The 72,089-nt window shown below is 39.1% G+C and overlaps 3 protein-coding genes and 1 non-coding gene across 9 annotated transcripts in view; 1 reads left to right on the top strand and 3 right to left on the bottom strand.

Annotated features, from left to right (window-relative positions):
- The window catches only part of ODAPH (odontogenesis associated phosphoprotein), a 7,975-nt gene extending 6,767 nt beyond the window's left edge, over positions 1-1,208 (top strand). The window contains exon 2 of the mRNA XM_035004795.1: positions 1-1,208. This exon is cut by the window's left edge and continues 36 nt beyond it. Coding sequence (XP_034860686.1) covers positions 1-302 — 302 coding nt within the window. The 3' untranslated portion in view covers positions 303-1,208.
- A 15,194-nt stretch (positions 1,209-16,402) lies between these two features.
- On the bottom strand, positions 16,403-58,794 carry CDKL2 (cyclin dependent kinase like 2). Its single transcript, XM_035004785.1, has 14 exons — positions 58,338-58,794; positions 54,893-55,088; positions 39,648-39,842; positions 38,946-39,124; positions 37,312-37,424; positions 35,957-36,096; positions 33,211-33,299; positions 31,074-31,209; positions 29,304-29,602; positions 28,608-28,701; positions 26,423-26,546; positions 26,074-26,180; positions 20,033-20,121; positions 16,403-18,522 (listed from the first exon to the last, which is right to left on the bottom strand). The coding sequence occupies exons 2-13, from the start codon at positions 55,058-55,060 to the stop codon at positions 20,056-20,058; spliced, it is 1,710 nt and encodes a 569-aa protein (XP_034860676.1). The 5' UTR covers positions 55,061-55,088; positions 58,338-58,794; the 3' UTR covers positions 16,403-18,522; positions 20,033-20,055.
- On the bottom strand, positions 55,745-55,851 carry LOC118011008. The gene has a single exon (XR_004679400.1). It is a non-coding gene; the product is annotated as a U6 spliceosomal RNA (small nuclear RNA).
- A 12,761-nt stretch (positions 58,795-71,555) lies between the features above and the next one.
- G3BP2 (G3BP stress granule assembly factor 2) overlaps positions 71,556-72,089 on the bottom strand; it is a 76,852-nt gene continuing 76,318 nt past the window's right edge. For all 6 annotated transcript variants that reach the window (XM_035004791.1, XM_035004787.1, XM_035004790.1 and 3 more), the window contains one exon: positions 71,556-72,089. This exon is cut by the window's right edge and continues 2,402 nt beyond it. The gene's annotated coding sequence lies outside the window, so the exon portion shown is untranslated.

The raw sequence follows: 72,089 nt of genomic DNA, 5'->3' as shown, positions 1-72,089 counted from the left end.
AAGATAATGGAGGTCCTACAGACTGCCAGATCTTTACGCTCAGCCCTCCACCCCCCAGGAAGAATCCAGTGACAAGGATCCAGCTCGTCACAAGGACACCCAAGTGTCCCTTTCATTTTTTTCCATGGCAAGGGCCTAGAGTCCACTTTAGGTTTCCACACAGACCTTTCCTTCCTCAGAAGTGCAACCACCGGTTTCTGTTTCGTCCATTTTTTTGGCCACACGGTCACCTTACTCCTCATTATAAATATTTTCCCAGGGGAAGACTCTGGAGAGGAAGCTCATCTGAGGAAAGCAGATAGAAAAGAGAAGCCCCAGGGGCGCCTGGGTGGCTCAGTCGTTAAGCGTCTGCCTTCGGCTCAGGTCATGATTCCAGGGTCCTGGGATCGAGCCCCGCATTGGGCTCCCTGCTCAGCGGGAGGCCTGCTTCTCCCTCTCCCACTCCCCCTGCTTGTGTTCCTGCTCTCGCTGTCTCTGTCAAATAAATAAATAAAATCTTTAAAAAAAAAAAAAGAAAAAAGAAAAGAGAAGCCCCAAATATGCTGAAGCAAAAGAAGCCAGTGCCTCAGAGAAGACTATAAACAGATTTCTGCTTTCTTCTTACAAACTAAAACAACTGGACTTGAAGTACCTTAAACACCACAGACTAGAAATTGTTCTTCTTGTCAGCAGGGAAGATACCGGTTTAGAGGTTATTCAGGTTTGCAAAATGGGAGCAATAACTGCATTACCCTTATCCCCAACTTTTTAAGATCACAGGATATTGATGCAAATAAGATCCTAAAATGGGTAGTTCCAAGAATTCCTCTACATACTGAGATGCCAGAAGAATCAGCTGTCTTCTAAATTCAAGTGAAAAGCATTTAAATAAATTGATATAAACCAATGAAGACAATAATGACACCCTTTTTACTCACTGTAAATGCGCCCTGCTCTGTAAGTTTTCCAAAGTAAACTTTAAAGGAAATTGTAGAAAACTGATAGTTTTATTTTATTCTCTATTTGGCAATGGTGTAGCTGGTGGTTATTCATTTACTGTTTCACTGAGGTGTAACTGACATTACATTATATTAGTTTCAGATGTGCAATGTGATGATTCCACATTTGTATATATTGCAAAATAATCACCGCAATAAGTCCAGTTAGCAACCATTACCATACATAGTTACAATTTTTTTTCATGTGAGAACTTTCTAGATCCACTCAGTTTTCTTTTTTTTTAAGATTTTATTTTATTTTTTGACAGAGAGAGACAGCAAGAGAGGGAACACAGTGGGGGGAGTGGGAGAGGGAGAAGCAGGCTTCCCGCCGAGCAGGGAGCCCGATGTGGGGCTCGGTCCCAGGACCCTGGGATCATGACCTGAGCCGAAGGCAGACACTTAACAATTGAGCCACCCAGGCGCCCCCCCACTCAGTTTTCTAACAACAACAACAACAACAAAAGAATTATAAACATTAAAGCAAAACAAACTTACAGGGAGTCTGAGAGAATACCTTGAAGATATCATAAACCAAACTACCTATCTTAAAAAACTATTTTTAACTGTAATATCTAAAGTTACTTTAATGGTGACTTTTTAAGCAACCCCCTCCTCTCTCACTGTTTCTCCCATTATCATCGTATGGATACTAGCTTAGATTACATAGTTCCCCTAAAACTTTCGACACGGGTCTAGGCCCAACAGTCTGATTAGAAGTTTACATGGATGTTTTGGTAACTCTAGAGCTCCACAGACGTAAGTTCACTCACCTATAGGAACCCAAGGGTGCAACAGAAAGAATAAATCCCACTGACTGCATTCGTTGGCTATCACTGTAGCCATTCCGTAAAATGCTGCCTCCTGCTTGTGCCGCTCCCCTTGCCTGTAACACAGAAACGGGGCTTTTGCGTATGGGGTCAGTGGTTACACCTGTCCCTCCCAGGTGCAAAAGTTGCTGCAGTGCAGGTACTTCGACAAAGGGAAAAAGGGGACACAAAGGCGTGAGGGCGCTGGGAGTGTTGCCTGGGGAATGGAGGGACCGAGAAAACCACCATGCTGTTCTGCTATATGAAAAAATAAAAAGGAAGAAAATAAATTATTTCCTTCACTCACTTCATAGCAAACTTGCTTATAAGGACAGATATTTGCTGCAAAATTACAGGCTTAAATAAAACCTGTATTTGAAATCCTTGCTAAAAAACTCGTATTTTGTAATGTATTTGCTCTCTCATTTGCTTTCTTTCTGATTAGTGGGGCATAACCAGAAAAGGACCAATCTAGGGGCACCTGGGAGGCTCAGTCCGTTGAGCATCCAACTCTTGATTTCGGCTCAGGTCATGATTTCGGGGTTGTGGGACTGAGCCCCAGGTCAGGCTCCACACTCAGCATGGAGTCTGCTTAAGATTCTTTCCCTCAGGGGCGCCTGGTGGCTCAGTTGGTTGGGCGACTGCCTTCGGCTCAGGTCATGGTCCTGGAGTCCTGGGATCGAGTCCCGCATCGGGCTCCCTGCTCGGCGAGGAGCCTGCTTCTCCCTCTAACCCTCCCCCCTCTCAGGTACTCTCTAGCTCTCTCATTCTCGCTCTCTCAAATAAATAAATAAATCTTTAAAAAAAAAAAAAAAGATTCTTTCCCTCTCCCTCTGCCCCTCCCCCCACTTATGTGCAGGTGTGCTCGTTCTCTCAAATAAGTAAAATCTTTAAAAAAGAGAGGGAGGGAGGGAGGGGGGAGAGAAAGAAAGAAGGAAGGAAGGAAGGATGAAAAGGGCCAACCTTGGGCAAACTTGAAGACAGGGAAAGGCTCGTGTTTGAATCTCACCTCCCTTTCTGGACCCCTTCTCTTCCAGCATGCTCCCCACCTCCACCGCTCGCTGCTCACCTAGGCACTCCATGTGCTCACAGGGCCACCAGCTGCCCAAACGAATTTGCTTGGACGGGGCTTTCTCTCCCCAGACATTAGAACTTCTGCAATCCAAGACTCAACTGCTCTGAAATGTAGTCCATGAAGACCTCATTGGTTGATAATATAAACCTCAGGAAACCAAGACAAACTGAAGCTTAGCAGCTTCAGTCCTTCACTCACTGCATCTGTTATAGAAAGCAGGCTGCTCCTGTAGGGTTTTGTAACAAGGACTGTTTTCAAAATAAGTCTGGGTATAATTGCATCATTCCTCACCCTTGAACATGCATAGAGTTGCCTATATGAGAAGTAGCCTACACCTGGAATTAAAAACACATGCCTCATGACTTTAAAAAAAAACGCATCCTTCTGCCTAATAAATTGTTCTTTAAAAATACAGTGATGGGGCGCCTGGGTGGCTCAGTTGGTTAAGCATCTGCCTTCAGCTCAGGTCATGATCCCAGGGTCCTGGAATAGAGTCCCTGCTTCAGGCTCCCTGCTCAGTAGGGAGTCTGCTTCTCCCACCCTCACTGACCCTCCCCCCATGCTCTTTTTCTCAAATAAATAAAAAAATCTTAAAAAATATATATATAGTGATGCCGGGGCATGGGCTCTGACCTCCACAGGGAGTATGCTTAGGATTTTCTCTTCCTCTCCCTCTGCCCCTCCTCTCACTCCCCCACTCCTTCCCCACCCCCAATAAATAAATAAATCTTTAAAAAAATAGTGATGCCTAGCAGGTGTATTGACTCAGGGGGAGAATACTCTTCATCACTAATACTTCAAAGTGATTTTATTTATCAGATATGTTCCTCTTCGGGGCACCTGGGTGGCTCAGTCGGTTAAGCGTCTGCCTTCGGCTCAGGTCATGATCCCGGAGTCCTGGGATCGAGTCCCACTTTGGACTCCCTGTTCAGCGGGGAGCCTGCTTCCCCACCTCCTCTGCTGCTCCCCTTGCTCGTGCTTGCTTGCTCTCTCTGTCAAATAAATAAATAAAATCTTTAAAAAATATATATGTTCCTCTTAGAATATAGGTGGTATTTGCTGCTTTTGAAGCAGTGGAAGGGTGTGATAACTGTTGCATGCATCTTTGCTTTGTGGTGTGAACAGCTATGCAAGTCTAAAGTTCCAATTATGCTAAAGAGGCATAACCCGAACCTAATCATCAGACAAACCCAGACTGAGGAACATTTACAAAACACCTGCTGTGTAATTGTTAAAAATGTAGATGTCATGGTAGACAAAGTTTAAAGGAGATTAAAGAGATATGAGGGGCACCTGGCTGGCTCAGTTGGCAGAGCATGTGACGCTGGATCTCACGGTAGTGAGTTCGAGCCCCATGTTGGGTGTAGAGGTTACTTACCTAAAATAAATAAACAAACAAACAAGATTAAAGAGACAAGATAATTATTTAATTATCTTTAATTAAACTTTAATTATTTAATTATTTAATTATCTTTAATTAAACATGTGGTCCTAGAAGTGGGAAGGAGAGGAGAGATTGCCAGAAAAGAAATTATTGGGAAAAATGGCACAATTTTAATGTGGACCATGTGTTAGGTAATAGCCTTTGTCAGTGTTAAATTTTCTGAATTTGACAATTATGTAAGAGAACATTCTTAGATAAAAACATGAAGTATTTGAAGGTAAAGGAGTATGATTTCTGCAACTAAATCTCAAATTATTCAGGAGGCAGCCAAACCAGGAGAGGAAGAACACGCAGGCTGCATGGGGTTCGCTACTGAGTGATTGGTTTGTGGCACATTAAAACGCTGGGGTTTGCTAAGCTCCTGATTAACAATGGAAAATTTTCTGTTCTCTTTCAGAGAGCTGACTTATTTTATAAATGTTACCTTTTGGCATCCGGAAACTCACTCGAGGAGGCGTGTTAGTTTGCCAGCTCCACTATCACGAAATGCCACCGCCTGGGAGGCTTAAGCAACGTGAATTTACTTTCTCACCGTTCTGGAGGCTGGAAGGCCGGGATCAAGGTGCCAAGAGGATAGGCTTCCTCTGAGGCCTCTCTCCTCGGCTTGCAGATGGCTGCCCTCTGCTGTCTCTTCACATGGTCTTTCCTCCTGGCATGTGTGCCTCGTGTCTTTCCCGTGTACGCAAATTTTCTCTTTTTTTTTTTTTTTAAGATTTTATTTGTCAGAGAGAACAAATAAGCAGGGAAAGTGGCAGAGGCAGAGGGAGAAGCAGACTCCCCGCCAAGCAGAGAGCCCAATGTGGGGCTCGATCCCAGGACCCTGGGATCATGACCTGAGCCGAAGGCAGACGCTTAACTGACTGAGCCACCCAGGTGTCCCCAGATTTTCTCTTCTTAATAAGGATACCAATCAGATTGGATTGGGGCCCACTCTAAAGTCCTCATTTTAACTTAAATCACTTCTCTAAAGGCCCTATCTCCAAACAGAGTCACAGTCTGAGGTACTGGGGGTTAGCACTTCAACATATGAATGTCAGGGGATAAATTCAGCCCCTACAGGAGGTATCCAATTTTGATAACAGTTAACTACTAAACTCCCAGAACAGCTGCATGATCTAGAGAAAGCTGGCTTTGATTCTAAAGAGTATTGCAATGCTCAAGCACTTTTAGACATAAAGAAAAAGAGAGAATCAGCACTTTCCTGTTTTAAGCACAGAGCATATATTTGACTTATTTTTATGATAAAATATAAGTAAATATCAGGTTCCTACTAGAACCTCAACCTTGTTCTAAACAGCAGAGAGACGAAGGAACCCAGGACGGGAGGTCTGTTGCAAGAGGAGACACAGCTGAAGCAATGTACTGGGGCCGTAAGTTGTATAGACCTCAGCAAGTCCTAGGGTCAGCCAAGTAAATCCGCCGAGTCATCGTGAAAGAGCTCTAAACAGGAAGCACAAAGTCCATCCACAGTAGAATGGCTGGATAAATTGTTATTGTATTGTATACCGCACAGCAAGGCAAAACCATGGATTACGGCTTCACACAACATAAATGAATCTCACAAGTTCATGTTGAGTGAAAGAAGTCAAAGGTAAGAGGGAGCCTGCTGGGAGCTGGAAATATTCCAGGTCTGTACATTTATGAAGATTCATCAAGCTCTATGCTTAAGGTTTATGTATCTTACTATAGGTAAGTTATCACTTAAAAATCTTTAGTGCTGTAGTGTAAAGGAAATCTGTAAATATATGCTAATTATAATTGTAGATTTATCAAACAAGCATGCAAATATTCTATTGACTGGTAGTTGGCAAGGTTATATAAAATAATACTTAACTGATAAGTCAGACAAAGAAAGACAAATACTGGGGCGCCTGGGTGGCTCAGTCAGTTAAGCGTCTGCCTTCGGCTCAGATCATGATCCCAGGGTCCTGGGATCGAATCCCACATTGGGCTCCCTGCTCAGTGGGGAGCCTGCTTCTCCTTCTCCCTCTGCTGCTCCCCCTACTTGTGCTCTTCCTCTCTCTCTCTGTCAAATACATAAATAAAAATCTTCAAAAAAAAAAGACAAATACTGTATAATATCACTTATATGTGGAATCTAAAAAAGCTAAACTCTGAGACACGGAGAGTAGAGTGGTGGTTACCAGGGGCTGAGGGTAACCTAGGAAATGGGGAAATACTGGTCAAACTTACAGTCATAAGATTAACACGTTCTGAGCATCTAACATGCAGTATGGTGTTTATAGTTAATAATACTGTATTATAGACTTGAAAGTCGCCAAGAGAGTAGATCTTAAATAATCTCACCACGAAAACCGAACTGGTAATTATGTGACAGGATGGAGATGTTAACAAACACGACAGTGGTAATCATACCATAATATGTAAGTATGTCAAATCACCATGTTGTACACCTTAAATTTACACAGTGATAGATGTCAATTGTTTCTCAATAAATTGGGGGGGAGCAATATTTCACTGGAACATCAGCTCATAACAGTAAGCAGAAGACTGCATAGTATGTACCAATAAGCGTTTATCTTTCCCAGCTAAGGCAAATTTAAACCAGAGTAGTTTGAATAGCCTCAAATATAACCCTATACTTCATACAGTTGGTGAGCCAAAGAACGACACAAAGAGATTAATACACATTCCAAACAGAAAATATCTCTCACAATTTCAACATTGGAAATGTACAATAAGTGGGGCGCCTGGGTGGCTCAGTCGTTAAGCGTCTGCTTTCGGCTCAGGTTATGATCCCGGGGTCCTGGGATCGAGCCCCGCATCGGGCTCCCTGCTCGGCGGGAAGCCTGCTTCTCCCTCTCCCACTCCCCCTGCTTGTGTTCTCACTCTTGCTGTCTCTCTCCATCAAATAAATAAAAATCTAAAAAAAAAGGAAATGTACGATAAGCATTATTACTACGACAGTAGCAGTTCAATGATTTGTACAGAAGGAACCATAACAAAGTGTTAGATCTGAAACCCCCTGACACAGATGTCAGGTCCTTACAGTGACCTACGTATGACCTGGCCTCCCCCTCCCCATCCCCAGGCCCTCTCGCTCTGACCTCATCTCCTACTATTCTCTTCCTTTCTCACTCCACTCAGACACACTGCATTCCTCCGATCCTCAAACAAACCAAACACACTCCCTCCTCAGGGTTCTACGCTTGCTGATGCCTCCTTCGGCAATGCCCCAGATATCCGCATTCTCCACCGGGGTCCTTCCCTCACTTCTTTCAGGACATTCATAAAATACCACCTCTCCTTTCCCTGGCAACCCAATCTAAATATGCAGGCACAGATGCTCTTCCTCACCCAGTTCCCAGCTGTGTTTCTATCCCTAGCATGTATCACATTCAATTACTCTAAATGTATTCCTAGTTATCTTTTTATTATTTGTCTTTCATATCAGAAAATAAGTTCCTTAAAGGCAGTGATTTGTACCTATTGCGTTCACTCCCTTATGTCCAGGACTTAAAACAATACCTGCATATAGTAGGGACGCAATAAATATTTGTTAATGAACTTTTAAACTTCCTGATATTCAACCCCTAATTGCTTCCAAATTAGTTTCCACATATCAGGAGAACCTCAGGATTTTAAAATCTCTAGAAAAAAGGAATTCCTATTGAGGAGCAGAAAATAAGGCACATACATTCCTCTCAAAAAAAAAAAAAATTACTGCCACCCATGCATATCTTTGACCTTCTTTTAGGAATTTTAACATGAATATTCCTCTATTTCACTGCATATAACATTTCTCTCTTTTGGTTGTTTGCTCGAGAACAGGTCGGAATGGCAACCAGAGATAGAGAATCCACCAATTTAATTGCTCACTCATTTTGTAATTTTTTTCAGGCTTTTACTAGCAACATCTATATCTTAAAAAAAAAAAAAATCTGAGTCCAGTCCTCTTTGTAAAGTTTTCCTCCATGCTAAGGCAAGACATATAGGTTTCCTGGGAGGGCTAATTATCTGAGATGTCTCTTCAAACTGTTATTCTTTAAATCTCTGTTCACCAGGCAAGAGAAACTGATTTTCTGGCAACAAAATTAATAACACATCTTCGTTCATGTTCTAAACAGAAGGCTTATTACATGTTCTGTACATAGTAAATTCTTTAATTTCTTTAGAAAGATCTTTTAGAGGCGAGGGGGTGGGGGGAAGGGTGAGCCTGGTGATGGGTATTGAGGAGGGCACGTTCTGCATGGAGCACTGGGTGTTATACGCAAACAATGAATCATGGAACGCTACATCAAAAACTAACGATGTACTGTATGGTGACTAACATAACGTAATAAAATAAAAAATAATAAATAAAATTATTATCATAAAAAAAATTTCCTTCACTTGCCAACCTTCATTCAGAATAGAGGTAGAGTTCATACAGTAATTACAATAAAATTGTGTTCAAAATGTGTTTGAAAGTTCCGCTCCCATATTGGCAAAGCATTTCTTGTTTTCTATAGTTCCTTTTCAGTTTTGCTCGGTGATACTTTTCTCAAATCATCATGTGGAGAAGTACATTAAGGGCTTGAGTTTTAGAGACAAAATGGATCGCCTATTTCCCCTCAACAACATGCTCTACGCTATTTCAAATTCCGAGTTCCGGTGGACTGCCGGCCGACGTCCACATACCAGCCCGCGGACACCAAGGTCGCAAGTGCCTGGGCTGTCCCAGGCAAACGGCCCAGGCCGCACGCCAACAGAAACAGCCAGTGTCAGCGCAGACCGTCAAACTTCCATTCATCGTGAGCATCGGCTTACATTCTGCTGCTTGTACAGAAACCGCACGCGAGAATCATGCTTCCAGTGACTCACAAAATGTCCCGAGCCCTCTTTGGATTAGCACTCTTGGAAGGGGCCGGATCGGAACCTCCTGCAGCTCTGCTTTTGCTCTTCTGCTCACATTGCATCACCGCGAGGCAAACTTCCTTTCATAATTCTCCAACTACCTTTTCTTTTACTCGGGATTGTCGGTGAAGTCCCCAAGCTTTCCCCACCCAACCCGGACTCCCGCCAGCCTAGCCCTCCTCCAGCCACCGCTTCTGCCTTCTGACCTCTGAGTCACTAGCCACCTGACCTCAAGGCAGCGCGGACGCAATCTCAGAGACCAGGGCCATCTGCGCAGGTCCCTTCTGCTCCCCTGGTGCTTCTTAAACCCCTGGGACGGGATCCACCGGAGTGTTTAACTATCAATGTCCACTAGAGGGCGCCACTCCGCGGGTTGTACCCTGTGACGGACCTTGGATCACAGTTCTCCCTTGCCACCCCTTCGGTTCAAATAGATTAAGAACTCATCAACACTGAGCCCTTAAAATGGAAAAAGACCATGGGCAGAAGGAGCGGATCATACCCCTCAGGTGAAGTTCATCTCTGGTTTTAGTACTTTGGCCCTTGTGGAGGAGATGGCTTACAGGGCGTGCTGAGTACAGTGAGTGGGGCTTTACTGCCACCTCCTGGATCATGGCGTGGCAGCACTGGGCTACCCGGGGCAGAGCCAAAGGAGTGGGCTGTCATCTTAGTGACAAGGATTTAAAGCCAACTGTAGCAACCCCCAAGCTCAGAATTTTCACAATTCTTAAATAATTCCTGTCCGCCCAAACAGAACTGACTTCTCCTTCAACCTCTACCCGAGAAGGGAGAAGTGCTTATCTCTTACCGATTTATTTTTTCTCAGAACCCAACAAAAGAATGAGAACATGACCACCTTATTTAAAAAGACAAGTGTATTTAAAAATACTTTCTGCTGGCTAGCACTGTGGAAGACAAGCATGGCGGTTCCTCAAAAAATTAAAAAGAACTACCATGGGCGCCTGGGTGGCTCAGTTGGTTAAGCGACTGCCTTCGGCTCAGGTCGTGATCCTGGAGTCCCTGGATCGAATCCCGCATCGGGCTCCCTGCTCGGCGGGGAGTCTGCTTCTTCCTCTGACCCTCCCCCCTCTCATGTGCTCTCTGTCTCTCTCATTCTCTCTCTCTCAAATAAATAAATAAAATCTTAAAAAAAAAAAAAAGAGAACTACCATATGATCCAGTAATTCCACTACTGGATATTTACCCAAAAAATACAAAAACACTAATTCAAAGGGATACATGCACCCCAATGTTTATTGCAAGCATTATTTATTTACAATAGCCAAATTATGGAAGCAACTTAAGTGTCCATCAATAAATGAATAGATAAAGAAGATATGGTGTATATATACATAATGGAATATTATTCAGCCATAAAAAGAATGAAATCTTGCAGGGGTGCCTGGGTGACTCAGTCGATGGGCGTCTACCTCCGGCTCAGGTCATGGTCCCAAGCTCCTGGGATCCAGCCCTGTATTGGGCTCCCTGCTTGGTGAGCCTGCTTCTCCCTTTCCCTCTGCTGCTCCCCCCGCTTGTGTGCTCTCTCTCTCTCTGTCTGTCAAATAAATAAATAAAATCTTTAAAAAAAAAAAAAAGAATGAAATCTTGCCATTTGCAACAACATGGATGGATCTAGAGAGTAGCATTAGCTAAGCAAAATAAGCCAGTCAGAGAAAGACAAATACCATACGCTTTCACTCATATGTGGAATTAAAAAAAAAAAACAAAACAAATGAACGGGGAGGGGAGAAACAAATCAAAAACCAGACCCTAAAATAGAGAACCAACAGAGGATTGCTAGAAGGGAAGGGGGGGGTGGATGAAATAGATAAAGGGGATTAAGAGTGCACTTACCTTGATGAGCACTGAGTAATACATAGAAGTGTTGAATCACTATATTGTACACCTGAAATGAATATAACACTGTATGGTAACTACATGGAATTAAAATAACATTTAAAAAATAAACAAATACATTCTGCTGGCTGGGTTACATTTCCCAGTACAAAATAATTTTGATCTAAAATATAGCTTGAGGGGCACCTGGGTGGCTCAGTCCGTTGAGCATCTGACTTGATTTCAGCTTAGGTCATGATCTCGGGGTCCTGGGGATCAAGTCCTGTGTTGGGCTCCCCACTCAGCTCAGAGTCTGCTTGCCCCTGTCCTTCTGCTCCTACCCCTGCTCTCTCTCTCTCAAATAAATAAATATAAAATATAGCTTGAGCCAAATTATATTATCTAAATCTGGTGCTTGCCTTTGTTTTCAGTAGATAGGAAAAACATTTATAAAGGAAAATCTCCAAAACTCAAGCTATAATCTACCTTCTTTTAAAGACCTTTAATATCTTTCATTTACAGGAGGAACCCAAATGACTGATAAATATACAAAAAGAAAAAATACATAAAAATACATGTAACTGGGGCGCCTGGGTGGCTCAGTCGGTTAGGCGTCTGCCTTCAGCTCAGGTCATGATCCCAGAGTCCTGGGATCGAGCCCGCATCGGGCTCAGTGGAGAGTCTGCTTCTCCCTCTGCCCCTCCCCCTACTTGTGCGCTTGCTTTCTCACTCTCTCTCTGTCAAATAAATAAATAAAATCTTAAAAAAAAAAATACATGTAACTTCAGTAGTAAACAAGAAAATGTAAACTAAAGCAAGATAATTTTCACGCATCAGACCGGTCAAAATGGAATTATTAGTAATATCTAATATGGTCTGGGTGTGGGGAAATAGATTTTCTTACACACTGTGGGTATAAATATACACTGGTACAGCATTTTTGGAATACAGTTTGGCAGAATCAGTCAAAATCTAAAGTGAAGCATACCTGGGGCACCTGGGTGGCTCAATGGGTTAAGCGTCTGACTCTTGGTTTTGGCTCAGGTCCTGATCTCCGGTCATGAGATCGAGCCCTGTGTTGGGCTCCGTGCGTAGCAGGAGTCTGCTTGGATATTCTCTTCCTCTGCCCCTTCCCCTACTTGTGCTCTCTCTCTAAAATAAATAAATAAATCTTCAAAAAATAAAAATAAAGCATGCCTGGGTGGTTCAGTCAGTTGAGCTGCCTTTGGCTCAGGTCGTGATCCAGGGGTCCTGGGATGGAGCCCCATGTTGGGTTCCCTGCTCAGTGGGGAGTCTGCTTCTCCCTCTACCCTTCCTCCCTGGTGGTGATCTCTCTCCCTCCCACACTCAAATAAATGAATAAAATCTTTAAAAATAATTAAAATAATTAAAATAAAATGAAGCATAACTTTTGCCACTTCAACTGTCCGTCTCTGGTGAGCATTGTGATTTTTTTCTCCAGCATCCTTTCCACATATATTTCCCTAGCTTTGTAGAAGCCAGGTGGTACCACAGGTAAACTTCATTGGCCTAAACCAATCAGCACCATCCTGTTTCCTTTTGCTCCCATTATTAATTCCGACAAAGGAATTTAACAAAGGCCCAAGCCAATAAGTACATACCATTCCCTTGGCTACAGTGCTTGATTCACAGTGAGCAATATCCAAATTCAGCTTAGGATGAAGTGAAGTTTTGTCTGATGGCTAGAGAAACACACGTCCTCCTCCATAAGTGAATGAAGAAGCACGTGGCTCCAGGAGTCAAATCTCCCAAACTGTATATTATCTAAACAAAAATTTAAAAATTCATTCCAGATCTAAAGAATCATACTCCTGTACTTAACAAACACATATGTCTCTACCATTTATTGAGTGATGCTGCGCACGTTCCTTAAACCTCCTAAGCCAAGTACCTTGCCTATAAAATATGATTTACATTCTTTCCTTTGTAGGATTATTATTACTATTGTCACAAAGAAATCACTGTGTTAGGGGCACCTGGATGGCTCAGACAGAAAAGCATGTGACTCCTGATCTTGGGGTTGTGAGTTTGAGCCCTATGTTGAGTGTAGAGATTACTTAAAGAAGGGGTGGGAGGAGAGGAGGGAGGAGGAGGAGGAGGAAGGAGAAGAAATCAATGTGTGAGATGGTGTGGAACTGAAATAGATAAATAACATGATTCCCAATCTTTAGAGACACAGACAATTTAGTGGGGGTGGTGACACTGGATTATTGTTCTTGCCCATGTGACTTCAGAATCAGGGCCTGACTCTTCTGGAGGGTCTAGGAACAACTTAATTAACAGCTTTTCTACTAAAAAATATATATAGTGGGGGCAGGAGGAGGACAGATAGTAGGTATACATGTAAGCAAAAGGAATGATGATCCAAGGAAGAGGCTAAAAACACGTTGGGGAGGGAAGTGGCCAATTAGAACACTATTGTCATGGGGTGGAGGGAGAGTTTTCAATTCTAGCAGCTACATTAATAGAGATCATTTTCTAGATCTAGAGACATGGAGATAGCCAAATGGAAATTAACTGACAAAAAAACCTAATGCTCTTGACTGATAGGAGATCCTCGCATGAACTAGGGACAGAAAAACATGCTGAATTAAGATATTTTTGTTTCGTTTCCCTTATTCTTTCTTATTTTAATTCATGTTAACCAATAATACATTTTCTAAAATTTTGCTAGAACCTTCCTCACTTCTACAGGAGATGACCCTGCATGCCAAAGTAGAACATAAAGGATTGAATGAGACTATGCAATGGGGGGAAAATAAAATTTCACTGAAAGCAAAAGAAAATGATATTTTGTGGATGGGCTGGTAGGGAAAATTTTCTCAGTGTTTATACATTCAACATTAGATATCCACAAACATCGATAAACACAAAGCTCTAAATCACAAGTTACTTACAAGTGTTGGGGCGCCTGGGTGGCTCAGTCGTTAAGCGCCTGCCTTCAGCTCGGGTCATGATCCCAGCGTTCTGGGATAGAGCCCCGCATCGGGCTCCCCGCTCGGCGGGAAGCCTGCCTCTCCCCCCTCCACTCCCCCTGCCTATGCTCCTCTCTCACTGTGTCTCTCTCTGTCAAATAAATAGATAAAATCTAAAAAAAAAAAAAAAAACAAGTGCTGACAAGTGATGTCAAGGTTTGTGGTAAGATACTTCTCCAAAGGACATGTTAAGAAACAAAATGTATGTTAATTACAGTTTAAATTTTTCTCATGTCTGAAGCTATCAAGAGGAAAAATAAGGCCCTCAAAAAGCAGTGAATGAAAAACATAATTTTTCATTCACATAGAGGAGTGTTAAGAGTCCATTACTAATGTAAAAACACAACACAAAACAATAAAGAAAAATCCATTTAGTCCAATTAATGAGGACCAGCCTTAAAGCCTTAGGAGCAGTGACCCTGCTGTTTCTAATTCCCTGCCAGTGGTTCATTTATATTGAGGAGGGCTTAGAAAACAAGTCAATCACATTTTTCAGTCTAGTCTGATTCAGAGTTCACTACAGATTGAGACTTCTACTGTCGCACAACTCAGATAAAAGAACCAATAATGAGCAGCGCCGGGGTGGCTCAGTTGTTAAGCGTCTGCCTTCGGCCCAGGTCATGATCCCGGGGTCCTGGGACCGAGTCCCACATCGGGCTCCCTGCTCCCCGGGAAGCCTGCTTCTCCCTCTCCCATTCCCCCTGCTTGTGTTCCCTCTCTTGCTGTGTCTCTCTCTGTCAAATAAATAAAATCTTAAAAAAAAAAAAAAAAAGAACCAATAATGAGAGAGTCACATAAGGAAACCCATCTTCTTTGTTTCCATTTCAATAGGAAGTCAGCTATTCCAAACAAGCAAGGGATTCTCAGTCAGGAGACCCAAGTTCTAAGCCTCAGTCTGTCACAACTTTGACCAGGTAGTCTTTACAAGACATGTTTCTTTATGACCAGGCTGCTTGTATCATGTGCTGTACAGGAAAATTAACTCAGCAACACCCCCAAAACAAATAATCTGATTAAAATGAGAAGACATGAACAGACATTTCTCCAAAGAAGACATCCAGATGGCCAACAGACACATGAAAAGATACTCAACATCACTCATCATCAGGGAAATGCAAATCAAAACTACAACAAGATATCACCTCAAACATATCGGCAAAGATATGGAGAAGGAACCCTCATGCACTGTTGGTGGGAATGCAAACTGATGTAGCCACTGTGGAAAACAGTATGAAGTTTCCTCAGAAAATTAAACCCAGAACTACCATATGATCCAGTAATTCCACTACTGGATAGTGGAATACAAATATACTAATTGTATTGAATACAATACAAAGAATACAAAAATACTAATTCAAAAAGATACATGCGCCCCTTTGTTTATAGCAGCTTTATTTACAATAGCCAAATTATGGAAGCAGCACAAGTGTCCATCTATAGATGAATGGGTAAAGAAGTGGTATATATATATACAAATGGAATATTATTCAGCCATTAAAAAGAATGAAATCTTGCCATTTGTAACAACATGGATGGATCTAGAGAGTAGCATTAGCTAAGAGAAATAAGCCAGTCAGAGACAAATACCATATGATTTCACTCATGTGGAATTTAAGAAACAAAACAAACAAACAAAGGGGAAAAAAAGACAAGCCAAAAAACCCCCTTTTTTTTTTTAAAGATTTATTTATTTATTTATTTGAGAGAGCGAGAATGAGAGAGAGAGAGAGAGAGCATATGAGAGGGAGGAGGGTCAGAGGGAGAAGCAGACTCCCTGCCGAGCAGGGAGCCCCATACGGGACTCGATCCAGGGACTCCAGGATCATGACCTGAGCCGAAGGCAGTCGCTTAACCAACTGAGCCACCCAGGCGCCCAAAACCCCTTTTTTTTTTTAAAGGTTTTATTTATTTATTTGTTAGAGAGAGAGAGAGAGAACAGGTGGGAGGAGGGGCAGGAGAGGGTGAAGTAGACTTCCCACTAAGCAGGGAGCCCGATATGGGGCTCGATCCCAGGATCCCGAGATCATGACCTGAGCCGAAAGCAGACGCTTAACCGAATGAGCCACGCTGGTGCCTCAAAACAGACCCTTAAATAGAGAGCAAATAGAGGGTTACCAGAGGGGAGGTAGGTGGGAGAAATAGGTGACGGGGATTAAGAGTACACTTACCATGTACTGAGTAATGTATAGAATTGTTGAATCACTATATTGTACACCTGAAACTAACATAACACTATGTTAACTATACTGGAATTAAAATTAAAAACTTAATTTAAAAAAAGACAACTTGCCACCCCTGTATCCAGAGTTTCCAAAAAAGAATTAACAGATTATTTCAAATTTATTTGTTGAATTCCATACAATGTTGTTATTTGTATGCTCTTAAATAAATGCAAATAAAACCATCTGTGGAGCTCAGTAAGATATAATATTTATTAATTGTAAAACATACATCCACACAGCAAGCCCATTTCTCTCCACGAGGACATACACATATTTCCTATTAGGTTTAATTGCATCCTTGTAAGGAGAGCAAAGTAATCTTAAACTGAAAGAATTATTTTTGGTTCAGTATCTATAGCTCCAGTTTGCAAAATCTTCTTTTTCAAGTAGTTCTGCCAAGGTTCTAACCACATATGATCCTCCAGTCTCAGCTTGCACTTACAGTAAATTATATTTAGTTCCTTAATTCTAAAGTTCACAAACTGTTTTCATAGACAAAAGATACTAAAAGCAAATATAGAAATGAAAAGGTAATTGATCTTAGATCCTCAGACATTGAGGTGATATGGTCATACTGATCTTTAAATAAAAATAACACCAAAATAAGCTGGAAAGCCACTTGGCTTTTAAGTATTGTCTGCTTCCCACACTGTACAGTCTGTTGGCAATACTTTTTAAAGTAAAAATAAAACAATATCTCAGTGTGAAGCCTATTCATGCCTACACATTAATTTTGTCTAGCATGTTAGTCATACCAATCTAGTCAAACACCTGGTCAGAGGTTAAAAATAGAGCTTCAAAATCAAGACCGAATTTTAATTGAACCACCTATAGACTTCTACTTTGGAATCCCTCAATTTGCCTCCTCCTGAATGTCCTGCTCTTCTGAGGACCAAGTATCTAAAGTCAGAATTTCAATATTAAGCTCCGCAGAGTAAGAGAGAAAAGTGCTAGTTAAATTCTTGGGCTAAGTACTAATCAGTGCCTTTTGGAAAAAAACAACACATTGCTAACTGGTTAAGGCAAAAATCCCACACAAATTCTGGTCCCCTTAACAACCATTCTCTAAAACAATAAATGCCAAGTATGACCAGCACACTAGAAATCAAAAACCTAGAGCCAAACTGGCTTAAGCTTCCCACCTGAAAGTCGTGGACTGGGGCACGAGAAAAGATGTGTGGACTGTAGGTAGACAGTTTTGCCTGTTGATGAAGAATTTTCGGGAAGGCCTAAGGGTTTGAGGAAACGAGAAGACGGGAACCCCTCTGGGTGCTGTCTGCTATCACCTTCAAACTATCAGCAGACAGGAGTGAAGTCCATAACAGAGGACATTTCCTTCCCAAAGCCTCTTCAGAGTGGAGTTCAACAGTAATTGGCCAAGAGAAAAGTAATCAGTCCAAGTCGGTCGGTAAGCCAGCTTCCCATCTCCTAATTCTGTATGTATATACTTCCTTTCTCAATGACAAGCATAGTCCTCAACTCGAAAGATTACCTACAAAATTCTCCTTTACCATTCTTAGTTCAATCCTGTTCCTGCATGCAGGAACACTGGCACCAGAATCTTACAATAAAGAGGACTATCTAAGGTCGGAGTCACACTAAATCATTAGACATAAAAGGTTTCTTTGAGAAATTTGCATCAGTGTGGTTCTTAGAAAATCAGCAGAGAGGTCAGATTCCCATAATATAATGATCAAACATCAACAATAATCACAGAAACCAAAGACATATGTCTATCTATAGAGAGCAATTACATATCTCCTTAAAGCCTAGAAACAAGCAAGCTTTTTAAATGTATATTTATAGTTAAATTAGGGTAAAGGAAACATTTTCTCTTACTGATCCTAATTTTTTCATTTCTTCAACAGATCCTAGTTGTTATCACCTCCTCCACCAAACCCACTCCTAAATAAATGTACACGTTTATACAGATAACACAGAAAGTTCATATAACATGACCATTATAATGTTTCTTTGTCCCTTTTTAAACTCATTTTTAATCTTGGGTAATTTTAAATGCACAATCTACTAATAGTAAATACACATTCATGTAACAAGAACCATATCACTATTCTTCCATCGGATATATCTTGAAATAGCAACAGTGGACTTGAAAGGTGACAGGATATCAGTCGGGGAGGGGCTTCCTGGGAAACACTTGGAAGTCTTTGTCTTTTTTCTTCTGCAAGGCCTTTCTCAGAAAATGCAGGCAGTTCCGAAGTAAAGGACAAACCCACGAATCTCTCTTTGTAGGATATCAGCACTTTTGTGGCAAGACGATGTCATCTCAAGGGCTAAAGCAGCATCTAAAATCACAGGGGGACATATGCCCAAATGGTCTACATAAAATCTTCCTAGAAATGGATTTCTATCTCACTTGCTTCCTCACATTGAATATATTTGTAATATTGTAAGTATTACACAGTCTAAGAAAACTTTAGACCATATATATCAAAAACAAGATTTTAAAGGCAATCTTTAGGACAATTATCAACCGAAACTGTCATGTATAGCATACCATCTCCTTGTATGTAAATAATGACTAGTTTTGACAACATAGATCCAAGTTTCATAGGGGCACAGTTTATAGAGTATGTGTAATGAGTGCATTGCAAAGACTTCTCCCAGGGCCTGGGAAGGGACCCATACCAGCGAGGAACTGAAACTTAAGACTTGTTCACTTCACAGTAAATTCACATATGATGTCACAGACGTTCCAAAGGCTTTGTGGAGGTTAACAGATTAATTCCAACAACACATTTATGAGAATGTGGGATTTTATTATCATCACATTTTACAGAGTTAATAAGATACTAAACATTGGATGACTTGTCACATAGTAAATTACCACTCAAAAGGTCCGATTTTTGTTTTTCGGTTTTTTAGTACTAAACAGTTATACTTAAAAGGAAGGCAATCCTGTTACCATTTAAAATTGACATTTAATTTTTCAAATCACTGTTGGTGTCTAGTCACTTATTAATTTATTCTGTTTTCTTTAAAAAAACATGTGTGACATGTGTTTATCCTGCGAGTAGGTCCACAGTGGGGTGGGAAAGTGTTCCAGTGGGCCCTGTTTTCACTGTGGTGACACATGGTAAAGCCTGGAGCTTGCGGGGCCCTTTTTACTGTGGTGTTGGAGCAGGACAATGATAAAGTCCATTAGAAGCAAAAAATAAAAATAAATAAAAGGAAGGCAATCATCTAGTATAGTGCTGATCCTTCTTTATTGGGAAAAAGATTACCAAGCAATCATTTTGTCTTTCTTGCTTTAAAAGCCCAAAGGGGGGGGGGGCGCCTGGGTGGCTCAGTTGGTTAAGCGACTGCCTTCGGCTCAGGTCATGATCCTGGAGTCCCTGGATCGAGTCCCGCATCGGGCTCCCTGCTCAGCAAGGAACCTGCTTCTCCCTCTGACCCTCCCACCTCTCATGTGCTCGCTCTCTCTCGTTCTCTCTGTCTCAAATAAAAAAAAATAAAAATAAAAAAATAAAAGCCCAAAGGGACAAATGACTGATAATGGAGATAAGTATATATCCTTCCACAGCACTTGTCACTGTAAATTCACATTACTGTAGCCAATAAAATACAGGAGATTAGTTTAAGAGCAAGAGATGCAAGCTCTATGAAAAGGGATTTCATCCCAGAGACAAATGCCACTTCTGGTTTTTTTTAAGTGGCACATCTCTTTCTCTATCAGGAGTTCTCATGGAATCAATCACTGGAGAATACTTTAGCTGCAGAATTTGAACTTCAGCAAGCTATAAAATATTTCCCATGGAGGGTTACTTTGCTTTAAGTATGAGAAACCAGACATACCCAGTTCAGAACCAAAATGATTCTCAGTGCTGGTGTTCCATTCGACGCAAATCAGCCTCCGAATCATCTGACAGGGGAGATCCTGATACCTATAAGTTAATAATCAAGCATTACAGATTCTCAATAATTATGAAAGTCCCAATCCTCCCCAAATCCAAATTCTTGTTGTTCAGATATCAGATGTTTAGAATTAACTACTCATAGCTCAAGTTGTTGGCACAGAAGAGGATGATGAAGTAAAGAGATGTTATTCTTTGACCTCTTTGTTGATACATATGTTACAAGATACTTCTGACGTGCAGACGTAGTACAAACCTGCTGCAACCCATCTCTCCTACTTACCGAACAAATAAAACCCTTTAAGAAAAATATAAAAAACAACTGAAGATTAAGGAGAGGAGTCAAAAGTTGGTAATGTGGTCCTTCACATGGGGGTCAGTTTCCAATTTTGTCTGTTTTTCACTCCTATGCCTTTGCCCAAAAAGCAGGCCCTAGTCTCAGAGTAATGAAGAAGTACAAGAGGCCAAAAGTCTGAAAGAAACTCCCTTGTTATCCCAGAGAAACCAGGAAAAAGGGTCCCTGCAAGCCAGGAAGTATGGGGGGAGAGGGATGGTCCTGGAAGGAAGAGAATTAGAGGAGGGGACCCTCTAATTCTGTGTATAGACCCACAGGAGTCTCAGCCCAGTTCCTGAAGCATGTATGCATGGGATAGCCCCACCAGCACAGCAAAGGCTTGGGAGGACTGAACTGAGATTTGAATTACCTTCACAAGCCTCTAGCTAACCCCGGAGCCACATAAGCACAGGACAGATGCAAACTAGGATATCAAAGACTTAGAGAACTGAGGTTTGAAACACTTCTCACAGGAGATAAGGCAGAATTTATAGGGTGAACAAAACTTGGATGACTGCCTGCTAAAACAAAAATTTCAATATTCTCCAGAAGATTATAAATGATTAGAACAGGACCCAGAGACTACACAACATAACATTCACGGTTTCCAAGATACAATCAAAATTATTGGCCATAAAAAGATCCAGCGGGGCACCAGGGTAGCTCAGTCGGTTAAGCATCTGCCCTCGGCTCAGGTCATGATCCCAGGGCTCGGGGATCAAGACACTCATCGGGCTCCCTGCTAAGCCAGGAGCCTGCTTCTCTCTCTCCCTCTGCCTGCTGCTCCCCCTGCTTGTGTGCTCTCTCTCTCTCTGTGTAAGATAAATAAATAAAATCTTAAAAAAAAAAAAAAAAAAAAAAATCCAGGCATGTGTGATCAATTCTCAAGGGAAAAGGCAATCAACAGATACCAATCCTGAAATGGCCCAGATGTTGGGACTTTATAAACTTAGATAAGTTATATAGATAGATAGGGAGAGAGAGAGAGAGAGAGACTTTAAAGAAGTAATATAACTATGTTACATGAGGTAAAGGAAAACAAACTTGAAATGAATGAAGAAACAGGAATTCCTAGCAGAGAAATACAAGCCCAAAAAAAGAACCAAGTAGACTTTTAGGACTTAAAAATATAGTATCTGAAATTTTAAAACCTCTCTGGACAGGCTTAAATAGCAGAATGAAAATGACAAAGTGAAGAGTCAAAGAACTTGAAGATAAATCAATAGAAACTACCCAATCTGAACAGCAGAGATTAAAAAAAAAAAAAAAAAAGATGAAGGAAAGCAGAGTCTCAGGAACCTGTAGAAAATACCAAAAGGTCTCATATCTATGTCATTGGACTCTCAGAAAAAAAAGAGACAGAAAGATTATGGCACAAAAAAATATTTGAAGAAATAATGACCAAAAACTTCCCAAATTTGGTAAAAGAGGTAAGTTTATAAATCAAGAAGCTCAGCAAATGCCAAACAGTATACATTCAACGAAAACTATGCTTAGATGCATCATATCCAAGCTAATGAACATAAAAAGATAAAGATAAAATCTTGAAAACAGCTAGACAAAAATGAAACATTACATACAGGTGAAAAATTCAAATGCCTAAAAATGTCCCACCAGAAATCAGAGAGATCATAAGATAAAGGAATGATGTCTCGTAGTCCTGGAAGAAAAATTTTTAAAAAGCAACCTACCAACTCAAATTCTTTATCCATTGAAAATATATTTAAGGAATGAAGGCAAAATAAAGTTATTATCAAATGAAGTAAAACTAAAAGAGTTTGTCACTCATCAGACCTGCTCTGGAAGGAATGCTAAAGAAAGTTTTTCAAGCTGAAGAAAAATGATACCAGAAAACAAAACTGTAATCTTTAAGAAAGAAGGTAAGAACAACAGAAACGGTAAGTGGTTAGGTAAATACAGAAGACTACTTTTCTCCCTTAATTGCTTAAAATATTTATGACTGTTTACAGCAAAATGTATGACCTAGTATAGTTTTCAATGTACATAAATAAGACATATAAGTCTAACATAAAGTCCAGGTTGAAGTAAAAGGAAATATGTTTGCAAGTTTTCTACATTTTATAAGTGGTACAATATTTACCCTAAGTACACTGTGAAAGATTAGTTATGTACATTGCAAAACCTAAAGCAATCACTAAAAAAAATCATACCAAGAAATATCCCCAAAAAGCCAATACTAAAAATATTCAAATACAAAAGGAGACTGGAAAGGGAAAACAAGGGAACAAACAAAAAAACAAATAATATAAAGAGCTAGATCTTATATCTATATAAGATATATATTATATATATTGTATCTATATAATATATAGACCTAGATCCAGATATATCAGTAATCACATTAAATGTTAATGGCCTAAGTATTCACTAGCAGGCAGAATTCTGAAGCTATCCCCCTAAGATTCCTGCCCCTGCTTAGTCAATCAAACTAATTTAGCTCCTGCTATGAAGCAGCTTTGCACAAGGAATTAATGTTACTAATAAGTGACCCTCAGATAGAAAGATTATCCTGGCAGGCCCAGGATAGGCCTGGCAAACCAATCACGGGCACTCTTAAAAGCAGAAGAGTAAGTCAGAGATGAGACAGAAGGGGAGGCAAGAGAGGATCAAAGAGTCAGAAGGACTTGACCACTATTGCTAGCTTTGTAGATGGGAGAAGTAGGCCCCAAGGCAAGGAATGTGGGTAGTCTCTAGAAGCTGACAACAACCCCCAAGGGTCAGCCAGCAAAGAAACAGGGACCTCAGTCCCACAACCTCATGGAACTAAATTCTGCCAACAATCTGAGTGGGCCTGGAAATAGATTCTCCCCTAGAGCCTCCAGAAAGAAATGCAGCCCTGCTGACATCTTGATTTCGACCTGTGAGACCCAAGGAGAGAAGCAGCTATGCCCGGGCTTCTGACCCACGGAAACTGTGAGATAGGAAGTATTTTAAGTTGGTAGCAGTATATTAGCAGCAAGAGAACACCAATACACATTTCAATTAAAAGAACTGAACTGACAGAATGGATACAAAAGAAAGACCCTACTTATAGGAAACACTGTAAATTTTAAAAACAGACTGTATGAAAGTAAAAAGATATACCATGGAAACAAATAAGTATAAGTAGGCTGGAGTGGCTATCTTAATCTCAGATAAAATTAACTTCATGGCATAGAGCACTACAAGAGATAAAGTCAGACATTACATAATGATAAAAGGAACAGTGTATCAGGAAGACAAAAACAATTTTAAGTGTATATGTACCTAATAATAGAGATTTAAAATACATGAAACAAAAATAAACAGATATAAGAGAAAAATAAGTAATTCCACAGTCAGTAAAAGATTTTGACAGCACTCTTTCAGAAACTGATAGGACCAAACAAACAAAAAAATCATTAAGGACACAGAAGATCTGAAGAACTATTACCACCTTAATCTAATTTCACATTTATAGTAGGGTATATCTGACAACTGAAGAATATATACATTATTTTCAAGGGAACAGGTTCATTCACCAAGATAGGCCATATGCTGGGCCATAAAACATATCTCAGTGAATCAAAAACAATCAAAATCATACACAGTATATTCCCTGACCACATGGAATTAAATTACAAATCAATAATAATAAAATACTAGGGAAACCTCAAATATCTAACTATAAGACAACACATTTCTAAATAATTCCTGGGTTAAACAAGAAATTACAAGGGAACTAAGAAAATGTTTGGACTGAGTATAATGAAAATACAACATATCAAAATTTGTGGAATGAAGCTTCACCACTGCTAAGAGAAAATAACGTGTAGCTACGTGCATAGAAAAGTACATAACGGGTGTAAGTGTGTAGGAAGTGGGCGAGTGGAGACAGATTCCATGGATTATGCCATACTTTACTTACAAAGATCTATCTTACAGATGTTCCACAAGTCTATAAAAATAGACTTTTATAAATATGAAAATGTTTGTGTTAGGCACAGAAACAAAATTTGGTTCAACGTATTGATCCATACCATGAAAAGCGCAAGGCAAGTCACAGCTTCTGCCAGAAAGCCTCTTGCTTTCAGTCTCCTGTTGTTTCCCTTCCCATTCAGATTTTCCACACACACACATTCATCTTATTTTGGTATTAATTTGTGTTTTTCACTACACTTACTTTCTCCTTTAGTGTATTTTAAATACAACTGGGAAATGAACAAGTAAACTAAGAATAAAAATGCAGAACCAGTTTATAAATATAAGAGGATTAGTTCAAAGGAACAAATAAAAATTTGAAGTATGAAGGCCGCCAAAGCTTTTCTTCCATTTCATGAAACTAGATTTGGTTATGTACCCCTGAAAAGTGGTTTTGAACAATAGTACACTCACAGAGAGCAGGTGAAAATTCTGCACCTTTAAAATCCACATTAAGTTTAGAAGTATAAAAGGAATTTATTGAAACTCTGTAGTTCCTAAAAGTAAAATGTGTGATGGTAATTAATCTTCACACAACAGGAATTTGTTTAGTTTTGATTATGCTGCTGCAGAAATTGTTAGCAGAAGATAAGGCAAAGTAATAGCAGTCAATAAACCTGTTTCTCAGTATCGCTGGGTAACCGTCTCTGTAATTTGTTCCCCTCAACAATATTATTCCCCGTGTTGTAGAGCTCTACAAAATTATTTAAAGAGTAGTGGTAGAAAAAAACATCCACATAGAGACAGAAGCCACATACAGGTGCTTTCTAGGGAACAGAAATGCTTCAATAACGAGGATGCAGAATTAAATTCCAAAACAAAAGTTGTCCAGCGTCAAGGAGAGGTGAGAAATCTGTAAGTGCGATGATGCATATCCAACGTTTACAACTAGTTATGGTTGGCTCAGGAAACTTAAAAGTCTGCCTGTTTTCTTAATGTGAAAATGGGTGATACGACTGTTGTTGAAGCAGCAGAAACACAAGTATTCTGAAGAATTAAGAGAAATTACAGAAAAATAATTACATATGGAAGAACCCGTCTTTAACATGCGTGGAGCGGATTGTCTTGGGGGAAAATGTCGAATAGATGATACATTTTAAAAGAATAAAAACAATTCAAGGAATGAAATATGGGTTATAACATTGGGGTTAATGCAGTGAAATACTATAAATTACCACAAAAGTTATATAAAAGCCATAGTTAAGCTTTATACACACACACATACACACACACACATGCATTTTTAATCTATAAAAAAGTGATTACTGTAAGCTAATCTATATATAGAAAATGTCTATATAAATATATATGTAATAAAGGTACTGAGGGCAATGAACAGTAAGAAAAAATTTAACAAACAAAATGGTATAGATCCTACCAATAAATGTGCCCAATCCTTAAAAGCAAACTTTCCCTAAGCTAGTTTAATAAGGAATTATGAGACCCAAGTTCTATCCAACCAAGAGAGGATTTCTGGGGCGCCTGGGTGGCTCAGTTGGTTAAGCGACTGCCTTCGGCTCAGGTCATGATCCTGGAGTCCCTGGATCGAGTCCCGCATCGGGCTCCCTGCTCGGCGGGGAGTCTGCTTCTCCCTCTGACCCTCCCCCCTTTCATGCTCTCTCTCTATCTCATTCTCTCTCTCAAATAAATAAAATCTTAAAAAAAAAAAAAAGAGAGGATTTCTGTACCTGATGTAATGCGATACTGGGCGTGTGCAAGTCAATAGTGGCCAGAGAAGGAATTCGAGATTCTGAAAGATTTTTGTTCTCTTTCCTTATTAACCTGGAATTTCGAGCTAAATAAAAATAACCATAAACACAGTGAAAAAATTAGACATTTTTTTAGCTTTTCCACATTCTGAATCTGTCCCTCAGTGTGTACTTAGTGTATACATTTACTTACATACATCTGTACATATTTACATAAATATGTAAAGTTACTCTAATTTTTATATTTAGTATTTTGTTAGTTTATTTAACATACATTTTCAATAATGTATACAAAAAGGCTGAAAAAGTAAAAGCATTATAAACATACCTATGCCTTCCAAGGCTCTTAGTTCAGGGAGATGATTATAGTTTAGTTCAGGCAAACGGACATCTGTCTTAGAGTATTCCCTTCTTTTCTTATTTGCCTCAAGTAGGCTCTTTTCACTAGTGACCTAATATCAGAATGATTAACACAAGTGAATTAGCTTCCAGGTAAGCTTGGCTTGCCCCTTTTGTAACTAATATATTGATATCCTAAACTTTAGGAATTTAAGAATAACACAAAACTTCAGAAGTCCTGCAATGAGCTTTTGAGTTTCTTTAATTGGATGTTTCTTCTTGTTCTCTGAATAGAGTAAGTGTTAAGGCTCTTGGTTCAAATCAGTTATAAAATAATTAGTTCAAAAGAACTATCTGTAAGTACAAAAAAAATAATGAGTTCAAACTACTAGATTTACATATTCAAAGAGTGACAAATAAAATATATAAGAGATGCTTATAATAATACATTATTCACATCTCAGAATTAGAGCATGAGGCAGGGGAGAGGGGTACTGGTCTTCAACCCAGATGTTGAAGAAAGTTTAGGCTTAACTCTGCCTCCATTAATTTTCATCAAGAAGAGACTCAAGTGTGTCTTCTCCCCACTAATCTCTACCTCCTCTCTTGACTGCCTCTTAAAAATAAGGATAAACAGAAATAAGATCTAAAATTAACAGACAGCCTTGATTATGCAATGCCTGAAAGAAAGCCGATATCAATTCCAGCAACGTGGTATTGAGCCAGCTACTCTGAAAAGCCTTGCTGATCAAAGTAATCTGCCAAAGCAGACCAAGAATGTAAAACACAAAAATATCTACAGAGAAATCAGTAGGGTGTGGAAGAAAAGGGAAGTACTATGGTTATAGAAATTGTGGGCCAAGAATAATAAAAAGAAAAACAAATGCAATGCCCAAATCATGAGAGATATGAAAAGAAGGCTATATTTTTCAGACTGAGGATAATGAGAAGGGTAGAGGAGGGAAATCTGGGAGAAAAATACTCCTTTGGGAACACATCCACACCTCCCATTCCCTGGCAGAAGAATTAATTCACCACATTCCTTAAACATCTTCTATGTGCTAGACACTGTATTAGGTATAGGGTAGAGCTGTAAGGAAGGAAACAAACAAAACACATATTTCTGCCTCGGAAACTTACATTCTAGTTGGAAGAGACAGACAATATATAAATAAGTGAATATAGAGGCTGTTAGGTGTATGCAATGGGAAAAAATTAAGCAAGGAGAGAGGATAGAGAGTAATGGGAGACAAAATGAGTTCAAATATTAGGGAGGACCTCACAATAGGCTTCATGTAAGCCAAGGAGGAGAAAAAGCAAATTCTTTGGATTATCGGGGGAAAGAATTTTCTAAAGCAGAGGAAATAACAAGTGCAAAAGCCCAAATGTAGGAGCATGTCTGGTCACGTTCGATGAATACAAGGAAATCAGTGGGTTGGAATGGACTGATCGAGAATGAGAGTAGCCGGAATGGAATAAAGGGATGAGGAAGTCAATCAGGGATTTCCAGGCCCTGTCAAGGACTTTGGTCTCAATTCAGAGATGACAAGACAATGGCGGGTTTTGAGTGGAAGAATAATGATGATTTAAGTTAACTTTAAAAAGAAGCATTCTGGCAGCTATGTTGAGCATAATAACACTCCTCTGAATCTTCAGAAGACCTCTGAACCTTGTACATGATTCCACTATTATAATCTGTCACTGTTTGAATATGTTGATCCTAAACTAGACCATGAGCTCCTTGAAGAGAAGGATTTGATTTATCGATCTCCAGTGTCTCATATATAATACATAATAAATTTTTGTAAATGAATAAACAGAATACTTTCACCAAAAATCTGGCATGAGTGAGGTACAATTTATCTTGTCACCTACTCTACAAAAGAACCTATCACCAAGTATTAAGAAAATGTAGTATTACCAAAAAAATTAAAGCAGATGTCATTTAAATAATATCTTATAATTAAACTTCTAGACTTGCAAAACTTACTTAAACCTTAAGATTTTCACATTTCTGATTATGACAGGTTGGGATGATATACATATAATTAAGGTTCCACTTTATGATATGTCTCCAAATAAAAGACTCAGTTCTTCGCTATTATATTTAAAATGAGTGGAAGTCTAGAAATGACTAATGCTTGCTCTTCTACCACTGGGAATAGTTCACTTACTGATGAGGTCACATTAATATTATAAATGCCTGATGGAGAATGTTTATTTGGTTTAACAAATGGAATACAATACTTCTTGGTTTTCTCATCCACTCTGTAACAACAACAAAAAATTTAAGTTAGAACCAGCGGTAATTATTTTTCAAGCACAAAACCAAAACCAAATGACACAAAACCAAGCGACCTGCAGTTTAATTAGCATTTAATGCCTGTTCTTAAATACACAATGAATATAGATCTGGTGAAACATTCTGTCCTTTGCCGCTATCCTCATGCCTCCCACCTAGCTCCCAACTCCAACCAAATAAATTACTTTCCTTCCAGCAAAATTTCCAAAATAAGCTTCTTTGGACCACCAAACTCCCACAGCCATACCATGTAGCAGCAGACCCTTAAAACCAATTACTGCTTTTATTATGATAACCTCCTTTCACATTTTTAGACTAAATAGTTGTAAAGCTTCTTCACCTTAAACAGTACACAATCCTTCTTTCTTAATACTCAGGTGAGTTTTTTTTAATCAAATGCTAGTAATTTTCATCACGTAGGCCAAAAGGCTTTTGAAACAGAATCCTGACAAGAAAGAAGAGCACCCAGAAGCCTGAAACTAACATAATATGGCTGAATTGACAAACACTTGCAATTTGCAAACATACCCTTTAAACAACTCTTTGTTCTTATTTTCCTAATTCATACCTGTAACTCGGAACTCCTGGGATAGTCACCATTCCAGAATTAATACCGGGAGCCACCCCAGCAAGGCTGTGCGCAAGGCGAGGGATTGCCACGCCCGGACTTCTAGAGTGGTCCACACTGCCATCGCTGCAATCTCGGAGGTTGGTAGGAGGCACCGTTCTGAGGTGGCTCATCCCATTGTCAGGGAGACAGCTCGTATTTGAAGCTCGACTGACTTTTTCAACCTTTTCTCCATCCATTTTTGACCCTTTTATTTTAAATACTTTAGAATCCTTAATTTTGGGATCAGCATTGGTATCCTGACCATTAATAAAAATGTTAATAACAGTATGTCAAATATACTGCAATAAACAAAATATATTGCCTTTGCTAAAAAAAAAAAGTTAAAAACATTAATGATCTGAGGAGAATGAAAAATCATCTCTTCCTATAAAGAATTTGTCAACCAAAGCAAAATTCCATAAATACCACCTTACTGTGCTCCTGTTTTCTTTATTCTATCTATAGAATTAAAATTAAACCCAGGATTCTTGGTCAGACATGTATTTTGAATAAAAATGCAGGGGCGCCTGGTTGGCTCAGTCGTTGGGCATCTGCCTTCCGCTCAGGTCATGATCCCAGGGCCCTGGGATCGAGCCCCGCATCGGGCTCCTTGCTCCGCGTGAAGCCTGCTTCTCCCTCTCCCGCTCCCCCTGCTTGTGTTCCCTCTCTCGCTGTGTCTCTCTCTGTCAAATAAATAAATAAAATCTTTAAAAAAATTTTTTAAATAAAAAATAATAAAAAATAATGCAATTCACGGGGCACCTGGCTGGCTCAGCCAGTAGAGCATGCAACTCTTGATTTCAGGATTGTAAGTTCGAGCCCCACAGTGGGTGCAGAGATTACTTAAAAATAAAAAGTCTCTAAAAGAAAAAGAAATGCAATTCACACTAGCATCAGATTAATATGATACATACATATAGCAAATTTATATATATATTTCAGTAGAAAAAAATGTGAAAGAGGAACGAAGTATGCCCACTTTTGTTCTTATATATATAAAGTACAAATTGAAATATAAAATTGATAACTCCTTCTTCTTTCAGTTCACTTGAGAAACTGGGAGTGGGTTGGCAGTGGACTTGAATTACCTCACCAAGAACAGATTCTGGATAACCTACCTGCAAAAGTAAACTTCAAATAATTTGAATATCAATTTTAAAATGCTCTATACAAAATTTTTAAAGTGATCTTTTTCTCTCCTATCACTTAAGGAAAAAAATGGTTTGTGTCTATGTGTTTACATGTGAGCACAAGTATCTAAATGTTCTTAGATGAATATGATTTCCTGACAAGATCTATTGCACAGTCTGATACACAGTAGGCACTCAATACATGATATGTTAAGACAGTTTTTTAAAAGGGAATGTCTAAAAAGAAGATAACATTTTTACAACTAATCTAAAAATTAACGTGTTCACCACTCAGAAAACCTTTCTTCATCTTCATTTTTTAACTCCAAAAATTTAAGGACAAACTAAATCTAAAACTGAATATACACTGAAGCACCTAGGAGGATCAGTTGGTTAAGCGTCTGCCTTCGGCTCAGGTCATGATCCCAGGGTCCTGATATCGAGTCCTGTGTCGGGCTCCCTGCTCAGCAGGGAGTCTGCTTCTCTCCCTGCCCCTTCCAACCCCCGCCCCTTGTGCTCTCTCTCTCTCTCTCTCTCTCAAATAAATAAATAAATAATCTAAAAAAAAACTTAATACACATTAAGACATGGTCATTACCTGTACCACAAGTGTTTTTCTCTCTTCACATAAGGAATCATCTTTTTCCTTTTCCTTCTTTCTGTTTTGGGATTTTTTAGATAAAGAAATATTTCTGGCATCTTTCTGTACTTTCAATTGTAATTCCTGAGAAAATCTACATAAAAATACATTTGTCAATTCAATAAAATTGCATAAAACAGATAAATCTAGAAAAAAATTCATTTTCAAGGTATTTATTTTTAAAAATTGAGTATTAAGGGACACCTGGGTGACTCAGTCAGTTAAGCATCTGTCTTCAGCTCAGGTCATGATCCTGGAGTCCCAGCCCCACATCTGGCTCCCTGCTCAGTGGGGAGTCTGCTTCTCCCTGTCCCTCTGCCCCTCCACCTGCTCCTTCTCTCTCTCTCTCTCTCTCTCACTCACCCTCTCTCTCAAATAAATAAATAAAATCTTTTTTAAAATTGAATATTAAACTAGACTATGGGGGCACCTAGGTGGTTCAGTTGGTTAAGCGGCTGATCTTTGGCTCAGGTCATGACCCCAAGGTCCTGCGTTCAAGCCCAGCATTGGGCTCCCTGCTCAGCAGGGAGTCTGCTTCTCCCTTTCCCTCTGCCCCTCCCCCCTGCTCCTACGCTCTTTCCCTCAAATAAATTAAATCTTTAAAAATAAAAAAAAGAAAAGGAATTGTGTATTTGAAATACAAACTATACTAGCCACTTTATTCATGGAATATTTTTATTTAAAGACTGACAGAAAACTACTACAGTTATTCAGACTTGGGGTATTCTGCAGACTTTTTTTTTTTTAATGAAGAAGGGAAAGCAACAGGTAATATTTGTGTTAATGATAAAATTCAAATTTTTATGCAAAATTAGAATTCTGTTAAACTTGTGTCCACTACTGTGACCTTAACAGATTCCCAATACTTAAAACGACTTTTCTGATGACAGAGAATGTGGCTTTTTGAAACCATATAATGAAACATGTTATCATTTTAAAGATCTACATTATTTAACAAAACAATATTTTCCAAATGACTCATAATGATGTTACAAAAGCATGCATGGGTAAAAGATCTATTCAAAGTGCAAGTTAGAGGGGTGCCTGGGTGGCTCCGTCGTTAAGCGTCTGCCTTCAGCTCAGGTCATGATCCCAGGGCCCTGGGATCGAGCCCCACCTCGGGCTCCCTGCTCGGCAGGAAGCCGGCTTCTCCCTCTCCCACTCCCCCTGCTTGTGTTCCCTCTCTCGTTGTGTCTCTAATCTGTCAAATAAATAAATAAAATCTTTAAAAAAAAAAAAAAAGTGCAAGTTAGACAAATGGATTTTAATGTAACAGGGTAAGAAAAGTTCACTGATATGTTTCAGATTCCACAACGCAACCAGCCTTTAAGAAACTACCACTGTCAAGTTTTGGTATAGTATCACAGTTTTGGGTATGGCATCGATAAAGAATACTCACTATTATCTAAAAGGGCTATTAAAATACTCTTCCATTTTGCAACTATATATCTGTGTGAGGCCAAAGTTTCTTCATACATCTCAACCGAAAGAACATATCACAACTAATTGAATGCAAATGCAAATATGAGAGCCAGGGTATCTTTTATTAAGCTAAAGATTAAATCGAGTTGCCAAAATATAAAGCACTGTCATTGCCCCTCATCTCACTATCTTTGGTTTTGTCAGCTGCACGGATGCCAGCAGCTGGGGCAGCACAGGAGCCCACGCCAGCAGCTCTGGCGCACCCAGGTTGGGCCCAGCAAGGTCCCAGCACAGCAGTGGCAACAGCGTCGCGGGACTGGCTGTGGTGTGAGGTCAGGGGCAACGGGAGACGGCACCTTTGCAAATGCATCAGTACCCAAGATGATGGCATCTCACAGCTGGCAGCAACATACTAATCAGTGACCTGAGGGGTAGATGTCTCCAGTGGGACACAGAAAGAAAAGCACGAAGTGACTGCTTCACGAAAACCAAGATCCCTAATTTAGTGAATTCAGGGGGCCACTTCTAGGCACTGCATAATTGCTAAGGGTGAATAGAGGTAGGGTTGTAAATATTTGAGATCCTATAAAAGCAGGTGGGTAGAGAAATAAGAAAATACCCTTACTTTAACTCTAGGATGGGGTGCCCCAGAAAACATGAGTCGGTACCATACCTCTCAGCAAATCCATCCATATGAAAGAAATCATGATGGAGGAGCTCAGCACAGAAGGGTCTTTTGTCTGGGTCAATATGTAAGCATTTCTGGAAAACCAAGGAATATACACAGCTCATATCAATGAAAAACTGCCTACATTTAGATTTCTAAATATAGAAAAATAGAAAATTGGGGTGCCTGGGTGGCTCAGTTGGTTAAGCATCTGCCTTCAGCTCAGGTCATGATCCCAGGGTCCTGGGATTGAGTCCTGCATCGGGCTCCCTGCTTAGCGGGGAGCCTGCTTCTCCCTCTGCCCCTCCCCCCTCCCCCCTGCTCATGCTCTCTCTTTCTCTCTGTCTCTCAAATAAATAAATAAAATCTTTTTTTTTTTTAAGATTTTATTTATTTATTTGAGAGGGAGAGAATGAGAGAGAACACATGAGAGGGGATAGGGTCAGAGGGCAAAGCAGACTCCCCGCCGAGCAGGGAGCCCGATGCGGGACTTGATCCAGGGACTCCAGGATCATGACCTGAGCTGAAGGCAGTCGCTTAACCAACTGAGCCACCCAGGCGCCCCAATAAATAAAATCTTTGAAAGAAAAATAGAAAATCGCTCTTTATGGTCAATGAATTTTAAAAGCACATAATAAATGATAAAGAATAAAGAACAAATCTAGACCATGACCACCAATGGTTGCTAATATCACAAAAAGAAAGACCACCAGATGTAGTCTTGCCAAAAATCAACCTGATTCAGATCAAGCTCTAGTTCTGAGTTTATAAGAAATACAGGACAGGGAGGAACATAAAAGCTATACTATGTGGAAAATTCTAAGGGTCAAACCACCTATTTTCTTTATCAAATAAATGGCAAGGTTTAAACAAAAAAGAAAGAGATGAATATGAGCTTGTAAATTAAGATATATCAACCAATTGTGATCTACAGATGTCATGTAGATCCTAATTCAAACTATAAAAAGAAATTATGAGAAAATCAATGAAACTTTGAGCATTGGCTAGAAGTTTTATAATATTAGGGAATTACTGTAAATTTTTAAAATTTAAAGCCCTTGCAGAATGGAAGGGAAAGGGCCTATTCTGTGTATATTACTGTGCCGGATACTTTACATTATTTTATTTTAATGCAGGTCTTGTTCTGATTTATTGGAACCACTCAATGCCAATAAAAATAGAAGGAACTCAATAAATAGCTTTAAGTGAACAAGAAAAGTTCTACAAATAATTAAGGTATTTATAAGTGAAATAATATAGTATCTGGGATTTGGTTCAAAATACTACAGAAAACATAGTTGAGGAGGGTGAAGATAGGTAAAAGATTGTCAAAAGGTTATTAATTGCTGTAGCTAGATGATAAGTACACAAGGGTTCATTATACTAGTATATTCTTTCTTTTCTATATTTGAAATTTTCCATTATAAAATGTTTAAAAGTTATATAATTCTGTTATAAGGGACATAAATTGGATAATAGTTTTACCTTAATTCCCTTTAAATCTCTATAGACATCATAAAGCTGGTCTCAATAAAAAATATTTGAATCTGTTAGAAGATTATGTAGAAAAGTAGACATATATTCTTCTAAGAACTTGTTATAATTTTTTATAAGCTTACTAAACTTTTTTTAACAACTCGTTTAAAAATTTTAAAAAGTAAAAAACATCTTGCGAAAATGTCATATGATCCTGGTGTTTCAGATATACTGTACTTATTTTATCAATACTTCAAGAGAGTCCAAATTAATAAGAATTTTTTTATTTTATTATGTTATGTTATTCACCATACATTACATCATTAGTTTTTGACGTAGTGTTCCATGATTACAATTCCAAAGGTCCAGTAAGAATTTCCCTAATATCTTCCTCAAAGACAAGGCAAAGGTGATGATCTTTTATTTGTTAAGTTCACTTAGTGAATCCAGTGGCTAAGCAACAGCCTCTTTAACAAGATAGTACAGGTCATGATCTTATGCCCTATATTTTAATATTTTGCCACTTCTTTTCCTTTCTTTTTATTTCCTTATCCTACTTGTCTTCTCTTTTCCACTTGCATAGGCTTACATCTTAAGTGTTAAACATATTGTTGTGAGGATGTTTTCATACTTAAAACATGCTAGATAACAATAGTAAATGGTTTCTTAAAACAAATAAATTTTTCAGGCCTTTCTCTCTGAAGATCCCCCTGCCAAATTATTTAAACTCTTTCTTTATGTACAAAAATTAAAATCAGGGGCGCCTGGGTGGCTCAGTCAATTAAGCCTTCAGCTCAGGTCATGATCGCAGGGTCCTGGGATCAGAGTCTTACATCAGGCTCCCAGGGAGCCTGCTTTTCCCTCTCCCTCTGCCACTACCCCTGCTTGTGCTCTCTCTCAAATAAATAAAATCTTTAAAAAAAAATTAAAATAAACAGAAGGGTGTCTGGCTGGCTCAGTCAGTGGAGCATGCAACTCTCAATCTGCCGGTTGTGAGTTTAAGCTCCAAGATGGGCTTAGAGCCCACCGGCCAAAAAAAAAGGCGGCAGGGGTGGGGGGCCTCCTGGCTGGTTCAGTCGGTAGAGCATCAACTCTTGATCTCAGGGTCGTGAGTTTGAGCCCCATGTCAGGGGTAGAGTTTACTTAAAATAAATTAATTTAATTTAATTTAATCAATATTGAAATTGTTGACCTAAAAGATCAACTAGACAAGAATAAGAGAAAACCAAGTCTCTATAATATAAATTCACTATAAGAAAGTAAACAGTATGATTACCTTTGCTAAATCTATCACAACTTCAGAGAGCTTGGGATAGCGTCTTTCAAGAGGTTCTGTTTCCTTGATTTCCGGCAACCTTACTCCAGCAAACACAGGATTTTTATAAAACAGCTCCTGATGTCTTGGAATTAGATTACCTGGAAGTGAGAATAGCACATATCTCTGTCATTATACATCATGATAGAAAGAGCAAAGAAATGGGTAAAGTGGATTGGACAAAAGAGTGGAATACTACTTATGGACTCGGGGCTCTCTCAGCATGCAAAATCAACCAAAACAGTGTTCTTATGGTGGTGACACCCGGCAATCTTCATAGTGGTGTTAATGCAAGTTAACTCAAGAAAATTAACATTCTTATCTCAACCTACTCATTTAGAAAATTCAAAAGCCACAATATATAGAACTGAAATCATAAGGGAGCACAGATAAAGGACAAGTAAAGAACATTTTATAATTTTTTAGATATAAGTACCAACACTTCTTTTCTAACAACAAAGCTTAAAGTGCTGTCCAAAACAATGAAAATATCATTAGTCATATGATCCGAATCCAATCTAGATAAATCAGTTCCACCCTTTAAGAATTTAATTTTAAAATTAAGATTAAATTGTTTTAATTTTTTTTAATTAAAATTGTTTAAAAAATTCTTAAATCTGCTGATTTTGTACCTGTGTCTAAGGTCTGATTTGAGCACTTTTATCTTTTTCTTCAATTTTAGTACCTACTCTAGTGTAAAATATGAAAATTCTGCTGTAAGAACCTATTGAATTGTTTATTGAATTTTTACCCTGGAAACTTAAAATCCAATAGTTAAATAAATCAAGTATTTTCCCATTATTTCCATTTTCCAAGTCCCATCTATGAACATGAAGTTGATATTTCAACAAATGTAAGAAGACTTTGATAGTCTAGCTTTAAAATTCTGTCCAAAGCACTAAGATTAAACTACCTAGGAAGTCTCTGTGTCTCTCAGTTTGAAGGAGAGGATGAGGGTAATAGTCATATTACAGCAAACGCTTGCTAGCCCAAGGAAAATAAATCATCATTTGCATCCTCTACATGTGATTTACTGAGTGCAAAAGTACAGAAAAAATTTACAGTCTTTGCTCTTTTCTTTGTGGGGAGTGAGACAGGAGGGTGGATGAGAGCATGAATAAGCCCATACGTCAGACAGGCCAAAGCCAGACTGAGAATGAATTAATATAGACAGATAGATGAGATTTTCCTATCTGTTCCCTGCTGCCACTTAAAACACATACCATCTTTAACATACCGACAACTTGTAAAACCAAGACGAGCAAAAACATAAGGGAAAAACCTCTAAAATTTAAAATGCAGATGTATAATCTTACCTAAACACATCATAATATGATATAGCTGATCAATATCAGAATCTCCAGGAAAAAGGGGTTCCCCCATGAGCATTTCAGTCACCAGACAACCAATGGCCCACACATCAACAGCCCTGGAATAGAAGAAATGTGGTATAAAATCTGGCATCCTACTATGTTTATTGTCACTGAGTCTGTTCTGCATATTACTACTTGGTATTTTGGGTATTGAGAACAGTAGTAGTAGCAAGCTTTAAATTACCCATAAAAATACATTTCCCTATAAACTTCAAGTACTAATTCCCAATTTTACCCAAGTCAAATTTTCAGGAACTTCAATTATGTGACATAAGTGGGAAAAGGCTTCTGAAAAGTCAAAATCTTTATTATGTGTACTTTATTCTGGAAATAAGCCTTTTGGGTTTCCATTCAGAGCCTATTTGTTCTTTGTTTACACGTGACTCTAACAAGGTTGATCAGTCTATCCCACCATACACTGAAAACAGCATCCCAGAGGTTGTCGGAGACACATTCAGTAACAATAAGGAGAACTGATAGTAACAGGGGAAAAAAATAGAAGAACCATCTTAAAAATCAGTCACAAGAATTTAATGGGCTGGTGTCATTAGCATAGGGACAACTACCTTGAAATTTCTCTCTTTTTTTTAAGATTTTATTTATTTATTTCCCAGAGAGAGAGAGAGAGCACAAGCAGGGGGAACAGCAGGCAGAGGGAGAGGGAGGAGACTCTCCGCTGAGCAGAAAGCCCAATGACAAGGGGCTCGATCCCAGGACCCCGGGATCACGACCTGAGCTGAAGGCAGATTTTTCACCGACTGAGCCACCCAGGCGCCCCTACCTTGAAATTTCTTAAGGTCAGAGCTGAATTATAAAATGGTACAGGGGCGCCTGAGTGACGCAGTAAGTTAGGCGTCCAACTCTTGGTTTCGGCTCAGGTCATGATCTCAGGGTCGTGAGATCCAGCCCTGCATTAGACTCCATGCTCTGCACAGAGCCTGCTTAAGACTCTCCCTCTGCCCCTGCCCCCTCTCTGAAGTAAATAATTTTTCAAAAAAATAAAATAAAATGGTACAAAACTTACAGTATAACAATAAAATGAGAACTGAGAGTAATCAAGAAAATACTAAATGATGTGTGCACTGAAAACACAGAAAATACAGAAAACATTTTAGAAAGGTTTCTACCCAAAGCAGTAGAAGTTACCATCCCTTCTTCTCTGAAGAATTCGTTCATGCAGATAAATCATGTTTTAAAAACACTTCACTCAATTATGTTTCCACCCCAATTTGCCCGCTCCACCTTGCCTCATTCCTACAGTGTCAGACTTATCCAACGTTCCCTCTCTTTACAAGTGATAAACATACCTATTTCCGACCCATCGTAAAACACAGACCACTTACTCACCTTAATTTCCCTACCTTTAAAATAAGTATGCTTTCCCCAACTCACTGCACAAAAAAAACCTTTAAAGGAGAAGCACCAAAAAGAACAAGTCACCTTATAAAGGTCCCTAAATGCAAAACTTCCTTTCAGTGTTAGAGGGATCTTTTATTATATTAGAAACATTCCATTTTATCAAGAAAAAAGTATTAAATCTGCCCTCCCTGCCCTCCACCCCCTTGTTGATATCTTACTTGCCATACTTGACATCACCAACCAATAGTTCTGGAGCTCTGTACCATCGGGTTGCCACATAATCAGTATAAACTTCCCCAGGGGCTGCCAATGTTCGCGCAAATCCAAAATCACACAACTTGACAACGCCAGACTGGGAGACTAATATATTCTCTGGCTTTATATCTCTGTGTATGATCTAAGAAAAAAAAACAGAATATGACACATATGGGCACATCAAGTTAGGCAAATTATTTTTTGAGCACCTGCCATGTGCAGGGTACTGTTTTTGTCCCTATGATGAATACAAATAAAAGCATATAAAATTGTTCCTGGCTTTAAAGTAACTGGGACCTGGCTAGGCAAGAAAGGACACTTATGCTTGAAATTTCACTTAAACAATCAAAGATATTGGATGAAATATATATTACTAAATACCAAATCAATTGTTCTATTAATGACTACTCTCAAGACTAATGGAGTAAGGCTATCACTGAACACTAGAGTGGTCATGGAAAATTTTTATGAAAGGAGTGCCTTCTAATATAGGTCTCTAATACTACGTGTGACCTGGATAAATATAGAAATGGAAGGACAATCCGAGTGAAGGAGAGTAAAAGAGCGAAGCCTGGTCCAAACTTCAGGCTAGGCAAGTGTCTCATTAACTATGGTCTCTGGTAAGTTAATCATTGGCAAAATAATTATTTAAACTAAATACTTACATTGTGACTGTGACAAAATCCAATTCCATTAATAATCTGAAACAAATACTTTTGAACCAGTTGGTAGTCTAATCCATTGGGAAAGAGCTCCAAGTCATCAAGAATTGTATGGTCAACAAATTCAAAGACTAGGTACCATCGTTTTTTTTTCTTACACACTTCCAACAGATTCACCAGATTTTCATGCCTCAGTTGCTGTTGTAAAAAAAAATGCAAAATCATTTTTACAACATTGAATTATTTAGCAATCAGTCACAATCTAAAATATTAGCATAAGAAAAACATATAAATAAAATTCATGAACAGTATAAATTGTTAAAAGAATAGTCTTGTTTTTCAATTATAGTCAAAAGACCATACTGCCCTATTCTCCTCTCAAAGAACACAATAAAACCAATGAGAAAAAAAAATGTAGCTCCATCTTTGATGAAACTAAGCAGGATCTATGACCCCTACCCACAACAAATGAGGTGGGACTGCCAAATGTAGTCAAGGTCAAAACAGAAGTTTAGGAAGCTACCAAGAGATGGCCTGTGGCTAAAAAGCTGGGAGAGCAGAGTAATCCAAAATTGGTGACATACCCTGAAAAGGAAAAAAAAAAAAAAAAACAAACTCCTTCTTTGATAAAATAGGAACAAGATTCATGGGCTGTCAGTGAAAGCAACCCTGGAACTGAATGGTACCAAGGAACAGCAGGGAAGTGAGGCCTGAATAATCACACAGAAACTCCTCCGCTGGAAGCAATCTCTTGGTGAGGCCAAATAGAAGGCAAAATAACTCATTATGAACAAACCAGCAAATGCAAGGATAACAGAAGTCAATCCCACAAATCAGGCTTGCATTGTAAGGAACATTGTGAACCATGTTGGATTCCTGCTAGCCTGGAACAAGATCACAGTTTCTCCCCCAAATGAACCTTCTACAGATAGCTAGTCCAGGAAGGGCTTACTTTGTTACAAGATAAGAAACAATCAAAAAGAAATCAATCCAGGATCTATTCAAAGATACTATAAGAAGGGGCGCCTGGGTGGCTCAGTCGTTAAGCGTCTGCCTTCAGCTCAGGTCATGATCCCAGGGTCCTGGGATCGAGCCCCGCATTGGGCTCCCTGCTTAGCGGGAAGCCTGCTTCTCCCTCTCCCTCTGCCTGCCGCTCTGCCTACTTGTGCTCTCTCTCTGTCAAATAAATAAATAAAATCTTTAAAAAAAAAAAAAAGATACTATAAGAAAAGAGGAAGAAAGGGGAAGGAACAGAAATGGTGGATGAATACTCATCAGATAATGTCACCACCATTAAAGGGAAAGAAACTACTAGAACACAGCCCTGAAAACCTTCAACGAAATAATGATCCAGGAAATTTATACCCCAAAAAATTGTCATTCATATAAAAGATGACAATGAAAATTCTGAATATAAACAGTGAATCCATTAGTGAGGGACTAAGTCTTAGCAAATGTGGGCATCATGGTCACAAAACTGAAAGTGAATATTTAAAACCTAACAAGGCACAAATGATATTACTAACAAATTTTGAAGAAAGAAGAAAAGATGCAAACAAGAGTGTATGTGTGCTGATTTCCTTGTCAATGGGTCAAAATTATATTTTCAAACTGCAATTTTAAATTACAAGGCCAAATTATAGGTTTCATGGTAAACACTAAGATAAATAAGATGTTTTTGAAAATCAGATGAGTGGCAGAGAAAAGGAAGTAGAAACATAATAATTACAAAGGATTAAGTATATACAAAATTCTATAGTTATAAAAGTAACAAATAGGAAAAAATAGGAAAAAGTAAAAAAATACTAACAAATAATTACAAAAGGTAATTTCCAAATTATCAAAGGAAGCATATCCAATATTTTAAACATAATTCAGAGATTATATAGAAAAATATTTTTAAAGGTGTACTAAAACAGCATAATATTATAAATAATGATAACCAATATTTACATACTCCTTACTATGTTCCAGACACTATTCAAGCACAAAAACCCTATGAAATAGATACCATCATTATTCTATTTTATAGATGAGGAAACTAAAGCACACAGAAGTTAAGTAACCGATCCAAGGTCACAAAGCAATAACTGCTAGAGGCAGGATTAGAACCCAGTCACTGTGACCTCTGTCTTTTCCTGAAAACACTTCATTTTTGTTTAGTTCCTCCTCCATGTCTAGAATGTCTGCGATATAAGCACATCCAGACCTGCAGCTGACTTGAAGGCAAAATATTTAGATTTCTTATTCTTTTTTTTTTTTTATAAAGATTTTATTTATTTATTTGAGACAGAGAGAATGAGAGACAGAGAGCATGAGAGGGGGGAGGGTCAGAGAGAGAAGCAGACTCCCCGCCGAGCAGGGAGCCCGATGCGGGACTCGATCCAGGGACTCCAGGATCATGACCTGAGCTGAAGGCAGTCGCTTAACCGACTGAGCCACCCAGGCGCCCTTAGATTTCTTATTCTTAACCACTAAGCCATACTGACATTTTTTTAAAGATTTTATTGATTTATTTGAGAGAAAGAGAGCAGGAGGAGGGAGAGGGAGAAACAGACTCCTTGCTGAACAGGGAGCCTGATGTGGGGCTTGATCCTGGGACTCCGGGATCATGACCTGAGCTGAAGGCAGACGCTTAACCGACTGAGCCACCCAGGCACTCCCATACTGACTCTTAAAGTGAAAACTAAGACTGCACTTATCTGTTACATCATAACTATAAATGGGCTAAACTCACCTATTAAAATAAAAGATTCCAGATTGAATCACAAAGCACTTTCCAAATATATCACTGGTTAAGGGAATTAAGAGGTATCCATACAACGAAATAAACCGCAGCAATTAAAAGAAAAAGGTAGAGGCAGCTGGGTGTTACCTTTTCAAAAATCAAGGTAAGTAGATAAATAAAATATGTATCAGTGTGTGAAAAGAGAAACTGAAGCACATTAAAATTTATGTGAGCTTATTTGATCAAACGTCAATTTGCACAAGGCATCATCAAACTGAGAGAGGTTAAGAGTACTCTAGTGGTAGAAGCTAAGGGAAAGGATTTTATAGAGCAGACGTGGAAGCAAAGTGAGGAAATTATTTGGTTGGCTGTCCTGTATGTGGTTGCATTACTGGTAAAAGCCTAGTTTGCTGTTTGTGAGTGGTTGTTTTTAAGTTCCAGTATCTGAACTGGAGCAGACTCACAAGTGGAAACCTTTGCAGGAACCAATGCCAAGGCAGGAAAACCTGAACTGCAATTGACAAATTACTGGAGGCTCAGCGTGGACAAATCTAAAAGTTAAAAACTCCAGAAGAACCCAATCACAGAGGGGCCCCCACAACATTGTGAGATTTATCTCCAGGAGCTTAGCCAGATTCCCACAGTCAATTTTGGAGAAAACTCTCCTCCTTCCACAGGAGGAGGAGAAAGGAACCATTCTGAAATATGCCAGAGCTGTGTTCTTAACAAGGCCTGCCCTCAGCAAAAACTAGTTAAGCAGAGTCTAAGCAGCTGTGGTATTATCAGAGCCTAACTGGCCTGAGGAAGGGAAATACTCAACTTCATCCTACTCTAGCCATCCTGTCCCACCTAAGGAAGGGAGAAAAAACTGAGAAACACTTGCAAAGTTCACTGTCCAGAACTATAGGCAGACTAAAAGACTGAGACCTACCATAAGACTATAAAGCTCTTTGCCTCCCCCTTACTTCACCTCCACATTACTAAAGCCTATTTAGAGCAGCTCCTTCTACCCAGGACATCATGCCCAGCTATCAAGAAAATATTACAAGAGGGATGCCTGGGTGGCTCAGTCGGTTAAGTGTCTGCCTTCAGCTCAGGTCATGATCCCAGGGTCCTGGGATGGAGCCCCTCATCGGGCTCCCTGTTCAGCGGGGAGTCTGCTCCTCCCTCTGCCTGCCACTCCCCCTACTTGTGTTCACTCTCTTTCTCTGACAAATAAATAAATTTTTTAAAAAGAATTAAAAAAAGAAAATATTACAAGATATGCCAAAAGGCAAAAAACAAGAGACAGAACAAGTATCAAAACCAGACATGGCAGGGATGCAGGAATTTAAAGCAACTGTGATTGATCTGCTAAGGGCTGTAATGGGTAAAGTTGACAGCATGCAATAACAGATGGGCAATGGAAGCAGATAGATGAAAATCCTAAGAGCCAAAAAGAAACGCTGGAGAGGGGCGCCTGGGTGGCTCAGTCATTAAGCATCTGCCTTCGGCTCAGGTCATGATCCCAGGGCCCTGGGATCAAGCCCCGCATCAGGCTCCCTGCTTGGCGGGAAGCCTGCTTCTCCCTCTGCCACTCCCCCTGCTTGTGTTCCCTCTCTTGCTGTGTCTCTATCTTCAAATAAATAAATAAAATCTTAAAAAAAAAAAAAAGAAACGCTGGAGATAAAAAACACTAACAAAATGAAGAATGTCTTTGATGGGTTTATTTGTAGACTAGACACACCTGAGGAAATAATCTCTAAGCTAGAGGATATGTCAATAGAATTCTCAAAAAACAAAAATAAAAGAGAACAGGGACAAGAAAAGAAAAATACCCAAAGACTGTAGGACAACTATAAAAGGTATAGCATACATGTAATGGGAATACCAGAAGAAGAAGAAAGAGAGAAAGGAACAAAGAAAATATTTGAGGGGCGCCTGGGTGGCTCAGTGGTTAAGCGTCTGCCTTCGGCTCAGGTCATGATCCCAGGGTCCTGGGATCGAGCCCCGCATCGGGCTCCCTGCTCTGCCGGGAGCCTGCTTCTCCCTCTCCCATTCCCCCTGCTTGTGTTCCCTCTCTCGCTGTGTCTCTCTGTCAAATAAATAAAATCTTAAAAAAAAAAAAAAAAGAAAATATTTGAAACAATAATGATTGACAATTCCTCAAAATTGATATCAGATACTAGACCACAGATCCAGGAAGCTCAGAGAACACCAAGCAGAATAAATTCCAGGGAAAAAACAAACAAAAAACCTACACATAGGCATATCATTTTCAAAATATAGAAAATAAAAGATGATGAAAAAAATCCTGAAAGAAGCCAGAGGACAGAAACATCTTACCTACCCAGAAACAAAATAAGAATTACATCCACCTTCTCCTCAGAAACCACACAAGCAAGGAGAGTGGAGAGAAATATTTAAAGTTTTGAGAGAAAAAAACCACCAACTTAGATTTCTGTATCCTGCAAAATAATACTTCAAAAGTAAAGGAAAAATAAGAGTTTTGAGACAAACAGAAATTGGGGAAATGTGTTGCCAGTGGACCTACCTTGCAAGAAATGTTAAAAGAAATTCTTTAGAGAGAAGGAAAATAATATAGGCCAAAAAATCTGGTCTACATAAAGGAAGAGCATCAAAGGAGTAAGTGAAAGTAATATAAAAACTTTATTTTCCTTATTCTTTTTTTTTTTTTTAAGATTTTATTTATTTATTTGACAGAGAGAGAGCGAGAGCAGGAACACAAGCAGGGGGAGTGGGAGAGGGAGAAGCAGGCTTCCCACAGAGCAGGGAGCCCGATGCAGGGCTGGATCCCAGGACCCTGGGATCATAACCTGAGCTGAAGGCAGACGCTTAACGACTGAGCCACCCAGGCGCCCTATTTTTCTTATTCTTAATTGATATAACAGATAAGTTTGTTCAAAATAATAAGAGCAATAATGTATTTGATCATATATGCTTATGAATATATCTTATGTATATATATGCTTAGGTATGCTTAAATATAAGTGAGATGTGTGGCAGCAATGATACAAGAGACAGGATGAAGGAATTAGGATTACTTTATTATTAAACATTACTCATACACACGGGAAGTGGTATAGTGTGTATCTGAAAGTGGATTTGGATTAGTTGCAAATGTATGTTGCAAATTGGAGGGCAACCACTAAAAAAAAAAAAATTTAAAAAGAACTCTAACTGATAAGCTAAGAAAGGAGGAAAAAAATGGAATCATATTAAATACTCAATTACAACCACAAAAGGCAGAAAAAGAGTGGAAGACAAAAACAGAAACAAAGAACAAGGGCAACAAATTGAAAATAGTAACAAATATGGTAGATATTAACCCAACTATATCACAAAATAGTCACTTTGAATATCAATGATCCAAATGTACCAATTAAAAGAAGCAGATTGTCAGAATGTGGATCAGAACAAACTTACTATATGTTATCTATAAGAAATACACATTAAGTATAAAAATACATATAAATTAAAAGTAAATGGATAGAGGGGCACCTGCCTGGTTCAGTCAGTAGAGCATGCAACTCTTGATCTCAGGGTTATGAGTTCGAGCCCCATGTTGGGTGTAGAGATAACTTAAAAACAAAATCTTTAAGATAAATAAATAAGGTAAATTAAATGGATGAAGAAAATATACCACACTAATCAAAAGAAAGCAGGAGCAGTTATTCCAGACTAAACCAACCTGCAAAGTAAGAAAAGTTATCAAAGATAAAGAGGGCATTACATAATTAAAAGGTGTCAATTCTCCAAGGAGGCATAATAATTCTTAACATGTATGTGCCTAACAACAGAGCATCAAACTATATGAGGTAAAAACTATATGAGGATAGAACTGCAGGGAGAAATAAACAAATCCACTATCATAGTTGGAAATGTCAACCATTCCTCTCAGAAATAGATAGATCCAACAGGTAGAAAATCAGTAAGGACACAGAGTTAAATTCAACAACCCCATCAACCAACTTGATATAGCTGACATCTATAGACTACCCAACAGCAGAATTCACATTTTTCTAAAGTCCAAATGCAACATTCACCAAGATAGACCACATTATAGGCCTATAGAAAAGCTGGACAAAATTATAAAAGCACTATTCTAAGGGACAAGAGAGATAAGATAATAAAGAATATCTAGATAAGATCTTGAAGATGGAGACCCAGGAAGTGAGCCAAGCAATTAGAGCTATTTTTTTTAAACCCTGGAAACAAGGGTGCCTGGGTGGCTCAGTCGGTTGGGCGGCTGCCTTCGGCTCAGGTCATGATCCTGGGGTCCTGGGATCGAGCCCCACGTCCAGCTCCCTGCTCAGCGGAGAGCCTGCTTCTCCCTCTCCCTGCCACTCTGCCTACTTGTGCTCTCTCTCTCTGTGTCAAATAAATAAATAAAATCTTGGGCGCCTGGTGGCTCAGTTGGTTAAGCTACTGCCTTCGGCTCAGGTCATGATACTGGAGTCACAGGATCGAGTCCCACATCAGGCTTCCTGCTCAGCAGGGGGTCTGCTTCTCCCTCTGACCCTCCCCCCTCTCATGCTCTCTCTCTCTCATTCTCTCTCTCAAATAAATAAATAAAATCTTTAAAAAATAAATAAATAAATAAATAAATAAATAAATAAATAAAATCTTTAATAAATAAATAAATAAATAAACCCTGGAAACATACCAATTCAGAGAGAAGATTAAGAGTCTGAGTGGCACTTTTGACAGTCTTGTGGCCTAACGTAATAGTGATTGGTGTCTGGGGACCATCAAGGTAGAAAGAAGGGGTACAGCCTGATGAGACACTTTCACTTTGGGTTGGCCCTAAAAGTCCACAAACTATGGTAAGGGTGAATAATAAATAGGCATTCTCATGGACTACAATTCAAATTCAAATAATCTGAATTCCTCAAATTGGATTAAGATGATGGCACAATGTTAGGTTTCCTTGTGTACCCTCAAGAGTGCCCTCAAGAGGGGCGCCTGGGTGGCTCAGTCGTTAAGCGTCTGCCTTAGGCTCAGGTCATGATCCCAGGGTCCTGGGATCGAGCCCCGCATCGGGCTCCCTGCTCGGCAGGAAGCCTTCTTCTCCCTTTCCCACTCCCCCTGCTTGTGTTCCCTCTCTCTGTGTCTCTATCAAATAAATAAATACAATATTAAAAAAAAGAAGTGCCCTCAAGAGCCTCATAGAAGCAAATACAACTCCTCTCAGGGGAAAGATATCATCCAGAGACTCAAGCTATATGTATACAATTTTTAAAAATTAATACAGGCATATCAAAAAGTTAACTTAATAAAAAACCAGGAGAAAAAAACCAAACAATAGAAATAAACATATGGGAGATCCAGATAATAGGTACTAGATAAAGACTTTAGAAAAGCCTAGGGGCGCCTGGGTGGCTCAGTCGTTAAGCGTCTGCCTTCGGCTCAGATCAGGATCCCAGGGTCCTGGGATCGAGCCCCGCATCGGGCTCCCTGCTCAGCGGGAAGCCTGCTTCTCCCTCTCCCACTCCCCCTGCTTGTGTTCCCTCTCTCACTGTCTCTCTATCTGTCAGATAAATAAATAAAATCTTAAAAAAAAAAAAAAGCCTAATTTAAGTAGTCAAGAAAGAACAAGAGTTTTGGCAGCAAAATGGAAACTATAAAAAAAAAAAATCCAATGGAAATACCAGAATTGGAAAATATATCTTTAATTAAGAAATCAATGCTTGGGCGCCTAGGTGGCTCAGATGGTTAAGCGTCTGCCTTCGGCTCAGGTCATGATCTCAGGGTCCTGGGATCGAGTCCCGCATCGGGCTCCCTGCTCCTTGGGAGCCTGCTTCTCCCTCTGCCTTTCTCTCTCGCTCTGTCTCTCATGAATAAAAAAAAAAAAAATCTTAAAAAAAAAAAGAAATCAATGCTTAATTATAAAAGTTGATTGGAAATTATTGAAACCTAGCTACTGAATTGGAGGATAGGTCAGAAGAAAATATCTAGAATGAAGCAGAGACAAATGAAAGGTTGAAAAACACAGTATAAGAGACATATGGGGAAGGTCTAATATATGAAACTGAATTTTTTTTTTTAAAGATTTTATTTATTTATTTGAGAGAGAATGAGATAGAGAGCATGAGAGGGGGGAGGGTCAGAGGGAGAAGCAGACTCCCTGCTGAGCAGGGAGCCCGATGCGGGACTCGATCCCGGGACTCCAGGATCATGACCTGAGCCGAAGGCAGTCGCTCAACCAACTGAGCCACCCAGGCGCCCCTGAAACTGAATTCTTAAATGGAGAAGAGAGAATAAGACAGTAGCAATACATGAAACAATAATAGCTAGGAATTTTCTAAAAGTGACAAATGACATTATTTTACAGATGGAAGAGACATAAATTCAAAGTAAATAAATATAAAGAAACCCACATCGAGGCACATTATTGTAAAATTGCTGAAAATCAAAGTCGAAGAGAAAACCTTAATACATCCAAAGGAAAAAAGACATACTAAGAAATATCTGACATTTCAATAGAAGCAATGAAAACCAGAGGAACAGTGGAATGATACCTTGAACACACTGAATGTAATGAACTGCCAACTTAGAATTCTATATCCTTTGGAAATAGTCTTTTAAGCAGAAAGTAAAATAAAGACTTTTTTTCAGACAAACAAAAGTGGACAGCATTTCTTACCAGTGGATCTGCTTTAAAGAAAATAAAGGATATGTTTTAAATACAAGGGAAATGACCCTAGATGGAAGCTCGGAAGTATAAGAATGATTGATGAGTAATGGGAAGGGTAAATATTAGATATGTCCTAATAAATACTGACTGAACATTTGGGAAGGGATTTAACTATATGTAGAATTAAAATACATAGCAGAGATATCACATATATCTGTAGTGATTCGCTAGAATGAATATGACTGTGAGATACTGGCACAAACTTAGACAAACAGACCAATGGAACAGAATAAAGAGTAGAAAAGTCACCCCTACATATAAGGAAATATGGCAAATGAGGAATTCAGAGCACTGGAGAAAAGATGGTATTTTCAGTAAATGTTTCTGGGACAACCAGACATCAATAAAGGAAAAATAAGACTTGACTGTGCCATACACCATAATGAAGATCAATTCTAGGTGTATTGAAATATAAATACGAAAACCAAAGCTATTAAGCTTCTAAATGATAATATGGAAGGATACCCTAATCTCTTAAGTAGTAAAAGACTTCTTAAGCAGATATAAATGGCACCAACCATAAAAGAAAATATTAAAAACTTGACTACATTGAAATTGACTACTGTTGAGTAAAAGATGACATTAAGAGAGTGAAAAAAAGCTTTTTATGAGGATGATAAGTGGTTAGGAATGCTTGTTTATTTGGTAAATGTGGGGGGAAAATCATGGCAGTGATTAACATACAAGTCAGGATAGTGTTTACCTTAAAGGAGAAGGAAGGAGCTAGAGTGACTGGGATAGTACAAGAAAAGCATTGTTGACACTGTTTGATTTCTTGACCTGGTGGTGGTTCTATGAATGTTTGCTTTCCAATAATTCATTAAGCTATAATTATATTTTTGTGCACTATCTATATATTGGTTATATTTCATAATAAAAAGTCATTTAAAAATACAATACTCAAAATTAACAATTCAGTGATGGAGATTAATCATAATGAGGAGAAAATTAGTGAACTAAATGATGAATCAGAATAAATTATGCAGAACAGTGCATAGAGAGACAAATAGATGAAAAGAAAAACAGGTAAAAGACAGATAATTCAATAAGAAGATTTATGTTAACTGAAGCCCAAAAACAGAAGAAAGGGAATGAGTTGAAATAATATCTGAAGAAATAATAAGTGAGAATTTTCTGGAATTAATGGAAGAAATCATATCATAGATTCATAAAGACTTCAATGAAGCAAGATAAATTAAAAGATACCCAAACTAGATACACTATAGTGAAATTTCAGAAAAACAAGATCAAAGAGGAAATTTTAAGTAGCCAGAAAACAAAACCAACTTATGCTGATTAGAATTAGGATAGTTGTGCAGCACCTGGGTGGCTCAGTCAGTTGAGTATCTGACTCTTGGTTTTGGCTTAGGTCATGATTTCTGGGTTGTAGGACTGAGCCCTGCATCAGGCTCCACACTCAGCACGGAGTCTGCTTGAGATTCTCTCCCTCTGTCCCTCCCCCCCTCAAATAAATAAATAAAATCTTAAAAAAAAAAATAAAAAACGTGGGGCGCCTGGGTGCCTCAGTTAGTTAGGTGTTTGCCTTCAGCTCAGGCCATGGTCCCAGGGTCCTGGGATCAAGCCCCGCATCGGGCTCTCCACTCAGTTGGGGGTCTGCTTCTCCCTCTGCCTCTTTGATCTCTCTTGCTTTCACTCTCTCTCAAATAAATAAATAAAATCTTTAAAAAAAAAAAAAAAAAAGAAATACTTGTGACCTGGATAGAGAAGGAAGGAAGTAGTGCCTGGAGGATACATAAGGGAAGCTTATGAAGTGATTTTAATGTTCTCTCTCTTGACTTACATGGTGGTAACATGGAGTTGTTTAATTTTTTAAAATACACAGAGATGTATTCTTATGAGATATACACTTTTCTATATGTCCATTTTATGTCAATAAAAAGCTGAATGGAAAAAAAAAGATGCAGAAATAAAAAAATAAGTGTATAAAAGAGCAGCAACTGGACTGACACCTGACTTCCCAGGAGCACAATGGAAGCCAGAGGGCAAAGCAATGTTACCTTCATTTTGTTAGAAGAAAACAACTGCCAACCTAAAATTCCATATATAGCAAAAATATCTTTCAGGGATGACAGCAAAAAAGACACTTTCATGCAAACTAAAAATGAAATGTTTTGTCTACAGTAGATCCTCACAAAAGAAAATCCTAAATAATACACTCCAAGAAGAGAAGAGATCCCAGATAAATGGCCAGGTTTGCAGAAGAAAAGGAAGAACAAAGAAAGTTATAGGTAAATATAAACCTAAATGAACCCTGAACAATAATTATGTCTTGTGATGTTTAAAAAATATATAAAAATAAATAAATGAATAAATAAATAAAAATATGTTAGAGTTAATACACAACAATGTTAGCATATTAGAAGGGAATAACCAGAGATAAGTATTGTAAGGATGTGTACTACCTAGAAGAAGAATACAAGTATCAGATAATGTTAGACTTCAACAAATGTCTATGATAACCACTAAAAAGTGAGAAATACGATGTATAATTTTTAAATTATTAGAGGGAAATAAAGAAAGGATAAACATAATTAATCCAAAGAAAGAAAAGAAAAAGAAAGACAAAAGCAGTAAGACAAATGGCACATATTAAGATGGTAGATTTAGGGTGCCTGGGTGGCTCAGTCATTAAGCATCTGCCTTCAGCTCATGTCATGATCCCGGAAGTCCTGGGATCAAGCCCCACAACAGGCTCCCTACTCAGCGGGGAACCTACTTCTCCCTCTCCAGCTCCCCTCTGCTTGTGTTCCCTCTCTCGCTGTCTCTCTCTGTCAAATAAATAAATAAAATCTTAAAAAAAAAAGATGATGGATTTATACTGAAATATACCAGAAATTGCATTACGTGTAAATAGACTAAATATTCCAATTAAAAGGCAAAGGTTGTCAAACAAGATGAAAAGCAAAATGTGACCATATGATGTTTACAGAAGACACATTTAAACAAGAATTGAGAAACTTCCAAGTAAAAATGTATAAAAAGACATGCTATGCAAACACTAACCAAAATTAAATAGTGTAGCTTTACTAGTTTCACACAAAACAGACTGTAAGACAAAACATTAATAATTTATTTCATGATGCTAAAACATTTGATTCAACATGTATAATAATTCTAACTTCAATGCACTAATAACATAGCTTTTCTGTTTGTAAGGTTAAACATGAAATGAACTATAATGAAAAACAGACAAACCAATAAACTCAGAGGAAGTTTTTTTTTTAAGAGAGAGAGCACTTAAAAAAAGAACTCTTTTTTTAAGAGAGGGAGCAGGAGAGGGAGAAGCAGGCTCCCCGCTGAGCAGGGAGCCCGATGCGGGGCTCGATCCCAGGACCCTGGGATCATGACCTGAGCCGAAAGCAGATGCGTAACGACTGAGCCACCCAGGCGCCCCTCAGAGGAAGATTTTATTTCTTCTCAGTACTAGATAGAAAAAGCATACAAAAAATCAGTAATAATTTAGAAGATTTAGAAGATTTAAATAACACAGACTTAATGGAATACTTTTCAAGCACACAAGCAATTTTTTTTCATTGACTTATACTCTGAGCCAAAAAAGAAAGTATCAAAAAATTTGAAGGGCGGGGGGGCACCTGGGTGGCTCAGTTAGTTAAGGGTCTGCCTTCAGCGGTTTAGCATCTGCCTCCAACTCAGGTCATGATCCCGGGGTCCTGGGATCAAGCCCCGTATCTGGCTCGCTGCTCAGCAAGGAGCCTGCTTCTCCTTCTCCCTCTGCCTGCTGCTCCCCCTGCTTGTGCACATGCTCACTCTCTCTTTTTCTGTCAAATAAATAAATAAAATCTTAAAAATTTTTTTAAAGGGATAAAATGTTACATAGTATATATTCAGATTATAAGGGCCTTGCTTGGCCCCTGGGAACTTGGATTTCATGAGGGTTCCCTTCATCTCTAGACCTGATAAAGTGGATCAATGTACAAAAAGTTAAAAATAGGGGCACCCAGGTGCCGCCGTCAGTTAGGGGCAGCCTTCGGCTCAGGTCATGATCCCAGGGTCCTGGGATTGAGCCCTGTGTCAGGCTCCCTGCTTCTCCCTCTGTGCCTCCCCCTACTCCTGTGTGCTCTCCCTCTCTCTCTCTCAAATAAATAAATAAAATCTTTTTTTAAAAAGTAAAAAATAGAGCTACCCTATGACCCAGCAATTGCACTATTAAGTGTTTATCCAAATGATACATAATGATCTGAAGGGGCACATGCACCCCAGTATTTATAGCAACAATGTCCAATAGTCAAACTATGGAAAGCGCCTAGATGTCCATCGACAGATGAATGGATAAAGAAGATGTGGTGTGTGTGTATATATATATATACACACATATATATGCATATATAATGGACTATTACTCAACCATCAAAAAGAATGACATTTTGCCATTTGCAATGACATGGATGGAACTAGAGGGTATTATGTGAAGCGAAATAAGTCAGAGAAAGAAATATATCATATGATTTCACTCACATGTGGAATTTAAGAAACAGAATAGATGAACATAGGGGAAGGGAAGGAAAAATAAGACAAAAACAGAGAGAGAGAGAAACCATAAGAGACTCTTAAGTATAGGGAACAAACTGAGGGCTGCTGGAGGGGAGATGGGTGGGGGGAAGGGATAACTGGATGATGGGCATTCAAGAGGGCACTGGATGGAATGAGCACTGGGTGTTGTATGCAACTGATGAATCACTAAATTCTACCTCTGAAACTAATAATATACTATATGTTAATTAAATTGAATTTAAATTTTTTTTAAAAATTAAATTTAAAAAAGAAAAGAAAATAAAGAAGATCAAACATTGGTTCTTTCTAAAGATAAATAAAATTGATAAACTTTTGGTGAGACTGATTACAGAGAGAGAGAGATCACATAGCAGGCCTGAGACTTAGAAAGGTCTGCTTGCAAAGTGAGCCCTTGCTTGGCCCCTGGGAACTTGGATTTCATGAGGGTTCCCTTCATTTCCAGAACTGATAAAGTGGCTCAATGTACAAAAAAAATTATTTATGCTGAATATCTGCATTCCTTCTGGGATTCTGGAATTTTGGTAGAGCCAGGCAGAGGGTGTCTACATGAACATCACCCAATAAAAACCCTGGATGCTGAATCTCCTGAATCTCCTTGGTAGACAGTATTTCATGTGTGTTGTCACAGCTTGCTTTTGGAAAAAACAAGTGCATCCTGTGTGACTCCACTGGAAGAGGATTCTTGGAAACCTGTGACAGGTTTCCTCTGGAATTCACCCCATGTACCTTTTCCTTTGCTGATTTTGCTTTATATCCTTTTACTGTAATAAATCATAGCCATGAGTACAACTATATGCTGAGTGCTCTGAGTCCTCTTATTGAATCATGGAACATGGAGTGTCTTTAGGACTCCCAACACAGATGACAGATAGATATAGATAGATAGAGAGATAGATAGATAGATAGATACAGAAAGAAGCAACAAATACTTTCAAAATCATGTTTATATTCATAGGATAAATGAATATGCATATATAATTATTTTATTTGTTTATTGTCAAAAAAGAAATTTATGTCTTAAATCTTGGCATGGAAATTAATATAAAAACAGTAATTTTTTCCTAAAAATGTAATCTTGGTCAAGAAACAACTTATTCGGGCTCCCTGCTTGGCAGGGAGTCTGCTTCTCCCTCTGACCCTCCTCCCTCTCATGCTCTCTGTCTCTCATTCTGTCTGTCTCAAATAAATAAATAAAATCTTTAAAAAATAAAAAAAATAAATAAAAAAGAAACAACTTATTTTTTTAACTCAATATTGGTATTTACTCACCTTTAGTAACTTGATTTCTCGCATAGCAATTTTTTTAACCATTTTGTCATCATCACTTTCTAAGAACTTCTTGATGGCCACAATTCTTCCACTATCTTTATTCCTACACTTCATCACCATTCCATAGCTCCCTTCTCCAACCAATCCTAGGTTCTCATATTTTTCCATTTTAATTCAAAACCAGTAGGAATTCTTGCTGGGGAAACCAAAACACAGAGTTAATAATGTTGAGTATATTAATTTCTTCCACCTTCCCAGTAAATTAATTCTTCCGCACTTGTTTTCCATATTAGAGCAGTTGCTGTGTTAATGGCTGTTCTGTTCTGACTCACAATTTCTTACTGTTCCTGCATCTAAGCTATGTTTTCAAATTATTTCATTTAGACAAGACATTTCATAATAGACAATAATTAAAGCCATTAAATTTAAATTATTAAATGTTATGTTAATGAAATTCAATATATATATATTTTTGTAGTTTTTAATTTTATTATATTATGTTAGTCACCATACAATACATCATTAGTTTTTGATGTGGCGATCCACGATCCATTGTTTTCGTATAACACCCGGTGCTCCATGCAGTACATGCCCTCCTTAATACCCATCACCGGGCAAATCAATCCCCCCTCCCCCCTCCCCTCTAGAACCCTGTTTGTTTCTCAGGACCATAGTCTCTCATGGTTCATCTCTCCCTCCAATTCCCCCCCCCTTTTTCCCTTCCTTCTCCTAATGTCCTCCATGTTATTCCTTATGTTCCACACATAAGTGAAACCATATGATAATTGACTTTCTCTGCTTGACTTATTTCACTTAGCATAATCTCCTCCAGTCCCATCCATGTTGAGGTAAAAAAATATGGAACGCTTCATGAATTTGCATGTCATCCTTGCACCAGGGCCGTGCTAATCTTCTCTGTATCGTTCCAATTTTAGTATATGTGCTGCCGAAGCGAGCACAAATTCAATATATTTTTAATTCAGATAAAGCAATATTTGAACTATCATGCAAAACAATTACAGCTTATTTTAGAAAAACGCAACTCCTTTTCACTCAGAGGTGAAAAAGCACAAGTGAGTTTTGTTTTGTTTTGTTTTTTAAGATTTTACCGTTCAGTAATCTCCTCACCTAAGTGAGACTCAGACTCACAGCCCTGAGATCAAGAGTCACTCACCCTACCAACTGAGCCAGCCAGGCGCCTCAATGAGTTTGGTTTTAGTGAAGATCAAATTTATTTTTTTTTACATCAGGTTTAAAAAAGCAAAGTTGAGGGGCACGTAGGTGGCTCAGTCAGTTAAGCGACTGACTCTTGGTTTCAGCTCAGGTCAAGATCTCATGGGTGGTGGGATGGAGCCCCAAGTCAGGCTCAGTCTCAGGCTGGGGGGGGTGGGGGAGGGGAGTCTGCTTAAGGATGCTCTCCCTCTGCCCCTCCCCCCACTCATGCACTACCTCTCTCTCTCTCTCAAATAAATAAATCTTTAAAAAAAGCTAAGTTGAACATCTTTATGCACTTTCTACTCAGTTGGAAAAAATATTTGTTTACAAAATCATCACCAAGTTAACACTAAGAAACTTTGATAAACTATTTTTCTTTACTTTTCTCCGTAGTAATTAAATTCCCACATTGAAAGTACAAAATAACAACACTGACATCACAGTATATAAGCAAATTGTTTAAAAATTAAATTCTAATAGTAACAAATACAATATTTCAAAAGTCCTTTTTATGATTACTCACTGTAAGTATGATCATTTGAATTTTGTGTTTAGAATTCTTTTACATCTCATGATATGACATTTTTTGGATAATGGCAATTCTAATAATGACTGATGAAGGATCAGTGATCATTCCACTACATATTTTGGTATAGAAAAAAACTTTTTCAGTTCAAATACAAATAGATTCTAACTCACAAGTCTTGATTGTCATGAAATATAAAAGCTAATAACTCCAAAGTTAAATTTATTTTTTATATCTGATTTTGCAATTAAATTCCAGAAACAAAGAATAAAAAATATTTCTCCTAATCCCAGTATGATTCTAAAAGTTTTGGGAGAAAAAAACAATCTTTGGGTAACTATATATTCAAATGATGATTTATAGTTTATTTTTTTAACCTAACAATACAAAAATACTCATTCATAAAACGTGGAAAGAAAAAAAAAACTCTCACTTATCTCATTAATTGTGTCCTTATGGTAATCTAAAACTAATTTACCCAGATTGTGAATTGTGATGTTTTATTTGCTTCCATATTAGTACACTGATAACAAAGACAAAACAAATACCCTCTTTGTTCTAGCAAACTGTGATAACCCAGTGTGTACACATTTTCATCAGTTTACCCTAATAATTTAGGGTTTAATATACATACATAATAAGGCATAGATATACATGGAAAACCAGAAGACTGACCTGAAGGGGGAAAAGATGAAAGTAAATTCCAGTCAACACCAACTCCAATTATTTCATATTTTACCACTAGCTTTGATAGTAGGTTCTATAAACTGTTTACAGAGCAGTGTCCATAACACTAACTTTCCACATATTTGACATATTAACTTCCATTTAATATCTACTATTTTTAAATAAAATGTCTGAAAAAAATTCTCAGTGTAATTCTCTCTCCTTTACTGAATTTTTTTCCTTCCATTAAGACAGCATGCTTTATTAAGATCTAGACTTTAGGTTTCTCATGCCAAGAACAAATATAGCTGGACTTTATAACCTGGATCATTTTCAAACATTTTGCAATTGGTGTCCTCAATATTTGAAAATGCAAAGTGAACAAAATTAAGATTACCTTAAGCATGTCTAAGATGTTCTGAAGCATATCACAAGCTAAGATTAAGCAAGTTGGCCAGTCCAAGTTTATTCTGGAAACCAACCACACACGTAGTCACAGCACATTGAACACACCTGCTTTTTCAAGTGGCACTGCCCACAAATACCTTAGAAGTCTCACAGTTCAGGGAGCGCCTGGGTGGCTCAGTCGTTAAGCGTCTGCCTTCGGCTCAGGTCATGATCCCGGGGTCCTGGGATCGAGCCCCGCCTCGGGCTCCCTGCTCGGTGGGAAGCCTGCTTCTCCCTCTCCCACTCCCCCTGCTTGTGTTGTCTCTCTCTATCAAATAAATAAAATCTTTAAAAAAAAAAAAAGAAGAAGAAGTCTCACGGTTTAAAAAGCCTCTTGTTTCCTGAAACAGTTACTCATAAACTACAATTTTTCACGTCTTCTACTCCTGGTGTGTAAGGGTAATACAAACTAAACGGATGCCTGGCCAATTGGCAATGCGGTATTCCTGGACATGTGCCATGTAAGCACACGGTTCTAATACCAACAATCAGATAATAAAAGTAATGCTTTTTATTTTGTTAAAGACAGATTGAAATCTATCACAAATCAGAGAACGAGATAATAGAAGCTTTTAAAAGTATTATACTTACTGTTTCTTTAAAATCCTTTCACATGGAAAGACCCAAAGGTTTTCAACTTGGAAACAAATTTGAGATGAAATGCATCTCGCTCGCAGGTCTACAAGATGCTGATCAGCAAACTAGCAATTCCGGAGCTGGTCTGATTTCTCCTGTAGACACAGTCACCGGACCGGGGCGAATCAGGCGGGGAGGCAGATTGGCCTCGGCCTGCCGCAGGCTCACACTCAGGGGGTCCGCGGGCCGCATGCTGCCGTCGTCAAGGCAACGACCTCACTCTGCCCCAACCATCGGCACAGTCTCCCGAGAGGGATACAGCGCAGGTCAGAATGCGTCCACGGCAGGCACCAACACGCCTGTTAAGGCCAAGGCCTGTAAAGAAATTAGTTGGGTGGGAGGGCACCGTCTCCCAGCTCTCAAGGTGCCCAGTCCCTGGAGTCTGTGAACCTGCTTGGCTCCAGCAAACCCTGGGCGAAGGCGTTGGCCACCGAGCTGCAAGGGGGCGGGTTCCCACCCGTCCGGCCCCGCCCTGAGGGCCCCAAGCCTCCCGCGTTCTGATTGGCTGGGCCCTGTCGTCACGAGCTACGATTGGCTCAGCGCCAACCGCCCTGCCCCTTCACCTAGGGCTTGGCCCAGGTTCTGTTCACTGATGCGCAGACACCAGCACCCACTTTATACTTCAATTCTCAAGTAGAGCGGCACCTTTCTGCCTTTGCCGGGAGACCTTTCCTCGCAACTGAGAGCAAGAGGCGATTCCGGCGCTCACGGAGAGAATAAGAGGGTGGTGGTTTTGTGGGATTGGGAGAAAACAGAAGGGGGAAAACAGGCACAGAGGGCGATGAAGCATTCCTCGCAGCTTCCCTGCGGGGGCGGTGAGCAAGACCCGCCCCTGGCGCCCCCACCCGGGAGGGTTCCCCCTGACCGCGATTCGATGCTTCCTTTCCAGTCGGGGCAGTGGGGCCAGGCTGGGCCAGGTAGGTGATGAGGGTGACAGCCTAGGAAGTGATGATTAGTAGGTGAGGCAAGGTGAAAGCAAGGAGGTGACAACACAAGTGACATTAGGAGGGACCTCGAGGAGGACAGCCTGGGCACTGAAAGCGAGGGACACACTTTAAGTGGAGATAATGGAAGAAGGAGAAAGAACATGAATGAAATAAGAGAAGGGCTAGGCCAGCAGAGGAACTAGAAGAGATGTGCGATACCGGCCTGTGGCAGCCAAATAGGGTGCAGTTGGGGGTGAGATGTTAAAGGTACAGACCATGGCTTAAGGCTAGATCCATGACCAGGCAAGACTGGTAGATCAGAATGACGCAAAGGCTTGAGTCACATAAGAAACGGGGATTTCCTCATCTTCAAGTAGTTTGGGGTTTAAGCCATACCCCTCCAGTGAAAGGCCTTAAGCACTCAAGTACTTATTTTCACATTGTATCACGAAGAGTATGGGAGCCTGGCTGGCTCAGTCCGGGGAGCATGCGACTCTTGATCTCGGGGTCCTGAGTTTGGGCCCCTCGTTGAGTGTAGAGATTATATAAATCTTTATAAAAAGAAATCATGAAGACTAAACGTTTTATAATCGTATTTGGGCTCTAGAACACCTTGATCCAATTAAGAGAATGTCCTGGAACAGCAGATATTTATAACTATAGTCAATATTAAGGTATTAATTCTTTCTTGTATACTAAGAAATAAATATTCTGATTTATAAATTATCTTTTGTAAGCTTGGTTAGCATGAATTAATCTTCCAGTGCTTGATCACCTTGGTCAAGCTGCTTAAAATCTAGTTCCTGAACCTGTAATCATGAGGAGCAGACCTAGGACCTGGGCATGGAAAGAATATAATTCTTTGGCCAATCCAAGATGTCCTCATGTAGAAATTAGCTCTATCCCTGGATGTGACCAAGTAGGAGGAAGCCATGCCCTGTTTTGTTACCTCTATAGGCTATAACAGAATCTGATGAATTTTTTATATGAATTCAGGAGACCCCCTTTTATAAAGTGGCAAATCCATGTTTGTTAGGACTGAAGTTTGAGAACAAGAATACAAAAATATCGGGGCACCTGGGTGGCTCAGTCGTTAAGCAGGGAGCCTTCGGCTCAGGTCATGATCCCAGGGTCCTGGGATCCAGCCCCGCATCAGGCTCCCTGCTCAGCGGGAAGCCTGCTTCCCCTCTCACACTCCCCTTGCTTGTGTTCCCTCTCTCGCTGTCTGTCAAATAAATAAATAAATAAATAAAATCTTTAAAAAAAAATACAAGAATATTTTATTTTTCCAACCTTACAAATATATTCAACAATATGAACATTTAAAGGCCCCTCCAGACAAGAGGCCCTGAAGCTTAAATAACCTGTTTATATCCCACAGGGAACCAAAAGGATAAAGACTAAAAAACTAGATTCGGTGAATAGAATGCTTTCTTTCAAAAAGAACTAAGTTTGAAAGCCAACTGTGAAGGAGACATAGGGTATTCAACAATTATACATCCTGGGTAAAGCTACCTACAGGTTTGCTGAAGAGGAGGTAGCATTAGGTAGAAGCAGGATTGGGTTATTGCTTATTTTTCGTTTTCAACTGGGAAATCTTTGTAGGGAAAAAGAATGGAGAGAAGCTTTAAAGAGGCAAGAAAAGGAATAATGAAAAGCCTAGGACAGGTAGTGAAGGTGGTAAAGTATGAGAAGGTCTTAGCCTTGAAGAGGCTTAAAGAAAAAAGGAAAAACTGAGAAAAGTGTAGGACAGACACAGTGGCTGGTCTAGATCTTCTCAGTAAAAGAACTTCATTTTTGCTGAAAAAGATAATGGTGAGATTGAGGCTCAAGGATTTGAGAGCAGAAATACCTTGAAATAGTTACAAAGAAGTCATTTTGATATGAAAAGAATATAAAATAGTAAAATGTGCCCACTTGAGCCTGGACACCATGAATTTGCAGTGAAACCAACTGACTCTATTTTATAGGACTTGGCATCCCCAGGGGCAAGAATGGAGAAAACAAATGGCACACAAGCTAACTCTTAGAGAATTGGTACAGCAAGAATAATAAACAAAGGAGTTAAGAAATCAAGTATGATGGAGGGGCACCTAGCTGGCTCAGTCAGAAAAGCATGTGACTCTTGATCATGAGTTCAAGCCCCACACTGGGTGTATAGCTTACTTAAAAAAAAAAAAAAAAGAAAGAAAGAAAAGAAATCAAGTAGGATGGAGAAAGCACCATTGAAATGGCTTGCCATGGGTTCCAGCTAGATAGGAAGACAAATTTTGACAGAATTTAGCTAATAAACTGAAAATGCAGAGGCACTGAAGGAGTGGAGTTCACATAGGCATGAAGTTTAATGGGAGTGAAATAGGAGAAAAAGTGACTGTTAAAGCAATTTGTGAATTTAAGACCTTGGAATTGGCACAAGATGATGACAATGATGGGTTCTAAAGGGTGGAATGTTTGGCTGTTCCTTTGGGTAGCTGAAGATTACTGAAGACTGTCATTGGAATTGAGTTCAATTCCATGAGGTCACAGTATGAAAAGTGATGAACTTTTTTGAAAAATCATAACATGAACTACTCAAGTGGGAAAATACAGGGAGAGGTTGAGAGGGACATTTTAATCACTAAAAAAAGTGAAAATATTGTAAAAATCTAAAGAAAACAATGTGGGTGTGCATGAGATTGGCAATAAGAGAGGAGAAGTGGAGATATGGCAAAGAAACAAAAGATAAAAGAGACTAAGGACCATATGACCTAGCAATTCCATTCCTAGGTATACACCCAAGAAAAATGAAAATATATGTTCACATAAAACTTTAAACAAATGTTTATAGCAGCAATGATATTCATAATAGCTAAAAAGTGAAACTCAAATGTCCATCAACTGATGAATGGATAAACTATGGTATATCCATACAATGGAATATAAAAAGAATGAAGTATTGCTACATGCTACAACATGGATGAATCTTGAAAACATTATGCTAAGTGAAAGAAGTCAGACACAAAAAGCCATGTGTTAATTCCATTTATGTAGTGTCCAGCATAGGCAAATCCATAGAAACAGAAAGATTAGTAGTTACCAGGGACTGAGGGAGAGATGGGAATGGATTTGGATTTGGATGGGTATGGATTTCCTTCTAGGGTGGTGAAAATGTTCTGGAATTAGATAGTGGTCATGGTTATACAATCTTGTGAATATACTAAAAACCACTGATCTGTATTAAAAGTGTGGATTTTATGTATGTAAATTATCTCAATACAAAATAGACTACAGGACAAGAAATATATGGCCTTCCCAGAAATCTTTTTCAATAAATTTACATATTTTAGCTTAGAGTAGCCCAACTGTCTTCCTCACTTTAGTGATCATCCCTATTAAATGACTCTTGGCAATGATCATTCTCTACACATCTTGACATCCAAAAACTATGTGCTTGGGTCAGTTTCTTGCCAAACAAACAAACAAACAAAAAATACCTCTCACTTAGGTCCCATGAGATACTGAATTATCATAGGTTTTTGGCATCACTTCAAATGAGTCACCAAGTGAACAGAAGGGTCATAAAACTTCAGACTACAGAAAGTAGTCTTTATTTTCAGTATATTATAGAGCATGGAGCTATGTATGAATACATCTCATTCTATGAAGAAAATGGACTTATTTTGAAATCCTGGTTCTTTGATGGAAGGACACTTGCCATAGAAGAGAGAATTCTGTTCTCAACCTAGTAGTTGATTCAATGACCTCATTACTACATATAAAAGTGATTAAGATGACAATTAGTTTTGAACACCTAAAGTACAATATACCACTCACTTTGCCAAATTCAACATATATCTATACTATAACAGTGTGAACCTGGAAATCCATTCCTCAAATGTTAAAAACACACATTGTTTGCACTGGTAACATGCCTCTTACAAAAACTCCCCCTTGACGTTCCATCTCCCTCTAACCTCTACCCCATTCCTCTAATCTTTATAACAAAACTTGGGAAAAACTATTTCAGTGATATGATAAGGCTGACAGAAAGCCTAAGAGAATCAGAAGTAAACGAATAGACTTTTTCTGTGAAGTCACTATGGCCTATATCTTGCCAAGGCCATCTGTAGCAGAGATTACTAACTACTCACAAGCTGGTTCCTTTTTCCTGTACGTATGGCTTGTTTATTTTCTGCAATCTCCATTGAGATTGGGGTCATGTGACTTAAGTCAAGCCAATGGAACATGTGGTATCTACCATTCCCAGTCCTGGCCCATAAAAATCTCCACACAAGATCCTCCATATTCCTTTTCTCTTTCACCTGGCTATAACAAAGATGACTACAGCATGATCTTAGAGCCACACATTAAAGCTGGTAGAGCCTTCATTCATCTGTGTTCCTAAATGACCAAGTGGGGCAGGGCCAGACCACTGGCCTCTTCACTACCACTCTCCTATTTTTTTTTTTCAAGATTTTATTTATTTATTTGACACAGCGCCAGAGGGAACACAAGCAGGGGAGTGGGACAGGGAGAAGCAGGCTTCCCGCCCAGCGGGGAGCCCGATGCGGGGCTCAAACCCAGGACCCTGGGATCATGACCTGAGCCGAAGGCAGACGCTTAATGACTGAGCCACCCAAGCGCCCCAACTCTCCTATTTTTTATAGGTAAAAAACAATTGTTGGTGCCATTAGACACTTTGGGGTCTATTTACTATAGCAGATAGCCCAGCTTAATTAATTCACTACCTTATTTGACCTCAGCAGCATTTGACACAACTGTCTATTCTTTCCTTTTGAGATAAACTCTTGAAACATAGCTTTCCATGACACCAGTACTTGCTATATTTTGTCTCCCTCAGTTTCCTTTGCAGGCTTCTCCTGTACTAGAACCCTGAATTTTTTTTTTTAAGATTTTATTTATTTGACAGAGAGAGCACAAGCAGGGGGAGCGGCAGAGGGAGAGGGAGAAGCAGGCTCCCTGGGGAAGAGGGAACCTGACGTGGGGCTCGATCCCAGGACCCCGGGATCATGACCCGAGCTGAAGGCAGATGCCCAACTGACTGAGCCACCCAGGTGCCCCTAAAACCCTGAATTTTAAGAGTATTTGAGGGCTCAGTCCTCACTCAGCCTCTTCTCTTCTGTACACTTACTCCCTAGGTGATCTCATCTCATCCACCAGCTGCAAAGACCTATACTGGCCACTCATAGCACTGAGCTCTCCTCAGAGAACTCCAAAATCAAACCACCTGACATTTCTTCCTGGCTATTCAATTGGCATATGAAACTTAGCATTGCTACTAGAGAACTGTTGATTTTTCCCTCCACAATCTACTCCTGCTCCTTCAATATCTCAATAGAGTACAGCTTTCCACCCAAGTTCCATAAAAATCCCAGGGATCATCCTTAAACATTCTTTCCCTCACATTCAGAATCTAATCCATAATTAAGTTTTCTAGGTTCTATCTCCACAATATATCTTACTAGCTGACCATTTATCACCGTCTTCACAACTGCAACCCTATTCTAAGCTACCATGTCCATCACCTGATATCCCTTCCTAACAGTCTCCACACTAATTCAGACCACATCACCTCCCTGTTCAGATCCTTACAAGCCCCATACAAGGGTAAAATCCAAACTACAAGGCCACCCACAATTTAGCTCTTATCTCTTGTTATCTGCTGTTATGGCCCCACTGGCCTTATTGCCCACGTACACACCAAGCTTCCAAACACAGAGCCTGTGCATTTGCTCTTCATTCTATTTGGAATGTCGCCTACCAGTTCTTATCAAGACTGCCTTCTATTTTGGACCTCAAATGTACCTCTTCAGAGAGGCCTTTCACCACCACCCTCGGTAACGATTACGCAACAGCCCATTTCCTGTCACTATTACATTCTTCACTACTTCTGCCCTCTGTTAGCCATGTGATCTTGGAAAAGTAGCTAACCCCTGTGCCTGAATTAACTCTTTTGTAAAATAAACAGTACTCTTCCTCACAGGATTACTGTTCGGACTAAATGAGTTGTACTGTGCCCAGAACTTATCAAGACTGAAATTACTTCTTTCCATGTTTGTTGCCACCCTCCCTCAAAAGATACAAGTTTCCAGAGAGTAGGCTATATACCTGCTGTATTGCTAACCAGCACCTAGGATGATTTCTGGCACATACTAAGATTCTAATAAATATTCATGGACTGCTGTGTAAATCCTTCTCACTTCTGTCACACATTTGTTACTTGAGTGCCTGCTTTAAAACATCACTCTAAGTCACTTCTGGTAAGTCATCATGCTACAGCTCTCATGTCTGTTTTCTAAGTCGCTATCCTTATCACCAATATGCAAGAATTTTTTACCTCTACAACCTTTAGTTCACCTTCTTTCAAGATTTTATTTGAGAGAGTGAGCAAGCAAGAGAGAGAGAAAGCACTAGCCAGGGGAGGGGCAGAGAAGCAGACTCCCCACTGAGCAGGGAGCCCAATGTGGGACTGGATCCCAGGACTCCGGGATCATGATCTGAGCCGAAGGCAGACCGATGCTTAACCGACTGAGCCACCCAGGAGCCCAGTTCACCTCTTTAAAAACAAAAACAGAGCACCTGGGTGGCTCAGTTGGTTAAGCGACTGCCTTTGGCTCAGGTCATGATCCTGGAGTCCCGGGATCGAGTCCCGCATCGGGCTCCCTGCTCAGCAGGGAGTCCACTTCTCCCTGACCCTCCTCCCTTTCATGCTCTCTCGCAAATAAAATCTTAAAAAACAAAAAAAACAAAAAAAAAATTAAACTTAATAGGGTATTCGGTTTTAAAAAATATATGTAAAATGGTGGGCCCTCAGACATTATTCCTTTTTATCAGCTCAGAGATGTGGAGTACTTGACAGCAATTTGATTTCTCAATGACTTTTTTTCAAAGTCTACCCCTAACGTAGGGCTTGAACTCAAGATCCAGAGTTCAAGAGTCACGTGCTCTACCGACTAAGCCAGTCAGGCACCCCTGCAGCGATGTGACTTCTGTCCAATTCTCTACTGTGCCTCATTACTTAATGCTGTGCTTCCTGAATGTAGTTCCTGATTAAGGGAGCCTTAATTTTAGGATCCAACTAAAGCTGGAGGCTGTGATTTTACAATTTGCTAAAATAACCCCAGGATAAAAAAGCATTGCATTCAAAGTTTAAATTTCTGGTATTTCAAACTTTTTTTAAAAAAAGATTTTATTTATTTGAGAGAGAGAGAATACAAGCAGGCGGAGCAGCAGGCAGAGGGAGAGGGAGAAACGGGTCCCCCATGGAGCGGGGAGCCTGATGTGGGGCTCGATCCCAGGACCCTGGGATCATGACCTGAGCTAAAGGCAGACGCTTAACTGACTGAGCCACCCAAGCGCCCCTCAAACTCATTTTCTAAAATAAATCATCCTTTAAAGCAGACTGACCCTTTTGGCTAATGCAGTATTTCAAATTATGTCATACTAGTATGACTGCAGTATCCTTTCTGAGCTTCAGTCTACTTGGCTGTAAAATAATGACTAACTTGCCTAAATATTAAACCAAGATGTAAAGCTACCAGAAGTGTGACTCAATTTACCTTTAAATATTATAGAAAACTCATTTTAGAAATAAAAATGGGGGGGGCTGGGTGGCTCAGTCGTTAAGCATCTGCCTTCGGCTCAGGTCATGATCTCAGGGTCCTGGCATCAAGCCCTGCATCGGGCTCCCTTCCCTGCTTCTCCCTCTCCCACTCCCCCTGCTTGTGTTCACTCTCTCGCTGTGTCTGTCAAATAAATAAATAAAATCTTTAAAAATAAATAAAAATGGGTGTAAAGATATTTTACTGGTTGCACTATTTTAAAGTGGAAACGTCTGCTTTTCATTGATAGCTGTATGTTATCCAGAACTTGTCATTGTCAATTCCTTTTATCAAAACACCTCCTAAATTCAGGTGCCAAAAAATGAGCTACGTCTATTTCCTTCCCTCTGATGTTAAGTCTTGAATTACAATAGCTTTTTAGTTTTCCTGCTTCCATTCTTGTCCTCCTAGCGTATTTTTTTTTTAAGATTTTAATTACTTGAAAGAGACAGAGTGACAGCACAGGTGGGGAGGAGAGGGAGAAGCAGGCTCCCGGCTGAGCAGGGAGCCCCATGCGGGACTCAATCCCAGGACCCTGAGCTCATGACCTGAGCCAAAGGCAGAGACACTCAACCGACTGAGCCACCCAGGCGCCCCTCATACCATGTATTCTTGACATGGCATTATTCTATCATTCCCGTGCTTAATTTTTTTTAACGGCTTCCTGCAGGAATTAGAAAAATAATCAAATAAATTCCTTACCCTGGTTGAAGTGATCTAATCCCCTTATGTCTCCTACACTACCTCTTAACCATTCTGACAACTCTTGACCCCACTTCACCAATCCCAGCGTCTTCCTACCTTCCCTGCTTTTCCAATTTTACAGGCTTTAAATTAGCTGGTCCCTCTGGCTGGAGTGCCAGAATGGGTGGTCAGGGAACACCATCCTAAAGTCAGTGGCTACGTTATCTTAATGCTTTGCATAGCATTTACAACTACACTTTATCATTATTAATAAGCTCAGGGAGATCCATGCTTCTCTTATTCACTCACATTAACTTCAAAATCAAGAACAGTGTCTGGCACGCAAAGGTAGCTCAATCTACACTTTATCAAGTGTTAAATGGTTTGTCATTAACAGTGTAACAGTATATAGGAAAACACATACACCCATGCTAAAGTATTTACAGGGACCATCTAGATTAGACTATGGGAGTTCATTCTTTTGGATTATCTGTATTTTCTATAATGTGCACAGCATGTTTTTAATTGCAGTTAAGTATACATAAAATTGACCATTTCATATACTGAAATAAGGCACAAACCAAAATTTTACACAATCCTAGTCAGCCTGATCCTTTCAGGTCCAGTTTAACATCAAAATCCAAGAAGGTTTCACTAGCACTCCTGCCTCCTCACCCAGAAAGCCTGTTTTCCCTTGTGTTTCACAAAGCATTTTATTTCTCCAATTATGCAAGTGAGAAACTTAGAATTCTTCTGATACCATCCTTTCCCTCACCAAGCCCTGGCCATTTTACCCAAGTCTTTCAAATTCTTTAGATTTTTTTTTTTTAATGTTCTTTATTTATTTATTCATGAGAGTCAGAGAGAGAGAGAGAGGCAGAGGCAGAGGGAGAAGCAGGCTCCTCGCCTAGCAGGGAGCCCGATGCGGGACTCGATCCCAGGACCCTGGGATCATGACCTGAGCTGAAGGCAGACGCTCAACCGTCTGAGCCACCCAGGCACCCCCAAATTCTTTAGATTTCTAACACCAATACTCTAGCAGCACACTTCAGTACAACCTAGTACCACCACTCGAGTATCACAGCTCTTGACTGAGATACTGGCAGTATCCATTCACCTTATTTACTCATCACAGAACTCCTTCAATTTGTTTACTATGTAGCTAGAGACATTTCAAAATAGAATTACGTGGGGGCGAGGGGTGCCTGGGTGGCTCAGTCGTTAAGCATCCACCTTCGGCTCAGGTCATGATCCCAGAGTCCTGGGATCGAGCCCCGCATTGGGCTCCCTGCACCACGGGAAGCCTGCTTCCCCTTCTCCTACTCCCCCTGCTTGTGTTCCCTCTCTCGCTGTGTCTGTCAAATAAATCTTTAAAAAAAAAAAAAATAGAATTACCTGCCCCCACTTGTTAAAATTTTCAACTTCCCATTGCTCTTGAGATTAAGACCAACCTCAAGGCCAGCAAGGCCATTTATGGTCTGCCCTCTAGCCACCTTCTTAAATATGCACCCACATACTTCTTACAGCCTGAAAAATGGATAGGAGGGAGACAGAGAAAATTGAGAACAGATGAGACTTCAGATATTTCTAGGTTAAAGAGGTCAGAAAAGTGGGATGTTCATTATTAGAGAGCCAGGTATGCATAAATCACTTAAGAGAAAATACATTGTTTTGGACTTCTGAACTTTGAATTATAACTTTTAGGACTTCAAAGAGGTCCATGGCAGAGAGGATTTAAAAAAAAGTGTTTGGGGGGCACCCGGATGGCTCAGTTGGTTAAGCGTCGGACTCCTGATTTCGGGTCAGGTCATGATCTCGGGGTCATGGAATCAGGCTCCGAGCTCTGCAGGCAATCTGCTTCCTCCTCCCCCTCTGTCCCTCCCTCCACTACTGCTACTACTGCTCTCTCCCAAATAAATAATCTTAAAAAACAAACAAAAACGTATTTGGAACACAGGATAGGACGACAGCAAAAATGTAATGGAGTCAAAAATAGTGACAGGTTAACACTTGCAGAGGACCCACTACATTGTTTGAGGTGCTTTATAAGATTAAGTCACTGAGAATCCTCACAATCACCCACCTTACAAATGAGTAAACAGAAGCGCCAAACAAGATCAACCACTGAATGGCAGAGCTGCCACCACTGAAGCCCAGGCTGTCTCCAAAGGCCTCCTTCTTGACCATTTTACTATATGGAAGCTACTGAATGGACAGTATGTTGAAGCTAAAGTTGTGCCTGTACTAAATGACACCACCCAGACAAAGTTTACCAGGAAAGAGACTGAGGACAGAAGGGATTGGGGGTGGGGGTGGTTGTCGTGCCTGGAGTTTTGAGGTGGTAAGATCAAGTACAGAAAACAAGAGCAGTTAAAAGAATACTAAGTCACAAAAGTGAAAGAAAGGATTTGAATAGGCAGCCAGCTTTATCAAACTCTTAGAAGGAAAAAAAAAAAAAAGAATCTCCCAGATCAAGGCCAAAGAGATCAATTAATTTGGCAACAGAAGCATAGTAATCTGTCTGTGAATGTTTAATTCTGAATCTGCATTTAGAGCATTTTCACCGGTATTTGGTAATGCTAAAAACACTTTCCTATTCTGAAGCATGTTAAGCATAAAATGTGCATATATACATAAACAGATCCAAAGATTTTAGTCTCTGTCAAAAAAAAAAACAAACACAACAACCCAGAAACTTCATTACTTAGGAATTATTTGGCTTAATAACATAAATTATTTTAAACAATTACTCTGTATGAACCTACTGAAACCTATCACAAAGGAAAATTTTGTTCATGATGTAATATTGTTCATTTATCCAGTCATTTTAAATAATTTAGAACTCTGGCATCAAACTAACCAAAATAGTCTACTACTAAATAATTAGAAAATCTTACGGAACACAGAATAAAAAGGGGAAAAAAGGGTCTCTGTTCTTCTGTAGTTAAAATATAAATTATGATGAGCAAGTTGTCCTAATTTAAAGGAAAAATATGAACATCTACCCACTAAATTCTCTTTCACTTGCCACAGACTACATCATATTGTAACTGAAATGGAGCATCTTGTGTGGCTGAAATCATCAAACATTTTGTTTCACATAAGCTTCCTGGACCAAATGATCATTTGCTGCTTCAAATTTGGTTGTTTTCAATATGTTTCAATAAAACATATATTTTATCCCTTCTAAAAAAATGTTTTTACCTAGTCGTAACGTTAGATCAAAGTTATTACATTATAATTAAAATTGAAAGTGAATTTACTATACATTTACAAAAATCTTAAGTCTTCCTTCCTTGAGAGTATGGAAATAATGATTATTCTGGTTTCTCTCCAGTACAAACTTGTGAAGACTGATTCAAGTAATCTTCATAAACAGTGTTATGAATACATCATCAGGAAAAAATGATTTATAACCATCCCCTTTAATAAAAGTCTCAAGTTCTAAAATTATATATGCATTAGGACCTCATTTTGCATTTGAAATACATGCTTGTGAATGTGACTATTTTTCCTTCAATATTCTATTAGAGCTTGACAAATTTGTTCCAATTTCTGAATTTGGTCATGCCTGTAACTTCAGAAAAACTCAATCTTCCCATCCTCTTTTCCTTTCCTTCTGAGATAGGAGGTAGCAATCGCCTGGAAAACTCAAGTTTTGGTTTTTCATTAAATAAACATTTAGTATAAGTAGTTTAATTTCGATCATTCTCACCTTCCTTAAACTTATTCCCTTATGCGATTCTTTAACTTGTATTCAAGTTAGCTAAGTGAACTGGGATACACCTATAACCATGTTCAAGTTGTACTTAAATGTTTTTACTTTTTTAGACATCAAATTTCACAAACAAGCAGCAGTTGGTTTTAGAACAATTCCTTATTTTTACTTAGGTTGTATGAAATGCAATTAGGAGAAAATACTTTGGAACACAAACCTACAGATTAAATTAGGGACATAGATAAACGCTGCAGACATCAGTAGTTTATTGTTTGTTTAGTCCAAACACATTCAAAATGGAAACTCAAAAGAATACTTTTCCACCTGAAACAATTAAACTAGGTTCTACTAGCATATAATGCTTAACACATTACAGCAATAAAGATGGTAATCCATTGTCTTCTATACCTACTAAAGCCAAGATGGTAAAGCCAATTTGGTTGCAATAGTGTCATAAGGATAGAATATTACCATCAAAAAAAAAAAAAAAAAAAAAAAATCAGCAAATAACAGTAATGGTCAATGAATATTTTTACTCTGGTTCACTGAAAAGGGGACAAAATGTTAAAAGTCCACAGTACTGCAGGTGAACAATCACCATGTAAACTTCTCCATGTGATGTTTTAATGTTTTATTCATGGTATGTAAAGACTGAAGCTGAATGGCTCTTTAATTTTCTATTACACTTAACATTTGTCATTACTTTTGGTGCCAGAACACAGTTTTCATGGGTGGCAGGGCAATATCTTAGATTGGAAATTATATATATATTTAAAAT

Source organism: Mirounga leonina, unplaced genomic scaffold (assembly GCF_011800145.1).
Source record: "Mirounga leonina isolate KUSES-001 unplaced genomic scaffold, KU_Mleo_1.0 Mir_129, whole genome shotgun sequence".
Taxonomy (NCBI): domain Eukaryota; kingdom Metazoa; phylum Chordata; class Mammalia; order Carnivora; family Phocidae; genus Mirounga; species Mirounga leonina.
Note: the sequence above shows the minus strand (reverse complement) of the source record. Positions and strands in the feature narration are given on the sequence as shown.

Bases quoted from the DNA above. Each gene is read 5' to 3' on its own strand.
- CDKL2 (XM_035004785.1), bottom strand. From the start codon at position 55,060: ATGGAAAAATATGAGAACCTAGGATTGGTTGGAGAAGGGAGCTATGGA. The intron at 39,843-54,892 runs GTGAGTAAATAC...TTTTTACAACAG, and splicing joins GAGAAATCAAGTTACTAAAG to CAACTGAGGCATGAAAATCT. The intron at 28,702-29,303 runs GTATGAATTAGG...TTGTTGTTACAG, and splicing joins CCAGGAGTTCCGAGTTACAG to AGTGGATGAGAAAACCAAGA.